A 62,727-nucleotide genomic window follows, 5' to 3' on the forward strand; every position below is an offset into this window, starting at 1 on the left:
TATTTACTCAGATTCAACTCCAGAATGGAGGGAAAGAAGAAATAGAAAAATCAGCCACACAGTATTACCTAATATTACAAATACACTATCCCAATTTACAGTTTCACTGTTAAAACAAACTTTTGATTTCCCACATCCCGCAAGGATAACAGTGCCTCATATTTCTACAGAGGCTTAATGAAATTTCAGATTGCCTGAATTTAGATATGAGACATGGAGCTTTATTAAGATTTTCAAACAAATAGTCTAAAAACATCCCTGAAAAGTACAGGCCTAAACAAATTCCAGAGCAATTCACTTTAAATACACACTTCCTGCTTTCATACTACATAACTGAGATTACAGAGTGTTCCATTTTCTCATTTAGAAGCTGAGTCTTTGCCATAAAGATGCTTTCCTGTTGGTAACCAGGAACTTCCAGAAGATGCAAGCAGTTGTCCAAGAACAACTTTAAAACCTATGTTTCTAGAACAATAAGTATTACTTTTGTTATTCTTATTCCCACTGAAACATTTACATACAACTGCAGGCTGCAGCATAACAAAACTGAAGGATTTTTCAACTGTAATAAGAAAAATCATTAAAGTAAATACTGTGTTTTATTCTTGCTCTGTTCTTACCAAAAGGAGTTTAATATGCTCAATACCTGACTCCAAAGAAACAACGATCACTTTGGTTTTTGTCCCCTCCCTATGAGCAAGAAGGGAATATTATGTCTTTATTTTGAAGGGATGCTAAAAGCTAAATCTGTGAAATACTTGTGGGAGGTTACAACAGAGAGCTAGAACAGCCAACAAACAGAAAATGTCTGCAGCTAAGAAGGACCACAGAAAAAAGCTTGACCTACAGCTTTAGCTGAAATTTAACACTTGAAGGTTGATCCTCTCCATGTGGTTATCATTTCCCCTATTTGAAAAATTAAACACTCCTATATACTTCACCTCTCATTGAGGGTGAAAAAGAAATCTTTCCTGTACACAGAGCCAGAGTCCCAATCAGACCCTTCCATCAGTGACTATTACAATTTTCTTGCTGCTGACAAAACAGGATAAGTAATTTCTTTGATTCCATCAAACCTGAGTGGAATATAGATGTTTTTAAAAACCTTTAGATTTCTTCATTATGTAATACATAAATTACACTGATTTATATAACATATTGCATCACAACTTCATGCGGTTCCACTAAGCAGTAATCCTGGAAAGTGAAAGTCTCAGCTGGACTGGATACTACACCACCCACTCGAAAAAGGCGCAGCAGTGTCTCCCCAGTTTTCCAGCCTTTCCTTCTGGCCACAAACAGAAGCTGCACACCTTTCCATGTGTTGGAACACCTTCCCACAGCAGAAGAGCTCCCTCCTCAGCAGCACTCCTGTGTCTCAAAGGTCATTTCTGCTCCAGAGGCAGGAGACAGCCCCTCTCACAGAGATGACCTTCCCCTTCAGGTCAGCAGCCCTACACTTCCCGCACACACCCAGGCACTCAGCGCTTTGCACCTCAAAGCCTGGCTGCTCTTACCAGCTCCACCAACCCAACTAGTGAGGCACAACCCCTGTCCACAAACCTTGTCTTTCCTCCTCGTGGCATTAAACACTTTTCGAAAAAAAACCTGTTTCATTCTTCCAAAACTTTTTTTTTTTGTTAAATTAATTAAATTGGTAATTTTTTCCAAAACATGGCATAGCCCTATAGTAGCCACTGTGGGGAAAATTAACTCTACCCCAGCCAAAACCAGCAATCAAATACACAACAAAAAAAAAATCCCAGAATGCCGTAATTTACTTCTTCTGGAAAGATAAAACACATGTAGAGTTTTGTGAAGTTATTTGTCCAATTTCAACATATTAACCATATTTACAGTTACCAGCCCAGTTCTCTGTTTAAGCAGATATAAAGCTCTCTCCTTTTTCCAGACACTGCAGAGTTTTCCTAGCAGGCTATTAAAAGTCTTATTTTGATGAAATGTTGGCTTCACAGGTTAGAAAATAATTTCTTTAGGCAAGTTCCAAAGTACAGCAGAACTGAAATACTTTGCAAGCCTGTCTGCCAGTCGACTTTGTCCCACTTTGGAAACAAAAGCAATTCTTTAGAAAGAACGTTCTTAAATATGTTAATCCCTTAAAAAGAAACAATTCCTAAATTATCTGTACTAGAAAAGCAAGCAGAGCCTAAAGGAGTCTATCTGAATGGTTTACAGAATGATTTAATAGGTTGTTTCTAAAATGTACACAACATCTAAATAACTGTCACAGAGATGTAACACATGAAAAAACATCTTTTATTCTGTTTTCTTGAACATTTAAGTGAGAAATGCTTACTTTGTATTCAGGAAACATAGACAAAAATGACATAATCAACTAAGGAATAAAGTATTTGGCAAACAAAGATCAAATTCTTTACGTAAAAAACTGCAAGCTTATTTGGTGTTAAAAAGCCCACCAAAACCACAAATTAATTCATTAGGAGTATTGAGGGAGGAACTGATGGCATCTCCTGACATACTAAGAGTCTATAACCCCTGAATGCTGAGTGTTCCACACAGAACTCGTGTTCGACATTCAGTTACACACCCAGAACTTTCACCATGGTATGGTAAGCAACCTCTAAATCACCTGGAACAGTCCCTGATTACTACATCAGCCACGTTAACTTCAATATATCCACACATTCTATCAATTTACAAAGTGCTGCTCAGCATCTCAAAGATAAACAAGATCATTTAAGCTGTTTATAATATACTAAGACCAGAGTCAGAAAACCCAGTATTCCTTTAAAATATGAAAATATGATCATTCAGTGCTAAAAAAACCAGAGATAAGAACATATTACAATTGAAGACAACTATTTTTATCTTTAAAGTTTTATCCCAAATTCAGGCTATGCTCATAGAGTTACTGAAGTGACACCAAAAATTGATGCACCATTAAAGCTACTCTTGTCATGGGGCAACTCTTCCTGATATAAAAGGTCTGAAAGACCAGAGCAACACAGAGTGGGAGACAGTCTCACAGATAAAAGTGCAGGAGCAGAAGCCACTCAAAGTAGCTGCCTTCTCCAGAACTGCTCAAAGGAAGACAGTGCATATAGCTGGAAGGACAAATCTGTCAATGTGAGACCTCACTTCTGTGGCTAGACGGGTTCCCCTTTTTGTTGCCTTTTGTTTGTTTGTTTTTTAAGAAACCTTGTGTCTCATTAAAATAAAAAAATTTTTTAAAAAATATGCAGCACGTTCAAGTGATCTGCGAAAGCTGTCTTAGAAAGAGTGACTTATCTCACAAACCTAATATGCAAAGAGACAAGGGAGATGGATGGATTTCATTCCAAGACCAAGAAATCTCCTGACATTTATTTGGCTTAGACCTTTGGAAGGGCCATGGAGAGTTTATCTTCCCTCCCTCTTCTGGAGGAGGGGGATGTTACTACACCAGACATACAATTCTGGCTGCTTTTTATGAAGAACACATTGCTCCCTTGCATGAGAACACAACAAACCTATGTCTTTAACTGTAGGGATCGGAAAGTAATCCATGACTCAAAGTATCCCAAATCTTCACACCACAGCTTCAAACTGTGACCAAGATGAAAGACTCCCAGTGATATCCTTTCACAGTATATGCACAGATGGCAGCGAGTCCCAGTCTCCCAATGTGCCCTTAAGGATAAAATATTACATTTAATAATAATTTTCAAAGGACTTCCTTCTGCAATATTAACTAACTCTTTTGTTTGTTTCTTTTGCTTTTTATTTTAAACAGGCTTATGCAAACTCTGTTTAACCAATAATGAAGACAGGAAACTAGTTCCTAGTCTTATTACTCTGCTCAAGTTGCAATGGGAGTCCAGCTAGACTGAAAAGTTCACTGCCACACATTCCTACTCCACAATACACTAGCTGTGTTCACTAACATGTCTAGGCCATTTGAGGGGAAAAGCAAGTGTGCATTAGACTGACTCTGACCACCAGATCATCTTCTGAGGATTTCACTGGAATGAGGACCCCTCTAACTCCAAAACACCAGTTCCCACGATGCTGATGTCCCTGAAATTCTCCCTTAACTGTGAGATTTGCATCTACTTAATTTCTTCCAGAATACTAAGCTAGTCGTAGCCAGACACCATCAAAACAGAGAAACCATTCATCTTGGAAAACAACTCTGGTACCCGCAGTATTTCTACTTTGACTAAAAAAAACTATAACAAGTCAAAATTCCCATTGTAGTTCACTTGTATGGCAAAAGGCACAACAGTACTGGAGTGTAACCCAAATGAACAAATCTGAGCTTTTGCTTACCTATAGTATTATTTTGTTCTACAGGGGAAAAAAGAAAGGAGAAATTCTGAAGGTTCCTTCATTTACTCTGGAGCCAAACTCTGAAGTAGGTGCATAAAGCTTCCTAAAGAGACCACTAACTTCATTCATATCAATATTCTTGTTTCCACTCAACAAACTGCAAGTTTGGATAGCAAGAGAAGAATGGTTTGTTATCACTTTCTGAAGGGCTGCAATAGCTGATCTAGTTTCTATTGATTATAGCTTCATGTTTGTGTGATGCCATTTACATAAGTACTAGCTGGTTGCAGTGCAGCAGTCAAACTGCATCTTGCAGTCAAACTGCATCCTGCCAAACCTAGGAATAGCATTATATTCTCCCTAAGAGAATACACACACACAAAAATAAAAATCTCTTACACATTTTAGGATTATGTATAGAGTAGTACATCACAGAGCGATAACTATCTGGAAGTAGAAGTGTGTTTTCTGAAAAGGCCTCTGTACACAGCCCTTTTTTTTCATAGCAGGAACAGCTTTCATTTCCTCCAAAGTCTCCCTGGAACTCCGATGAATCAACAGTGAAGGTGGGAGAGGTGGGAAGAACCTCTCTAGTCAACCAGACTGAACATGCAATCAAACATGTGCTTTGTATACAAAATAATGTTATTAACTGAATAATTACAAACAGAAATTAACTCTTGCATATGAAACTTTTAACACAATCAGAGTTGACAACTTCTAATGAGGATATGTTCACTTGTATGTCTGCCTAGGTATGGACTCTGGTATCAGGCTGCATGGTGTTTAAAAGGTATAGCACAAGAAGCATCAGTAAAGTCAACATTTTTTTCTAAATAAAGAATGGGAGCGTGATGTAGCTTTAAGAACTGTATGCAGGAAGTCACTTGCAAGCTCCCCACTCATGGTTCCACTTTGAACTCTTGACATCTTTAAGGGATTTGCCAGTATTTTTACAAAGAAGAACACTTTTATCAAACAGCCTTCCTCTGTCTCTAAGTAGTTATTTAGAGGGTTAACAGAAAAGATTTAGGTGTACTCACACTGTTTTTTAGTGCATTTTCTTATGCAGCACAAAAGTATTTTCCACACGAAACTCACGAGTCTGAAACAATACCCAATTATCATACTCTACTAAGACCTGTATTTCAAAACAGTTTAGAAGTGGTTTGGATTGCTACTTGGCCAGCAGTCTCCAACCAGCCGAAGCAGTTAGGAGCCGCAAAACCACTGACAAAAAAAATCAAGTTACAGAATGCAATGCTGCCATCTGCTGCAAGTTTGCTGTCTTAATGGTCTAATTGAGCTGCAGGCTTTTGAGCGCTGAGCAGTTACTCAGACATGTTTAATCCGAGAAATCTGAGGATGAGTAACCGATATTTTTGGATTTGTGCCTACAGATACAAGGTCAAGTGTATTCAAGTACAGAATCTGTATTTCCCTCGAACGGGATGGCCACCCAACTCTTGGTAATAATTGCTGTTTCCATTTGTTGCCCACAGAGCTGCACCACAGCCTTGCAGAAGGTTCTCCATCAACAGCAGAACCCAAAAGTAATGTTTCATGCCTAGCGACAAATCTGGAACAGGACATCCAAACCTGCAGCTTCCCCTGGCTGTGCACAAGGCAAATTTACACATCAGGCTGGACACCTTTCCCTCCGGCAGATTGGGCTGGTGTTCCAGGACTGCACTCAGAGGTGGCTGACATTTTAGGAAACTCCAAGTCCATATTTTTTCCTTGGTTTTTTTGTTTTGGTTTTTTTTTTTTTTATTTCTCCATATCTACTCATGGAATTAAAAATTTTTCCTCTCCAAGTGATGGATACAGCCTTGCTGAAACTTCACAAATTCATTTTATTTGCCAAGAGACAAGACTTTTCAGCTGTGGGCCACACCAAAGTTTTTCATATAGCAAAAGTCACTAAGAGAAAAAAAAAAAAAAACCTTAGAAGAATTGGAGTGAAAGTACCATCACATCATTTTCACTGTGACTATATTAACCATGGTAACTAAATTTAGGTAGGTGCACAGAGCTCTCCCATGGCCCAGGCTGTCCTGCACAACCACTACCCATGAAGCAGTCTGACATTCATGCCCTGTGCTCTGCTGTTTGATTAGCACTTCTCAGATAAATGAGATCAAGTGTTGCACCAGGATAAACTCTTTTAATTGCATGCCAGATATTTTTGTTTCCATTTCACCAGTATAAATCTGAAATGATTCTGCTTAGCGGAGTAGACATGGACCTCAGTTTCTCCCAGTGTAAACAAATCAAGTGTGTGAGCCACTGCACAGAGTTCAGTCACCCATGGCTTTACCAGATACAGATGCTTAACAGTACAAGCCTGATTTGCCCATGCCTTGCAATGAAGCAAGAGCAGAATTAAAACATATCACCACTCAATGACAACAGTAGCTGATAATCACTTTGAACAGATTGTATGCAATCTAATGGGGAACACTGTAGAGAAGAAACAGGTCTCTTTGGTGTACAGGAGGGCAAACAAACTCATCAAATGATGAATGCTACACAGCCTTCCTCTTTGTTACCATCTCTCATTTCTTCAAAACATCCACCGTAAAAATTCAAGCTTCAATCATACCATCTAATTTGGTGCAGCTCCACAGTAATTATAATGGATTCATACTGCATCACTTACATTGATAAAAGGAAATTACCAGGAGATTCCAGAAGCATTTTACTGGACTTAATTCCAAGCACAAACTTGTAAGTACTCCACTGATGTCTGTCAGCTTGATTATGGTACAAATCACACACCAAGGAATACTTTCAACCACATATTTCAAGACGGTTTTAGTTCTAGCAGTAGCACTAAGAAGATGTAAAAAAGCCTTTGCTCAGAGATGTAAACACTTATCCTTAGCTTCATTTTCTTATAAGATGAAGAAAGTGAAATTTTAAGAAAAAAAGGTCAGTAAAAAAGATGAGATGTAGTAAGCTGGCATTTTACACTTTAGTTGATAACTTATGAATGCTTACATTGTTTAACATAGACACAAGATCGGAAGAGCTTATCAGTAAAACAAGACACAAATAGCACACGTGGGAAACAGAAGCAGGGACACTGAGCTACAGCAAGGACTCATTTAGTCAGAGTAGCTCATAAATACCCACTCAGTAAAGAATGAGCAAGAAGCATTTGTGCCACATTGATGCTCATGTTTACAATTCCACGCCAAGGAACAGTAAAGTCAGTAGATTTGATTACGCAAGAGGCAGAAACAGCTTTTTTTTTTTTTTTTGTGCACAGAAAAATGGGCAACAGAAGCTCAAAGCTGCAGCTACCAATACTACAGGACAAAGGTTTACAGGTCTGAAGTCATCTCAAGGTTTCCTACAAACCACCAGCATAGTCAGACTGGTAATTTGAACTGGTAACTTGAACTGACCACCAGCTAGGACTTCAGAGACCATTGGCGTGGTCCATGAACATCAAGAAACTATCTGCAGAATCAAGTGATCACATGAGATCCAAGCACAGGATGAACAGCTCACAATGAATGGGAACATGAAAAGGCAAAGTTCTCCTATGATTTCAATGGATGCAGTTCCACTAACAGTGGTATTTTTTTTTTTTAAACCTCCCACAGAAGCCAAGCCAGATGGCCAAATGCCGCTACTACTAATGCTGCTAATACCCCTGCAGGATTATTTATTGAGTGAGACAGCTAAGACCAGCATTTTCATAGTTAGTAATCACTACCAGTTTTTTCCCCACTTTGTCTGTATCACTTATAATTTTCTTTCAGGATATGACTTGTTAGTCTCCAATGCCTATTGTTCACATCTTCTCTGAGATTATTACTTAGCCAATGCAAGTACAATTTAATTTAGCTGTGTTGATATTATTTCAACTGTATCCAAACCACAATTGTTACTGGAAACTTCTGGTCTAAGTTACTTTCTGAACTGACTCTTAAACCCCAATTTCTGATATTCTCCAGCAGTCATTTAAAGGAGTAAGGTACAAGAATTTTCACCCCATTATCCCATGGAGGAGCTTGCTGAGAGAACAAACAACTTAATTAGTAGAAATATTCCATATAAAAGTTAGATACAATCCAATGTGTGTTTTAAACCAGCATTCACTGGGGACATCAAGGAACTGTAGCTTTCCAATTATAACACTATACAAGGAAGTGATCTTGAAGCAACAACAGCTCACCATGGGTCACATCTCATGAGTGCTGCTGACTGTTTTCTTTAGCTCCTGGTCTCTAAAGGTCACACACCAGAAATACCCCACCCCAGTTCTGAAAAGCCTGGTATACAACAAGCCAAGGTAATCTATGCTCTAAGAGCAATTAAAAGATGTCCAAGCAAGGAATTTACTGAGCTAATGGCTCACTCTGCTATTGGCTTTCATTTTCATCTCACTTGTGACAGAGACCTGCTACTCCTCATTCCAAATGAAGCAAATAGAAGCCAATCACTCTGCCACAGTGCCAGCCAAACACATCTGTTAAGATCACTTTGGCTACTCTTGGGTTGTTTTTTGTTTTGTTTTTTACCAGAAGGTTAAAGTGTTATCAAATGACACATAGGAATTTTGCTTGGGTGGCTCTCTATGTTTAGAGTAAGAACCAAAGAACCAAGCACTGCTTTATATCAGCAGCCAAAGCTATTTAAATAATAACCAAAATGCAAAGGGACCGCTCAGAAAAATAATTTAACACAAAGTTCTCTTCTTCCAGGGCATGATGCCTCTACTAATGACAAAGAAAGAAAAAAGAAAAAAGGCCAGAAAAAAAGCTTTTAAAAGTCAAGTCACAGACATTTATTAGATGAAGGACCGAAGGAGCATTGTGCCCGTTACATCCTCCCACCCAGCAGCCACGGAACAGAAAGTCCTCTCAAAAACGAGGACTGCCAAATGCAACAGCCTCACACGATTTACTGGTCAGTGTACACAAATACATACAAAGGAGATCATTATGCCCCTCTCAATTCAGGTGCCATCCAGGAAGATCATTTCCACAGTTTCAACAGCAACCATTCCAAACTGCTGGTGTTCTTCCCAGCAATTGTATTTTGCGGTTGTATTTCCATTTCCTTTACCATGTATGCATAAGCAGGCCTCTTTTTGGTCTGAATTATTTACCCTATAATTTGTGCTTCTGTTTTCAACTAGTATTTACTGCTGAATCATGCCAAAAATCACACATACTGAATATTGCAGTGGGTCATACTTTAAAGCCCCATAAATTTCCTGGTTTCCTTGCAGCCAGACATAAGCTTCCCATTACTTTGGGCCAAACTTTATCCTCTTATGGAACATAAAGCAAATTCACAGAACTCGGTGAAAATGCACCCACTCGTACTAAACATTAATATTACATTTCAAAAATAGTCACGTCAGTCTTGATTCATTGACAGGTTGGCTTCTGCTTTTGGAAGTATTCACACGACAGAGGTTATTCCTGCAGGAGCACTTCAAATACATGACATTTGCTAGATATGCTTTACAACACCCACATGCTTAGAATCAGGCAAACACCAACATCAGGCAGGCATCCCTAAACAACTCGAAAAATTTGTCCAAGTGTTACAAGAATTCTGCCAAAGGGCTACAGTTATTAGGAACCTACAGAAAATGGCCCTATTTTTCTATTAAAGATATTTGCCCTCAAGCACAAAGATACACAATAGCACTCCTAGTACACACAATGAAGCAAAAGTCACCAATTCAAAAATTCAAAAAAAAAAAAAAAAGGATTTTCAAAGATACTATGTGTTAAGAAATTGAGAAATAGTAGCATAACCAAGCATTTCCTTTACGGTAATAAAAAACAGTATTTTTTTTTTTGATAGGTTGCACTGAAAGTACAGGACAGCTCAGTCAGGATGACAGACACAATCACATAAATCCATCTGTCACAGAAGTATTTTAAACATATGGAGGCTACTTTAGGCATCAAACTTTCAAAGCTATTAGAGCATTAAATAAACATGATACATATGAAAGCTCCTACAAATCTCAACAGGCCTGAATGTAAGCATTTTTACTGGCATTGATCTCAGCAGGACACAGCCACCAACCTTAACTGATCTGCAAGTCTCAAGGAGGAACAAGCACTACCGAGGTGTCAGGGCAACAAAGGGCCTTGGCCACTGAGCTGGCCCAAGCTGCAACCACCTGGAGACACCTGAGCTACCCCAGGAAGCACAGCACTTCCTGCCACTGACCAGGGATTTACAGGAGCACAGACACAGCTCTATTGAGACAAAGCAACAGGGGTGGACCTCCTGTCACAGTGGAAACCCCTAAGAGCTCCTGACCAAAGTGGGAGATGAGTTGAACCCCTCAGGAGGCAGTTGGGACTATGGGGAAATGCAGGTGGGGAGGGAAGCATCTGAAGGGATGTTCTCACCTTCCCTAAACCAGTGCCAGCTTCAAGGCAATCCTTTAGCTTCGAAGGTTGAGCCCCTCCTGAGAGGAGGAAGATGGGGCAGAAGTAAGATCAGTAGAGACAGAGGGGCAGAGTGGCCCAGAACATGAAAGAGGTTAACTTCCCCAACCTGGATCCAGGCACTTAATACAGACACCCTCAAAAGCACCCCCAAATCCAGCATAATTTTTCTACAAAATTCCCCTAAGCCCTCAGCATTTTCCTACAAAATTTTCCTAAAAATTTTCCTTCAAAATTTCCTTAATACCTGAGATATATTTTCACTTCCAAGTGACACAACAATGTTAAAAAAAAAAAAAAAAAAAAAAGTGAGGCAGCTCACTGACAAAGCTACATAAACTTGCACTGTTAACAGCTTTTCAATATTAAATGGCTTTCAAGTGTGCTGGCACAAGTGTGAGGTGTCTTTCCTTAAAGACAGATGTATACCCTTCTTTACACAGCATACAAATGGTGCCTAAAATTAAGGTGTATAATCGATTCTCATCCCCATTTCAGTAGGTAGGATAAATGGAAAATAAATGCAAGCAGTGAAGTCAACTGACACTGAGACCTTGCAGCTAGTTTTGAATGCTTGTGCTTATTGACTGACAGCTTCTCTTCACAAAACTGGTAAACCATCTAAGTTACACCATGCAGCCATATGACTTCCAGCCCAATTGCCTCTTAAGAATTTTCCACCATATTTTCAAAAGACAGGTTTAAAATTATTGCTTTATCGTCTTCCATACTCTTCCTCTGTATATTTTATTATATAGTTAAATTTACTGAAGTATTTCTTCACACTGCCAGAAATATGCTACCTCATGTATGAAGATCTCTGAACTAAAGCAGTCTGTACATGCTCAAATGCCTACTTCAAGGGAGCATCCCTTCCCCAAAATTCGTAATTACAGACTCTCTGACTACCCCCTTCCATTTCAGCCACTTCCCCAGCTTGTTCTTCCTCTGGGTTTGGTTTAGTTTGTTTTGCTGTATTTTGAGACTTCTCCAAGGTTTCAAATATTTAGGCTGCACCAAAACTATTTGAAGAAACCAAGAGTCTTTTTCCACCTTAAAAGCAGAGCCTAACACAGCAAACTCAGCACAAGCAAGAAAATTAAATGGGCACAAAATCCAAGACTGATTGTCCGTTTCCTTCCTTTTCCAAACCAGAAAGCTGAGCTCTCTAACCCTCCCAACACCAGCTTCAAACCCTAGAGAGACCAAGGGGTCTCTTATATTGCCACACTAAAGTAACCACTCAAAACACACAGAGAAGAAAAACCTGCCTCTTGAGCTCTCTGTTTGCTCAAGCAAAACGGACAGGCCTATTTGCTTTCTACAGCAACTCCATCTTAGCTTGGCTTGACTAGCTAACACTTACTCATTTGTTTTTCATTGCCCTAGGCAGCACACTCATTTAGCTATAGGTAGACAGGAGGATTTTTTAGAAATCCTTTTTAAGAACTTCCTTACCTATGTTCTTCTATCTGCCTCCTCCATTCTCTCCTTTCTCTTTTAGTTCTCTCCTTGTAGCATCCCCTTCACCAGTTTCAGAGAGCAATGCATAAAAGCCTTTCTCTTTGTGAGCTTGCTTTTCTACTCCTCTAACAAGTTCTTCTCAGTTCTCCACCTTATATCAGCCTGCATCTGTGGGGTTTCACCCCCGGATTGGGGTGACCCCAAAAGATGGAAAAATCCTTCTTCCAACTCGTGCCTTCGAAGAAAGACTCAGTAGTCTTCTGTTGTCTGTTCTCAAGGTTGTTTATTGTTGGTTATCTAAAAGATTCTTCTCCTGAACTGCTGTGGCCCGTTCAGCAGGTCAGACAAAGGCACACTGCCCTCCCAGGGGGCTGGTGCTATCTTTTATATCATATATTACGTACTACATGTTTATACTTTTTCCTCAATACCTACTATCTATATTGAACAGTGACTTTCTACTCTAAACCAATCTGTGAGTGACAACATCACCAAAGACATGGAGGCTAGGAAGGAGAAAGAAAGAGGACAGGGCACACCCAAATCCCTCCATCTTAGAACTCCTTACCCCCATGTACAAAACTTGGACCCCTGCGTACAAGGCTTAAAACTCCCCTGTACAGCACTCAAAAATCCTTCCTTTCACTTCGTGACTACTTCTACTACAATACCTAAACTTGTGTGTGTGGCTTGTAGTTCTTCATACAGAGTTGGGAATTTGCTCCATGGGCTAAGATCGAAACCCCACGCGTGTCTTTGGCTGCATGCCAGGGTCTCAGAGCCTCCTGCCAGCAGCTCTGGCCATCCAGGGCACCCAGAGGGATGTCCTGGGTTCCCACATGCATCAGCCCCCCTCTCCTCCTCATCTCTCAGCCCGTCTTTTCCTCAAGGAGGCTTCCACATGAATTTTCATTTTCTCACCACCCTTACCTTATCTTTCCTCCCCAAAAGCAGAGAATTTCTATTTGGTTTAAGAGTCCTTCCACACAGTTTGCAAGCACCTACACTTCATTCCTCTCCTCCCAGCTAAGCCAAATACATCTCCGCAGCCTCCCCTGCACAGTGGTAAGCAGCTACCTGGACTTCAGGCAGCCCTGCATGAAAACCTCTAACATCAGGTATTCCACAAAAAAATAATTGTTTAAGAGAGTCTAAGTTAGGCCTGCTACACTGGAACTTTGACACAGGACTGAGTTCATAGAGACTTAAAAAAACACGATACCATTCACCTCTGCTACTCCAAACACAGCAGATCTATACACTTTAATATCAGAAAGCTCCTCGAGATGTTACATACAAAGGACAAAAGTGGTAGTGGAACCCAAAACAAAACCAAAATGCATCTATACCTCCAGACGACCTTGTTTTCTAAGCAACCTTTGAAATTTTGGCCTATTGTTCTCTACAGCGCACAACAGAGCATTCAGCAAGTGGTTTCTATTTTTAGGAGGTCTGGGAATGTTTTGCTTTCGTCTTTCTCGCTCTGTGGGACCACAGTGCCATCTACTGGGAAAAGCCATAAAGAGCAGACATTGGCTGTTTTGATATTTGTAAAGACTCCGAGTATTTATTACTTTGATTTTACAACAATTAGGTAGGCCAAGTCCTTACCATAGGCTTTTACAGGTATTTTTTAGGATATGCGAACCTCAATAATATGGAGCATTCCAGACTTTTATATTTAAAATAACTTGAGCAAACACTTCAGAACCTCACAATCACAACTCTCCTAACATGCCACAGACAAGAGTTGCCACTGTTACAAATAATCATCAGGAAGGTCGAGCCTGCATAAGCCTTTCTTTCTTAATCCTACATCTGCCATTGCAGTGAGGCTCCCTGTTTGAGAGAGATCATACAGTGATAAACACAAACCCTGCTCCCTAACCTGCTCGTTATTAATCCTCCAAGATACATCTTTGAAAATTCTCCTTCAAAATAAGCAGCACACATCAAGCTTTGCTACATCTATAAGCAGTCAGTTGGAACTCAGAGCAGCCAGAATAAGCCTGTAGAGCACTCTTAGTCCATATTCAACATTAAACAAAGAGCAAGACAAATTTTAAGGAGAGGGACCTTTTTAAAAAGTATTCCAGAAGAATTCCAGAGGAGTTTGGGAGATCCAAGCCTGCAGGCATGACATCCACACCCGGTAATTAAACAGAGAAGCAGAGGCTAAAAAAGGCAGGCCCCCAGATAAGCCAGGCAGCATGGAACACTCACCATGGGGAAGTCTTTCTTCCTGAATACACTTCCAGAAGCATCCAGAGCCCATGACAGTCCCTTGCTAGGTAACAGTAGGCTGAGACCAGGACTCCCCTGGCTACTACCTCAAGAACACTGCTGAGCAGTAGCTCAAGAAAGAAGCACAAGCTCTGGCACCTGGCTTTCAAAAGGAAAATGAGGCACAGGTGAACTGCGTTACTGTTTGGGGAAAAGGTGGGATTTCCTCTCCCTAGGTCACAGTGCAGCTGGTACTTTGCATCCCTCACACACAGGTGTTTTCCAAATATATCAAGTGGCTACACTTAAGATTTAGGAAATAAGCTAGTGCCAACACATAGACTTTGGGAACTCTCCCATAATGTGAGAAAGTGCCTTCATCCCCATATGTACTCATATATGTAACTATATACATGTTTTTATACATAAGCTGCTGCCAAGTAGCATTAGAGCATTACCCAAAAAATCAGGACCAAAATGCCTAACAAAAAAACAACTTAGTGTAATAAAAAACTACTTTCTTCTCATAAGCCTGTAAGATACCTAATTTTGAGGAAAAAGTTGCAAATGCAAGCAACAGGCCAAGGCCCTCCTCCTTTCACCACGTGAGAGCTGCTGTGGCCATGCTGGAGCCCAGCTCAGCATCGCACAACAAGAAGCTCCTCACACACCCTGGAGAGAACCTGCCCAGGTCCGACTCTCATCCCCTCTCAGGGGCACACAGCTCACCTCCTCCCACAGCAGCCCCTGGGGAAGGGACTGAGACAGAACGACTGAGCTCACCCCAGCACTGCAGCACTGCCATGGGCTGGGCGGGAAGAGACCCGCCACAGGCAGCAGCACCAGGGCCCAGCACACCTCACAGCCCTGCCTCCACGGGAAGGCCTCGCGCTTTAGCAGCCGTTCGCTTTATGTCGTAAACAGCCATCAGATAAACAACATTCTCATTTTCCTGGGATTTCCAGTCAATCCATATAAACTTTCCCGATTTAGCATGATTTTCAGTGTGAAATGCCCATTTTGCAACATGCTGCCCTTCAGGTGTCAGGCACAGGTGTCTACCCATTAGGAGGAGCAGAAACGCAAAAGTCGCCTCACAAAGCCATTGTTTCTTTTACTTTTGTTCCGGAGTCGAGACAAAAATCACTAAAAGCTGAGGAAAAGGCTATGGGCATGAAGGAGATCTTGTGGAGAAGGTCACAGCACTTTACGGTCCCACTGCATGTCCTGGCTGCTCTCTGGCACCACCATGGAGGCATGTCGCAAAACAGCTGTGCAGGCAACGAACCTCATCTGCTTCACACACCCTGAATGTGGCAAAAATTGTATAATAACTTGCCCAGCAGGCCAGAACAACACCCCAAATGTCAAACTAGCAGTTCCTCCTTGGCAGGGGGGTGCAGGAGCTGCTGCCTGTTCCTGGAAACTCACCATGGAAGAGATAAAGGAAGTAGCGCTGTCCCCACTCAGTTTCTTAAGAGGTCTCTCTCCACAAAATGGAGTCCCTCTCCCTCTCCCTTTCTAATGATTTGTGGCTTGGGTTCTTTTTCCCCAGTTACACAAAAGCGGCACTTTCTTTTTTTAGTATTCCCAATACTTGTCCAAATACTCCTCTGTACAGTCCTCAGCACTGGGACACAGATATCCTGACACAAAGAAGAAAGCATGAAACTCACTGCAAGCAAAAGATTAATTTTATTCATCCTTTGATACATTACAGATGTCTCTTCTTCACTTACACTTCTTTATACCGGTATGGCACCTGCTTCAGGGATTACCACTCCCAACACTGAAAGCCGTGAAGTTAATGCAAAATTCAGAGGGTACAAAGTGGTAACCAAAAGACAGAAAGGATAATTAAGAGCCTTAAAGTGGCACTTCTAGGAGTTAATGCCTGCAGTACAGATAAAGGGCTGATATGGGCAATAGAGACATCTCTGGCTGCATAATCTTAAGGGCCTCTTTGAACTTTTTGGTATAAATTGCACTGTGAAAGCAGCAGACTAGATGTCAATGTAGAGGGAAGTTCACAAGATCTGGGCCTAAACATCCAGGAGGCGTCCTGCCTAAACATCCAGGAAGTGTCCTGCAGCCTTCTCCATTACAGAGCTGCCCTTTTCCCATGGCCCGGCTGCCTTTCTTGAGAGGTGAAATCAGAAATTATTTGAAATACTTTCCTTCCTGCTACAGCGTGTGCATTTGTTAACTACTACACAGGCAATGAGCAGTTACAAAGACGGTCACCACCAAAGGAGGCAAAACAGAGATATGTTATCACCATTGACTTGCAGCAACTACACCAGTCGAGCATTTTCTTGCACTCCGTATGAAACAACACAGCATAAAATAACCTTTATTTCCGGCAATATCTCACTCACAAGCAGCTCTGAGGAGGAACAAGTTTGTTTCTGTGCAGTGACACGGTGCCACAAATCCTGTCCCCTTCAGCGGGGACAAGTCCCTGTAGGCACACACACACACACACAAACACACAAACACACACACACACACACACACACGCCCACCCACCCAAAGTTGGCACCGAGGCCCCCGGCACTCCCCTTCCCCGGGCGTGGTGTGCTCAGTTCAGCGGGCCCACGCTGCCGCCAAGGCCGCATAATTTTTCTCCGCACTTTTGTCCTTCTCCGTCCGGAGCGCCGCCAAGTCCCAAAAAAAGCTCGTTTTCTCTCCCAAAAAGCTGTGTGCTCCAGGTGAGGCTCGAACTCACAACCTCGGCATCGCTCGACTTTGTACTGCTGTATAAGTACCGCGCGCTAACCGATTGCGCCACTGGAGCCCTGACTCTCACCCGTCCCGAATGGTTTATCAAGGGCTCGCCGGTCCCCGGCACGGGAAGTGTGGTGAATGTCGGCCCGTGCTCCGTGCTGAGCGGCGGCCCGAGGCCGCCCCGGCTCCCCTCCCGGGCCGCACTACCTCGTTAGCGGCGCGGGGAAGACATGACGGCGCTGGTGGACGCCGCACCGCTCGGGGAAGGCGGCGCCCGCGAGCAAGGGAGAGAGGCGAGCGGCGGCGGGGCCCGGACAAAGCCCTCTCGCCCTGGCCGCCACGCCGGGCGGACGGGCGGGCGGACAGGCGGCCATGGGGGTACGGGCAGAGCCCGCCATGGGGGTGCGGGCAGTGGCCGGTGACGGGCGGCAGCAGCGCGGCCTGACCGTCCTCCGGCCGCCGCGGGCTAGAGCAGTCCTTGCAGTTTCGTTTTCCGGGGACGAGACAGACGGAGCCCGGCCCCGAGTCGTGCGGGATCGAGCTTCCGACGGCGTTCGGTAAAGGCCGCCGGGTCAGCGAAGTTCAGCCTTACGCTCACGGGCAGCCGTGGGTGATGATGCACCCTCGGTCATGCTCAGGACCAGGCCGCAGGGACAAGTGGCCGGTTACTGGCAGGGAACTAAATGTTGATATCTGTAGCATCGCCACTGTGTGTGACACGAGGGGTGCCTGGCACTCTCAAAACAAGTGTTTGTTCAATACTGCATTGTTAAAAGTACACCTCCAACATGGATTTATTCAGCAGTCAGATCTGTCCTGCCTTATGTGGCAGAAAGACTGTAAACATTATCTCATAATCAGATACTTAAAACCCAAGTGTTACTCCACTACCTCTCTTCCCCCATCATCAATGAGCCAACACTTTTTAAACGGCGAGGAGGTGCTTCTCACTTGCAAATAAAGTTTTTCTCCTGTTGGTATTGTTATAAATAAGAAGCTTGACTAGGCCAATATTCAAGCAGCAATCAATTTATTAATTAATGTGGTAAAGTATGAGCAAAACAGCGCTGGGTACAGTGGGGGAAGTTTTCCCTCTGGCTGCACACCAGTTGTTGGGGTGTACAGATATTTATAGGGGTACACATAAGCTTTTTTCAGCAGTTTCTATTCCCAATTTTTACGTCACAATTCTATACACTATTGTTAGTTTTTCTCAGGATGTACCCCAGAAAGGAGTATTCCCAGATGGTGGGGTCCGACTTCCGAAAGAAGAAAGAGGTCTTCCAGCTGGTGCGGTCCAGACTCCAGATGTGGGCCCACCTTTTAATTGCAAAGACTATAAATCTCATAACAGTGATGTCCAGCTTCCCTTGGTCAAAACTATCAATCCTTGGGTTGATGTTCATCTTCCTTTCTCAAGCAGCTTTTTACTGTTTTGCTAAGGTGTTGAGATAAGCACATTTCCTTTACATATATTCTAAACTTATATTTTTGAAGTTCCTTACTACAAGCAATATTCTAAAATTATACTTCAAAAGGTTATTACTGCAAAGCTGTTTAATGCTTAGCTACGCGCAGAAAGTTCCTGTCCAGCAGCAACATCCTTAAAGCTTTAATTTAGATGCTATAAAAGTTAATTGCAAACAAAGGATAAGTTCAAAGGCCTTCTTCCATGCTGTACTCCCTCAGTTATTTTTTAGAATTCATCCTTTAATTGTCCCATGATCAGTTTCCACACATATCACAATCACAAGTACACAAGCTGCCTGTATGTACCTGACACGAAACACAGCTTTGTATCTCACAGTATTATTACTGTGGGCATTACCTGAAATATATTTCCATGATATGCACCACTGACTGGTGAAGCAGCATGCAAATGCTGTATGTGATCCTTGATGAAGGTGTCTGGCTTGGAGAAGAGAACTGGCAGTTCATCTCTTGAGAGAAATTTTCCATCATATAGGTATATCTATGGCATACCAGAAAATGGCAGCAGCCTTCATTACCCTTAACATTATTATGGTAACGAAATAGTCTGTACCACACAAAGATTGCTGTGGGGGAAAAAAGGTGGTATGGAGAATGTAGTTTAAAAAGTATATAGCCCAGTGTCAATATTTAACTTGTATTTTTTTTATTAACATATTTTTCTTGCTGTACACAAGCTTGTAAATTTAAGTCTTTAATGGGTTTGGTGATTGAGGAAGGTAGAAAAAGAGAGTGTTGTCCAAAATGCAACTTTTTCCAGTAACCCTTTTTTCCTGTACCCTCAATGCAATAAATGAATTATTTTCATGTAGCAGTTTTGTGCTTCAGTACTCTTGCACTCCTCTGGCAGCAAAAGGTTACACATCGAGTCCTTACTTTTGCAGGAAAGGAAGGATCAGGGCCAGAAGGGAGAACAGAAACCCCACATGCGGGAACAAGCCTTGATGGATGTGAAGAGCCATCATGAAGCAGACTAGCAAGTGAAATGCAGCCCCCAGTCAGTTCCTGAGGTGTGTGAGATGGTCTTATTTACTTGGGTGTCGCAGAGACTGCAACACTGGTTCTTTTCTTTGCCTCTCCAATACCCTCCACAGAAACAGAATTTTATAGCCTTTCACACCATACAGTTATCTGCATTTCTTAGCCCCATTATTATATGCATGAAGTGGCAATTAATTTCATTTTTCAAAACCTACTGATTTTCAGAAGATTGCAGAAAATGCTACCCTATGATAATAGCCTCAGCCTTATATTAATGGTGAATTTCTTAAGTGAACTTTGTTTCCTCCCTGAGTAGGTTTAACTGTCAGGTTTAACTTTCATTCATCATACCAGCCAGAAAATGGATTTATGAGCCTGCAACTGAGAAAGTTTTCTCTGCAGGTAATAGTACCTTGTATTCTGTCTGGCGGAAAAAAGCAGAGACTAGGGATTAGAGCAGTGGTTGTGGATGAGAGCCCTGCAGTTAAAACTTGAATACCATGATGAACAAGGATTGGCTCAATCAGTTCCAGGATCTGTGTTTTTTCCTGCTGTGACTCTGCAGATTCTCTTGGACTCTAATAAATAGAGTCCTGCTCTGCAGTACAAGTTACTAATCATGAGGCAGAGCTTTACAAAACCATGGTCATTAAATAGTGTCTGCATTTCTCCAGTGCTGCCAATCTGGGTCATAATCCCCTAAGTGAAAGTGTGTCGGGTTTCCAGCCCCGGATTGGGGTGACCCTGAAAGATGGAAAAGTCTCTCCTCCAACCCGTGCCTTCAAAGAAAGACTCAGTAGTCTTCTGTTGTCCGGTCTCAAGGTTGTTTATTGTTGTTTATCTAAAAGATTCTTCTCACTGAACTGCTGTGGCCCGTTCAGCAGGTCAGACAAAGGCACACTGCCCTCCCAGGGGGCTGGTGCTATCTTTTATATCATACATTACGTGTTACATGTTTATACTTTTTCCCCAATGCCTACTATCTATACTGAATGGTGACTTTCTACTCTAAACTAATCTGTGAGTGCCAACATCACCAAAGACATGGAGGTTAGGAAGGAGAAAGAAAGAGGACAGGGCACACCCAAATCCCTCCATCTTAGAACCCCTTACCCTCATGTACAAAACTTGGACCCCTGCGTACAAGGCTTAAAACCCCCCTGTACAGCACTCAAAAATCCTTCCTTTCACTTTGTGACTACTTCTACTACAATACCTAAACTTGTGTGTGTGGCTTGTAATTTTTCATACAGAGTTGGTAATTTGCTCCATGGGCTAAGATCGAAACCCTACGTGTGTCTTTGGCTGCATGCCAGGATTTTTTTGTTTACCCACTCATCTCATGTGTTTGGAGTCTCTTTATAGATTTATTTATTAAAAAAAAATTGGGGGTGGCAGGGAACAGAGTGAGTATTTCTGTAGCAACTGTGTACATCTTGAACAGCAACTTGTGATGGAATATATATTAATGAAGATCTGGAAAGTCTGGTTCTTCTCAGAGCCCCCTGCCAGCAGCTCTGGCTATCCAGGGCACCCAGAGGGATGTCCTGGGTTCCCACAAAAGTGCATTTTAAACAGAAGCTCTCTTTCCTTCACAGCTAAGAACAGAACTGCCAGCAGCGTACAGAACAAAGAGTACCAAAATGTACCTGTCTGTAAGTTAAAAACCAGGCCTTATTTGTTTGCTGTGTGGTGGTGTCTCACCACAGCCATTCTGTTGGTAGAAATTTCACATGCTAAGTAAGTGATGTGGTGGTGGTGTTTTGCAATTGAATGAAATAATAACTACTTTGAGCTTATTTCAGAGGAAATGATGGCTAGTCCCATTGTGATTGTATTAATACAGTGGAACTGTAATCCACACGTGGATCTTTTTATCCCAGAATGAACGGATTTTTTCCTGTTCTATAAATTACATGAGTTTAAACTAAACTGCAAAGAAGTGATAGAGACAAAGGTAAAACAGAGTCACTCTTACAAATACACACACTTACAAATACTTGATAAAAGCACAGTATTAGTTCAAAGGCACACTTCATTGCTTTCTTCTGGTGGAAAATTATAACAGTATGAGTTAAGGAACTCCCAGTTTTGTACTGCTCATCATGCTGAATTTTCGGGCCTGTAGCTGCACTGCTCGTATGTGAAAGCCGTGGAGAATGTACCACTCACTTTTAACCAGATAATTTTATCACCTTATACCCATACACATTCACCCACTAAGCACAGTGTAGATAAAAGGGGAAGACTGAGATATGTCAAGAGCAAAGTGCTAAGATATTGTAATGTCTTGGGATTTTTTTGTTTACCCACTCGTGTGTTTGGAGTCTCTTTATAGATTTATTTATTAAAAAAATTGGGGGTGGCAGGGAACAGAGCGAGCAGTTCTGTAGCAACTGTGTACATCTTGAACAGCAACTTGTGAGGGAATATAGATTAATGAAGATCTGGAAAGTCTGGTTCTTCTCAGTTTCTTTTTTGCCTGACAATTTGATGCACTTTCCCAAAGGGCATCACAGAATCAGGGTCAGCTCTCCACAAGCCCTGCTATACATCGGCAGAGCAGATCAAACTAAGATGAGCATTTATGGTCAGCTACTCTTCGTCTTACAAATTCAGGACACATCTGTATTTTGGCTACTTCGCAAAAGGAGATCCCAGTATTTTCAAACAAATACACATACCACAAACATTCAGCCTTAGAATGTTGAAGGAAGGTTTCTGTATTAGAAAGGAGTGAATGCCTCAGCCTCACCCATTCTTTTTCTGACTGTGTAACAAGACCATTTTTGTAGAGGTAACGTTCACACTCCAGTTGATGCAATAAAGAGAATTAAGAAACCCTCTGTAGGTAAAATCCAGTCTCCAGTAAAAATATATATTTTAAAAACACTAGTCAATTATTAGCCAAGCTGCTGGAGCATTAGTGCTCCCTATGAAGTAACCTTTGGCTGATGGACCTGTCCCTTTTGACACTGAAGCCTGAAGACACCTCTGCTACCAGCCAATCCCCTGAGCACTGGGGTTGGAATCACAAGCAGTCTGCTCACAGAAAAAGCACTCCGCAAATTCTGATATCTCGGGCAAAAGTTTCATAGGTGCTGGACCATGGAGCTTCTTGTGAATGTAAGAAAATGGATAGAAGAAAACAAAACTGCCTTTTTGCCACCTGTTTGCAATAAGCTTATGTAAGTAAATGAAGATTTTGGGGTTTTTTTACCAAGTTATTATATATACAGATATTCCTAGCTATAAGAGGAAGCTGCAACAATGCATACGTGGTAAAGATTAATAAGGAACCATAGTTCCTCTCAGGCTGCAGCCTGAGTGCTGTTCCAAAGAACTGAAAGTGAGTGAAATCTGATTTGCGGTAACTCAGCAGAATCTGCAAAGATCAACTTGAATACAAGATACCTGTCTCAACTCAAAGTCACTAGGAGGCAGGGAGACTGAGTTAAGAGAATTTATGTCAGGCTCTGTGACAACAAAGTCCTAGAAATTGGAGGAGATGGCATCACATCCAAAACCAAATTACAACCTGAAGTAGCTAAAGCTGCTGAGAATCATTCCAACGTCACAGAGGAGCCAAAGCTGCAGGAGCAATCAAAATCAGAAGGCTAAATCACTGAAAAACAAGGAAAAAGGAAGGGCAGCAGTATCAGAGGATCAGATTTCCAGGTCATTTCCAGATCTGTTAGGTGGGAAGGTAGGGACCCTGAAGGGGTAGTTTACAACAATTTACAGTATTCTGAATGAGACAGTATAAGGAAAAAAGGTGTGGGCATTATGGAGTTATATGTACACCATGCATATGCTCTGTGTCAAAGCTTGTAAACAAATTCCAATGTAAATTATTCAATGTGTCTCAAAATATTAATGAGGATTTCTTTGTCAGTGAAGCTGAGGAGAAAATATATTGTCTAAAACTCTGTATGCAGAAAGCTTTCATTATAATGTATTCTCTCTAAGGAGTGACACAGACCCAGGTTTTATAAAGAAATGAAAAAGCGTTTTCTTTGATTTAAAAAAACTTTCTTTACAATTTTAGTAATTTTAAAAAACAAAAAAAAAAATGCCTCTTGCCCTTCCCTTAAGTGCTATCTCTAATGAACAGCTGAATGGGCAGTAATGTATCGGTGATGTTAATTTCTATTCACAGGGGCAAGGGTTACTTTTCAAAGCAATGGTTACAAGACAAAGAAAAGGTAAAGAGTACATAATTACTGCCATGTCTGTGTTGAAACTACAGCTGTGTGTAGAACTGAAAAACTCTGAAACTTGAATCACTACAAGTGTCCCCATTTCTTTCTTTTTCAAAAGGGATTTAGGAAGCATTTTGTGAAGTATATTAATTTCTGAAGCTTACCAGTGATAATGGGAAAATTTTAGTATTTTAGTATATGGAATATGCACCTGTTTCTTTCCTTATCAGTACAAAGAATCTTCTTTGTGTTTACCACACTGTTCTGTGCTGCTTACTAATAATTCTGTAAACCTTGAGTAAATCTGGAACGTGGCATCTATCATAAGCCTTTGCCCATAAACATTTTAAGAAGTTACAGTGAAATGAGAAACATTTTTTATGATAAAAATTGCATAGTTTAAAACAAAATCCATTTTTCCAACATGGCTTTCGCCTATGTAGAAGGAGAGTAAAAGCATCTACTTCATGGGTTCTGAGTCTACCACCACCTGCATCTGGTGCTACCTAAATGCTTTCAGGATTTTCCAAAAGGTTTTAGGTGATTTTTCAAGAAGCAACTAAGAGATTTTCAACATTTTTTTCAAAGGCTTGATCCTTCATGTGTTATGTAGAGATGTATAAGGCAATCTTCTCAAAATTTGAGTAACTTACTTTGTTTCAAGGGAGACTTAACAGTTAAAACTAGGTCTGACAGCAAATCAGTGGAGCTTTTGGTATTACAGCTTTCAGGCTTTTATGACATTGTGTTCCATACATTTGAGGATCACAATTTTTAAACACCTATTTGGGATTTCAACACAAAACCTCAATTCCTGAATTGAGGCCTATTCAGAGTTTTACCAAAGTCAAGAAAACCATACATCTAATTAAATTGCAGCTCTGACAGTTGCATTTTAATGACACTATCTTGTAAGTTTAAATGCTTTTTAACCTCAGCAATGAGCAATTAGTGCAAAATCAAACCCCTTGACACAGCTGTTTTTTGCAGGGCCTTCTAAAGCTCTTCTGAGTGCAAAATATAATGTTTACCAAAAGGACTAAGTGTGGTCATGGACCATCTGATTCTTTGTAGTCTTATGTTTTTAAAGGGTTACCTGCTGATATAATTTTCTTTATGGGATTGAGAAGAGAAATGTATGAGTATGGAAAACTTAATACTCTTAATACTAAACTTAATTAGGTCCTCATTCTAACCATAGTACAGTCAAGTAATTTTCACATCCCTGAAACCTTTACAATACTCCTAACTGCATTTTGGCAGTCTTAACTGAAACTTTTCTTTGTTATGATATTTCATAACAATAAGTAATAGTTAAATATAACAATATCTAAAGCAACTATATTAACCAGATAACTTTATTTAGCAAGGTGGGCAGACTTACCTATTGGAGTTTCTCCTCATATTTCATAGCTGGACTCTTTTGATGGTGTCAGTATACGTTTATTAATGATTGAATGATTAACCCATAGCCTGTGCATTACATAAGGCCCAGGTAAATCTATGGGATAATTAATCGTAGATTTGCCAATTTAAGAAGTCAAGCAGCAATTGTTTTATAGCAGTATTCTCCCTTTCACTTAGTGAACTACTAACAAAACTGAATGTTTATAAAAAAAAATTAACCCATCTTAACAGCAGACTACAAGATACTCACAGATTGCCTTTCTCTTGTTTTATTCTTCAGGGTTAATTTTCATTTATTTCATTAATTATTATCTGTATTGCTGCTGTTTGGGTCATCCTACCCTTCTTTAGTAGAAGTGTTCATTAATGCAGAAGCATTGCAGTGTGCTGTTGAAAAGGAATATTTAATCTGCATGGTACAAACAATTTGGATTTCAGTTCCTTATTTTATGATACAGATATGAAGCCCAGTGCTGTAAAATATACAGCTTCCTATGGAGAGAACAGTCAATTCTAATTCTTTAGTTTAATTTGACCAACTAATTTGTCACTTGTTAACCGCTTTAGTAGTCTCCACTGTGTTGGACATTATCATTTAAATGCTCTTCACAGAAAAAGTGATAAGGGTAGCAGATTGAATATGTATGTGCCACCGCTCAGAACTGCCTCACTCAATTAAGGCTTATAAGGTGCTGACACAGGGACAGTCGTTGTTGTTCCCTGTGTTTCCGGGCATCATGGCCCTGCTTTTTCCATGTTACTGCCCAGAACTGCCTCATTGCAAAGCAGAGGTTAATACATCTCAGTTCACTTGTCAAAGAGCAGACAAACAAATTTTGATTCACAGCTAACAAGCCTGATTTTGAGGGGGTTGTTTAGTAAAGGAAAACTTACTACCCTACCTTTATATTAGTGTGAATGGACTGATAAATAATTGGGGTGATAGCCATTACTTGTGATAGCTGAGAGGAATGCTCACTGGAGCTCTTAAGAGGGGCAGAGTTAAGAAATGGCCTGGAATCTCCTTTTCTGAAATAGCCACAACCACTATGAAACCATTGTAATGTTATTCCAACTTAGCAAACCAGTATAAGCAGAACAGAAATTAGCTGGCAATTCTTACCATCAGTATTGCTGGTAATTCTACCAATGGGGGGGGGGGGGGGGGAAGTATGTTTTTACCTTTATTAACTTTTAAGAGTTTTACCTTTACATAATCAGCTCAGGTTGAAAAGCCTCTTTTCTAGTTCTTGTCTCTTAGGTAACATTCTTTATTTTTTCAATTCAAAGCTCTTTTCACTGCTGGCAGCTACTGTTGTCCCCTTTTCATAGCTAGAGGCATTGAAACACCAGGAGGGAGGTACTTGGCCTCAGGTCACCCAACAGGACAGTGCCAGAGAAGAGAGATGCATCCAAGGTCTATGAGTTCTTGTACTGGCTGTTGCTTTCCACTCAACATTGTTTCATGGTCTCACTGTCCTAAAAGAATTTAAAAAAATAAATGAAATAAAGAACATCATGAACAGAAGTAGCTTCAAAATGTCACTTTCTCTTCTAGGCATCGCTATCAATTAAATGTGATGTTTGTTGGAGGGCCAAATGAAAGGAAGGATTATCATATTGAAGAAGGAGAAGAGGTAACTTATAGATTGTTTATTTACTTTGATTTATCTATAATGATTAAATGTAGCTACTTTTGAAACTACAGATTAGCAATGCCAGGCTCAGTGCTGTTGTGTTTATTAGATATATTCATAGGCTTAAACATTCACCAGAACCATACGTCATCTGTGCATTTTGTTTGAAAAAAAGCACGTGAGATCAGACCTATCACTTCCAACAGGAAACTAGAGAAAGTGTTCTGACATGTCCAATTTTCAACATTTTGGAACAGAACTTTAATGATATTTGATAATGATATTCTATATCCTGATATTTTATTTTTATTCAGGATATTTTATATCCTGAATTACCTGATATTTTATATCAGGTAATAATATTTTAAAATGATATTTTATTGCAGAAGATTGGTCTGTATTTTAAAAGTAACTTTCAAAAATCAAAAATATTTTAATTCCCTAGACATTACATTTTTTGTGGACTTTGTGAGAATCATCAGCTTTTCAGCTTTCATTTGAATTTGGAAAGAATAGAGTCTTTAAATATTTTTCACATCATTCCCCTGTGCTCAAAGCCATTCCACTGGTGGCTCAAAGTCATTCCAACTTTGAGTTGTGAGTAGCCATTGCACCAAATGCAGCATGGAGGAAGAAAGAGTAGAAACCTAACAAAATTGTAACAATTTATGCCTTCTTTGTTTACTGCCTTTTTCTTGGAATTGCTTGCTCTGCCTGGGGACTTCACCACCACTGGCTCTGAAAGAATCCTAAAGGAAAGTGATTACTAGAGGCCTGAAAGTAAGGGTGCAGGATGGAGACAATTTTCCTTGCTTCCCAGCAGAATAATTTAACTTCATGTCGTTCCAATGACATTTGGCAACCTAATTTTTAATATCTTTGGAAACTCAAGCCTAAGTATCTATGTAGTTTAAGGCAGAAGTGGGTCAAGTTTCTATAAACCCTTTCAAAGAGAAAGAAAAATTCATTTATTTATCATCGAAACAATTCTCCTCAAACCCACCCCAGCATTTCACAAGAGCCTTCATTGGTTTCCTGTTCTAACTGTGCTGTGCAGGCGCGTGTAGTCCTTACAGACACACAGCTCTGGAAGAGCAGATGCCGATTTATCCGAGACTCCCACCTGTGTTGGAGTGTCACTATCATCTCTCAGCCCACCTGTGGCTGTGGGCACAGGCACATCCATCATGTGCCAGGTTACCAACACAGTCCACTCTGTCCCTTCTCATGGGCTGTGCAGGGAGAACTCTGGCCACTTGGGACCAGGCCATCACACTGCCTGGGATTCCTTAAAATAAAAGTTAGGCTGATTTAATGTAACTTTTTTTTTTTCATGTTGCAAGATGTTCCTGTATTTGTAAATAACATGGCCTACCCTTTTATAAACTCAGACTTCTCAACAATATAAAAAGTTAGCCATATCTATAAAGGCGTAATTTTTAATTTACTGTTGCATATTGATGTTGTTGCTAACTCAAGTGGAAACAAGGTTTTTTAGGTACCAGTACATGCTCATTTACATAATAAGCTTCCCACAGTTATTCAAAAACCAAAAATGGAAACATAACAACCCTATATCATCGGAAATTTGGCAATACACACATCAGAAGCAGTATACGTTATGTACCAGTTTAACATATGGGCCAATTTTCTTCAGTTTTATAAAAGTACCAGATAGTGAGTTATAGTTATTCATTGCATTTTACCATAGCTTTTTATCAGACACATTTATACCTTCCTGTGATCTAACTTAGAACCATGTTTCTCATTAGAGAAGAATTGTGAGGTAGAGAGTATCCTAGCAAAAGGGCATATTCCTAATTTAGATTTGGGATTAAAAAAGCACCATTCAAAGCCGCATTCAGCTCATTATTTTGTCAGAAAAAGGGTAATTTATAGTTCTGGGTGATAATTTGAAGGCAGACTATATAGACATACTGTCAGCAGGCCAAATCACAAATGTGAAAACCCACAAATGCTTCAGGCAAATTTAGCTGATACTGTTCTGCTGGTAGTATTCCCATAGCAAAGAAGGGTTGGTTTGGAGAGAAAGTTAAATTTAGGATTGTTTATATCAGTCCACTCACTATCTTGTGCCTGCTATCACACAGTTTATGAAGTGTCCTGTGGCAGAACTTGTGCTTGAAAGTCTGCACAGCAGCAAAGGGTGGGCATGCAGAGATAAAAGATGAGGAGCATCCTCCTGCTCCCGAGCTGCTCTGCTGGTGTCATTAACGTGCAGGTGTATCAGGAAGATTAGGTCTGACTGGCTAATTAGGAGGAAAAAAAACCAGAGGCTTGATTTGAAGTCTCTTCAAAACCTTTTAGAATTGTCTCCTGAACAGCCATTTAGGCTAAAATGACATCTGGTCTAGCACAATTTCTTTCCTCCTCTCAAGAAGCAGCCATTTCCTAAATAACTCTTATATTTTGTTCCTTCTTAGTTTTCTCTGTAGCTCTTGACTGCCTTCTTAGACTTCTGTGGACTACTTCTTTGCCACCATTCTGCACAAAAAGAGTCTCATACCTGAGACTGTGTTACATTGGACAGGTTTTTTAAAAAGAAATTTGAAGCTGCAACTTACAAGAGTTAAGCCATTCACAGTCTTCGGCTGGAATTTACCAGGAAGTCATATTCATTCTTATTTGTAAAGTTCCCTTTTGCTCCCTTCTCCATCAGAATAGATGTAGCCAGCAAACATCTACTCAGACATTCTCTGCCTCTAAATCTGACTCATTCAAAATGAAATGCTTTGGGAAATGCATCTTCTGTCAGAACATGGCAAAAAAGCGCTGTGAGGATGGACCTATGTATCTAATACTGACAGAACTTTCTAGGAAGTGTGTGTGCTACATAAGGAGTTCTGAGGGTTTCAAATGAATAATTATTCTGATGTGTGTCATTTGTCAAGAGAGTTTTGGGTTCTCTGGACTAGTGACTACAATTCTTGTGTAGTAAACTTGATGAGGCCACTGAAAGTTTCTGTGGCAGGCCTGACATGATCACAGAATCTCAGAATCACTAAGATTGGAAAACACTGCCAAGATCATTGAGTCCAACCTTTGACTGAAACCACCTTGTCATTTAGACCATGGCACTGAGTATCATGTCCAATTGTTTCTGAACACCTCCAGGAATGATCACTCCACCACTTCCCTGGGCAGCCATTTCAATGCCTGACCACCCTATCCATGAAGAAATTCTTTCTGCTGTTCAACCCAAGCCTCCCCTGGCATAGCTTGAGACTATGTCTTCTTGTGCTCAACCCCTCACAGTTATGGGGTAGCAGGTACTAGGGAACAGTCCTCAACATATCTTTGTCTTGGATTTTTCATCATACCATAGAATTTGTGACAAGAAGAATTTCAGTGTTAACATAGCCTACAGGCTTCATGGTGTATTTATTGCATTTTTACTTATTTGTAAAGCCTGAGGGTAGAAAAAAAACAAAAACAAACCTTCTTCCAAAGAAATAAGTGAAAACTCAAAGGGACCATATATTTTGGAGAAAGTTAATGACAGAGAAACCCCAGGATCATAACAAATCCTAGCTCTAGTACAATAATTCAGAATTTATTTACTGCATTGTGTGGGCTGCTTCGGAGAATAGCGAGATATGCTAACAGCTAAATCTAGAATTACAAAAGTAGTTAGGCTGCTGTCTCTTTACCCACGTTAGTCCACCACTTACACATACACACAGTGAATCTCCACTTACTTTGATTTCGCTGACTTTGATTTCTTAACAATTTACATTCTGATGTTGAGTCTATGTAAAACAGTGCAGTTCCATGCAGAGAAATTCAAATCAGCCTTTCATCCACCACCTGCAACACATTTGCATTAGCACAAACCCCACTTGGATTTACAAGTCTCACTGTGCTGTATTTTACCCTTAGTTTCTGCTCTCAGCATCTAGGTTATTTCCTATGGATAGAGCCACCTAATTACTGACACAGCGTCACAGACCAAAGCCCTCATACTGCAGTCCTAAAGAAAACTCTCAAAGAAGGAGTTCCCCCTCTTTTGATTATCTTGGTGAATTTCTTCAGCTTCTTCTAGCACATTCACATGGTCTGACAGAGATACGACTTCATGCTTTGAAACCTGATACAGTTTTGAGGTCATATCTGCCACAACTCATCTGAGTTTTGTTGACCTGAGTTTTGATTTCTCTTTTTTGATTTCTCTCTCCCTCTCCCACAGACACCACAAGTAAGACTTGGCTCCAGTTTCTGACAGATTATCTGCCTAAATGCAGCCTGACTCCTTCTAGTGTATGCTGCTCTCCAGTCAGCATGCTTTTGAAAAACTCTCCCTTATCAGATCAATTTGCCCTTTGCATTTTATAAGGAGAGTGGATGTCTGAAAACAAGGGGAAAGTGGGGATAGATGAGCTTTCCTGTAGGTTGTTTTGTGGTGCTTATATCCCAAATAAATCTGAGAACCTGCATCACAACAAAGCAAGAGAAACATTTTTGCTTCTTTACATTTAAAAAAACTCACATTTATCTGGTAAAGACTCTTGGAATATTTTAATAAGAAACGAAGCTCCTATTGAAATGTAATAAGAATTATGATCTTTTTGCATCAGAAGGAGGAGATTGTGTCTTCAGAAATAGTTTTGCTGCATAAGATTGTTGGTATGAGTTTTGGCTAGTATTCAGGTCTCAGAGATGACATGTAAATGAGCAGAGGGAAATAAAAAACCAAATCACACCAGAAGCCTTCAACATAGTTTTCTCTACCTTCCTTATCTATTTGTCCTGTAGACTTCTGATGGCTGAAAAACCTTTGTGATGATAAAGGGAGAAAATTGTTTTTCTTTACTCAAATAGATCAGTCACCACTGAAGTCTGGAGAACACCCAGGCTCTACTCCTACATCAGAATTTGATTTGCTCTGCAAATTAATTTAGTGCTTAGCCATATGACAAGCAATACATGCCAGGGTATACCAAGCCAGAGCCTAATCCCAGAAGTGGCTGAGCAATCCCAAATTCCATTTTTAGATGCAGTCAGAACTCAAAGTATCCTGCTAAATTACATTTCTCTTTAGAGCTCTGTAAGTAAGCTGTCAGATATCAAAGCCCTCATGGAGCTCTGGGTTCCTGTGTCTAGGCAGAGTTTGATATCAAAGGTGGATCCAAATTAAATTACATACACTGCTGTACATGAAATAAAATAGACTTGTGGGTTTTTTAGTTAGTCAATACAAACCAATTACAAATCCTGTATTCTTCCACTACTAGATGCTTCTTTGTTTACTCTGCTAGGATATACATACCTGGATGAAGGAGCAATTCTCACCATGCTAATATGGGGAGGATGTTAGTGCTTCTTTTAAGGTAGTATCCACTGGTTCTACCATTCTGTTGGAACTTCTGTCAAGACAAGCAGCTTCAATGGAAGCAATGCTTCCACTGATGGCAGCAGTGAATTCCTACCTCTGTGCATCTCCTCTTCTAGCCTCCAGAAATGCCAGCATAATTTACTCCATGAGTATTCATAATTGAATGGAATATCCCTGTACATACTTGAGAGTGATTCAGCGCTGGCCGCACTGCCTTCCCCTGCAGGCATAATACTGCCAGGTTTGAAGCATGATCAAAAAGAGTGAAGCAGACTAAGGAAGGAGAATGTATTTCTCCTACAGCAAAGAATATTTCAGGGAAATTGAATTAATTGTTAAAAAACCCTCTCAGTCTTAAGGTGTTTTCATTTGAGTTTTGTAGGTATATCTGCAGTTTTAATGATCATAATAATGTTAGGAAATAATGTTATGCCTGGAGCAAAGAAGCACTCCTAGTTGCTTCATAACTTCTAGAGGTAAGATGAGCATTATTAAATGAGCTGTTTTTAGTATAGTCATAATGAGAAGATACCATATAGTAAGCAGAAAACTAAACAAAATGCTGAAGTCTGGAAAAGAAAAAGAAGAAAGGAAGAAAATGCAGTAATACATAAATAAGCCCATTTAGTAAGAAAGGATAAAAAGAATGGTGAGCAACCTTTGTTTCTTCCTTGAGACACGTTTTTCACCCAGAAAGACACAATTCATGCCCAATTCTTAGCCATTATACAGTAGCAATATACAACTCTAGGCTTTTCTACAGGAAGAGATATTTATATTTCATGTAACAAGAGGCCTTGTCATTAATAATGTGTTAATAGAACAGAAATATTGCACCTTTCCTCAGTTTTTAGTACTGCTGGGGAGAATGGGTACTATATTATTCCAGTAAGAACAGTACATCTGGGAAAGCTTATATTTTCAAGTGGTATGAACTCTATTGGCTTAGTATCCTATGGGAGAATAGGTGTATATATTTGTGTATATGCATACATATACACCTGAATCTTCTAGCTTTTTGATTTTTTTTTCCAAGAGAGACTTACGAAAACATTAGATTTGCCCAAAAGGCAAAAGTCAGTCAGTTTGTAGAAAAAAGAAGTTTCCAAGAAAAAGACAGTACTGTGTTGTCAATCTGGCCTCTGAAATGGGCGTGGACAGTAACTCGCTGAGATATTAAATAGCTGACAGTTTCCTTGATAAAAAGTTCAGGTTATATTATAAGCAAAGCAGTATATTCACTAATTGCTGCCACTTGTCTTAATCACAGTTACATCAGATGATTTATGGATGACTGAAGCACTCAGGCAATTTAAAAGAAAAAAAGTTTTGAAGAATAGACCATAATTTACAGTGAAAGGTACTATTTAAATTCAGTCAGAAAAACACTTTCATTGACAATGTGTAGCCCACGCCATTCCTCCTCTCCCACTGCAAAACAGTTCTTTTTATTCATACCTTACTGTTTATAATCTTTCCTTATGACTGTGATGCTTCACCTCTGAACTGGATAGCTGACATCCACTATAAAGTTTTTCATTTCCAGTAAGGTTTCTCAGCAGCATGATTCATGTTAGTACCAGGATGATCTCTACTTCTGTCATCCTTTCCCTCAGTGACATGTCCTGTGCACGTGTTCAGTACTAGCTGCCCCAGTAGCTGCAGGGGAAATAACACTCCAAAGCTCAAGATTTCCAAAATGATACTTTAGGGTTCAGCATTATCCTTGCCATAGGACCCACAGCAGGTGGGACAATCCATCTAGATCATACAGTCTTAGATGAATCTTCTATGAATTGAAGGAGAGGCCATTTCCCCACTCAGATCTGACACTCTGTGTCATGCAGGGAGCAGCCAGCCCTGCCCAATGGAAGGAGCGCTGCTGTAGCTTTGGGTGCTGCCCTTCGGAAATGCCAAAGAAAGCCAGAGCAAAAGAACACAGGGGAATGGACTGCAGTGAGGATCAGTAGCCTGGCACTGTGGCCTTCTAGACAAGAGTTATAATTTATCTGTAGTGATGTCTCTGGCATAAGGTGAACTTTTCACTCATGTAAAAGCTCTCAGCATGAGCGTTTTTCTGGTGTTGCTTCAGTTCTCCCTTTTGTCTTGTTCCCTTGGCAGCTTATTTATTCTTTCTTATGTTCGCAGAGGTGTTTCTTCAATTCCAGGGGGCATGTATTAATATTTCAAAACTCTTTTAGAAATAATACTGATTAAAAAAATTGATTAGGCTTTTCTAATTTTGGAAAGAGTTCAGTTCAGGGAGTTTTCATGCTTCAGTGGTTTCTTTTTTCCCCTATTTATTTTGCATTTTAATGAAATTGTAGTGACTTGCTATAAATAAAGGATTTTTTCAGTTATAGTTCTAACTTTGAATCATGTTTCAGACTACTTCAGCTGCACTAGCACTCTGGTTTCTAGATGTGGTAAAAAGAACACGGAAAGCCTGGCAGAAGTGACTTCTGGAAGTATTGTTGTTCTGCACTACATAAAAATGAGGGGGAACATGCCCATTATTTCAGGTCAAATATACAGATCTGCTTACAGATTGTAACCCAGTTCTATCATGAAACATGAGGAGCTGAGCACCTCAGAGCCCCCACAAAGCAGAGCTGGTTTTGGTCTGAAAACAGCCATGGAAATGTCACCAAAGACAGAATTTTGCGTTCAATGGTTCTGTCATTACACGCACTTAGAATGTAACCCTTTTACATATACGCAGTGGGAACAGCAGAAGCTGTTGCTGGATTTGAAGGTATCCACAAAAGTAAAGCAGAACAGCTTCCAAATGGGCAATTCTTCCCAAATGAGAAAGTGCCATTAAAAAAATTGAAAAAGTACACAAAAAAAACCTCTGTGTGCATATTTGGAGCTTATTTGGAGAATTGATATATTATGTGACTGATTAAAGACCCTGCTACATCTGAAATTAAGCTTTCTATTTTGTGTTATTAATGGATGCTTGAACTTTCATGTTGAGCCCTCCAAAAAGTAATTCCAAGGGTAAAACCAGGGCAGTGGAATTCCACCAGGTCAGAGGATAGCTCTATATACAGTTACAGACCTCTTGGATTAATTGTTAATTCTTAGCATGATAACAGAAATAATACATATTCTGTACCTTTTTAAAAATCAACAGATTTTAGAAGCTGGTTTTTGTTAGAAAAAAATCTGCAAATACCAGCAACTACAAATTGAATGTATTTATACATGTATTCTTTGTATAGAGAATAAAAAGTACAGTTTTGGAGTAGCTGCCTTAATGCTATATTCTTATTTCTTCAGCTTTTTTACCAGGTTCAAGGAGATATGTGTTTGAAGATAATTGAAAATGGGAAACACAAAGACATTGTTATCCGAGAAGGGGAGGTAAAACAGGATTGTTTTTCTGTGATAGTTGTACATAAGTATGTTAAATGAATGTTTTATGCATTATTTAGAAACCAGTTTATCCCTGCTGTGCAAGAGATGGCATCAGGATTTATTTAACAAAAAAAAAAGAAAAGAAAAAGAAAAGCTTGAACATAGTATAGAAAATTTCAAGTAAATAATAGGAAACTACAATAAACTGTGTTCAACATTTGACTGTTTCAGTAACAGATAAAAATCCCTCTGAACATCTGTGGTATCTATTCAGATAGTCAAGAACATACTGAGACAAGTTCTTATTCCCCTGCATTGCATGGGATCTGCCATGTGAATTCAGTTGGATCAGTCTTTTCTTTGTCTTTTATTTACACCTTGCCAGGTACACACCGCTCGCCCACCCACACACACCATTAAGCAAGCTGCCTAAACTGAGGAATTTAAATGATTCATATATTTTCAGCCTTCTTTAGTCCTCACAGCTCGCCTTTCCAGTCATCACAGTAGGACAGCTTTAAAAGAGCAGTTTACAAATAAAATGTATCCAATTTCTCCTTATAGTAGTACACTTGCTAAAGCATAGATTGCAGTGCTTTTACCGAGAGCATGAATAGACACTGGCTGTTACTACCATTTAGATATACTACAACTGCCACTCATGGTTATTGGCACAAGCTTGGACTGCACTCGAGTCTTTGAAAGGATTATTAGGTCTAGTGGAGACAGCCTTTAAAATGGGAGCCGTATTAAACCCAGAAGCTTAATGCCATTAAAAACATTACAGCTTTTTCAGTGACGAAACAGATCCACGTTTTCCAACTATGAGGTTCTGGTATTACACTTCACACTGCAAGAGCACATCCAGCTGAGATCTCAGTATGTCAGAGAAGTGCTAATGAAAAGGAGCACACAATACTTGGTGGAAAGACTGACACTAGTACTGCTGAGGCACTGTCATTAGCTCTGTTTAGTAGACAGAGAAACTCTAATGACTGCCCAGCCTCAGCAAAAACATCTGTACTGGTGAAGAATATATGCTTATCAGCTAGCTGCTAGGAAAGGGTTTATTCTCAAGCTTCAGAAATAGACTTCTCTTAACCACATGTTGCCTATTCACTTTGCCACTTGTATGACTAAATAGCCCCTCATGTTTGTTATTTATTTTTGGAGAGAGTAGCACTCCTCATCATGCAATCAAAGGTGCTCACTGTGTTGGGAGGATACATGTGGCTGATTAGTTTAGACATTTTATTGAGCAGACAAAAAATCTGCTGTTTTATTTCCATTTCAATCACTCAGAAATTGCAGAAAGTTTATAAATTTAAGATGAGAAATCGATTAGATTTTCATTTCAATTGTGTCTAGCAATGATGATCAAGCCAGGAGGACAGAACTTGCCTGCCATTAAGGCAGTGCTGATTGCAGTCACTGCATCATCATTCACAGAGAAAGCAAGAAACAGTGTTTGCAGGGCTTTGGGTACCACAGGTTGCAGCTGCAAAGGAGCAACATGGGATCAACAAAAAGTAGGGGAGAAGTGGGGAAAGGAGCAGAAGACTTTGCAGGTTGAGGGGCAGGAAAAGGACAATGCAAAAAACAAAGACTTCGAGACACTGATGCTTTCTGATTTCTTTTAACAGATGTTCCTGCTACCTGCCAGGATACCTCATTCTCCTCAGAGATACAAAAACACTGTGGGTCTTGTGATTGAGAGAGAAAGATTAAAATCAGAAGTGGATGGGCTAAGGTGAAGTATAAACTATTGACTAATCTGTTAGAATTCATAATACAAACTAATTTCTCATATCAATATAATGCTGTGTTTTAATTTCCTGATAATTTATCAGATTCATCCTGGCAATTTTTTATTAATTCTATCCACATATCTATTTATCTATACATGCATAAACAGAGATCTCATTTAGCATTTGCTTTAGTTAAACAAGGACCATATTGAAATTTCTGAAATACATGTTGTTGTTATAGCAATCTACTTATGTACTACATACTGCTATTGCCTTAAGTTTTAAAAAAGATCTCAGAGCTCTCTAACAACTCAAAGAAAAAAGATTTTTTATCAGTTCTGGCAAGCAGAATATTAGTTCCTTTATAAGCACTGAAAGCAAAAAGATGAAGAACAGCTTTCTTGTCAAGGGTGTGGGAAGCTAGAAACAAAAGTCAATTTTCTCACCACTAGTCCCTCTCTAGTCCCTCTACATTGTACACACCTCTGCCTAGGTTTTATTGCCTTTTGAGAAAAACATCTTCATGTAAGTGAGTGGTTCGCTTTGTATTCTAGAGGGAGCAGGACTAAGCTTTGTCTTGTGTCCATACAGAATTCACAAGTCTAAAAGGGAAAGTCACAACAGTGTAACGTTAGAAAAAACTAGAAAAGCTGTCTTGGTATTAACCAGAGATAACAGACCAAGCAGAATTTATAGCTGTCCATATAATCAGTGCAGATTTAAAACTACAGTGATATCTGTAAAGTGCTGTTCCTGTCCTTTCACCTACAATTTTGATTGTTGCATGGGTAGTGTCACAGCAGGAAGATTGCAAGTATGCAGAGCTAGAAAGATATTCTTTTTCATTCAAAGAGAAAAAGCTACGGAAGTAAACTAAGAAAGGGACCATTCAAGAAAAGAAACCCACAATTAAATTCCAAGCTAAAAACATGTCCAGTTCATTTAAAGTATTGTTAACCTATGCCCTTGTCTCTTTTTTCCTTTCATTGCAGATCTGTAGATTATCTGGACTTAGAGTATTTAAAGGATACTTTGAGCCAGAAAAAATGACCAGTGATTTAGATTAGTAAGTTTATTATTAAAATATAAAGGACTAAATAGTAAAAAAGAACTTGCATAGTAAAGTTAAGTAAACTTTACTTAAAGTAAAACAACTCACCATGTGAAGTCTGTGAATGGTATGAGAGAGAAAAATGCTGAATGCCTTTTTAGACATCCAGGCTGATCTAAAGATTGGCACTCCAATAAAGCCATGCTCATGTGGAGAAGCTAAACTAAAAGCTACCTTATGGCTTGCAGGTGGAAATTAACACATGCTCAATTCAAAGTATCTAATCAGATGCCTGAAAATAAATCAGAGGTTTTTAGTGCCCTTGTGTTCACACTGACGTGCTGAATAAAGGCACTTGAAGTTTTGGAAGCGAGCAATCTTGTCATGCTTTTGAACCTACATTCCCTCTGTGTGCTCCTGGGAGAGAGGGGAATTTACAACAAGAACCCCTAATGTCTTCTTACTTCTCTCAATACCAGCCACCTGCGGCAAAGACTGCACAAGAGGAAATCATAATGCACTTTGAAGTATGCTGACTCAAAGTCTAATACTGTGTTACTGTTCCATTATTTATCATGTCTACAAACCATAGTCATAAATCAGAGTCCCCAGCATGCTGATTACTGCATAAGTGAAGAGTAAGTAGCCTGCCCCAGTGTTCCAGCCTAAGTAATGATTACGTGTCTTGTGCTATGAGAAAAATGATCTAGCTAATCTTAATTCTATGGCAAATAAGTACAAAACCAAATAAGTTTCATGTTATTCATATTGTCAGATACTTTATTTGTACCAAACAAGACATATTTAGCATCTCCCTTCTCTGTAGATTGTCTGTGTTCAGAATTTGTGCTGGCAGCACACCTTTTTCTAAATTGGAGGTATAGATACTGTTATTCTCTTCAGTGTATCCTCTTTTTGCGAAACATCAGGAGCCAGAGAGCTCTTAGAAAATTTCTGGACAATATATGTATAGATACATAAGACAGACATGAACATACAGATATGCACAAGATAATTACATAAGTTTTGTTTTCCTCTTCAGACACACATTCCAATAACTTTAACCTAAGAGACACACGGGACCTTTTTAGAAACATTGACAATATGAGTGACAGGATTGGAGCATCATTCCTTTCCAGTCTTTGCAGTCTTTTAAAAATCTGAGTGTAAATTCTGTATTTGCCAGTCCAGAGATTGATTCCATACAGCAACCTTGACTTGCTGACCTCACCATAATTCATTTATTTGTTAAGACAAGAAATTAAGTGAAAAAACAAGCGAAGCACTAAATTCCTCTTCAGAGGGGTGACTCAAAACACTTCCCAAATCTGTGTAGCTGAAAACCATCTGTTTTTCACTAACAAGTCCATAAGCCACCTTGTTTTCTCATCAGCCCATGCATGGGCATTAGGTAAGCTGACTCTGTCAAATATGGGTATTTCTGTCATACCTGCATGGAAGCAGTTACTGCAAGTGGTATTTGGGTCCAGGGTTTTTTGCAGTAACTACATCCAAAGTGAAAGGTATTGGTCCCAAGAGATTATGGCTGCAATCATTTCCAGGATGAAATTGGGAAAGGCTGCTGAAGGAATTTGGTGAGCCGTGATTGATCAACAGAACTACAAGGTACTCCACAGAAGTTTGAGCACCCCACCACCAAGTCACCTAACCAGGGAAATAGAAAGCTTTCCCCAATAACCATTCCTCAGAATGAAGCACACCAGCCTTGAAAATAAGTTGCTCTTACACAACATCGAGTAGCTATTTTCTTCAAAAGGCTGAAACTGCCTGATCAGTTCGTTAATAAAAGGATTGACTAATGTGTTTACTTTATCAGATACTATGTTGGAGAATCAACTGATGTCCTCTTTGAAAAGTGGTTTCACTGTGAAGATCTCGGCACTCAACTTATACCAATAATACAAGAGTAAGCTTTTTCCTTTGTAATTTTTTTTTAAATTGAAATTATATTGTAGATCTTTGTCAGTTTATGGCTTATGTCATTAATTTGCAATTTATGCTGCATTTTACATAGACTTGTTAAAAGTTAATTGCTGCTCTATAAATTTTTAATCATGTCTTGGATGCCCCAAATTCATCAAATCAGATTTTTTTTAAAAAAAGAAATAAAGTATTTTGCACATCCATCCGGAACACACTTTTTTGAACCTAAACTTAGTAGCACACTGCTTCTAAGTGCAAAAAGAATTGAGTGAAAAATTAACACTGATTAATGCTAGGTTATCAAGGTAAATCACTGAACTGCTTTAAGGCTTCTTTCACTCTTGCTTTAATCTAAATATTTTTAATTGATATTATTTATGCATGATCAGGACTAAGGCAAATTTGGTAGAGAGCTACTTTCTAAGAAATGTGAATGTCATTAACTAATCAGTTAGTTAAATGGTTACTAAAGGTGAACAAGGGAACTGTTTAGTGACAATAATCTTGTAGGACTTTCAGACAAATCCTCTGTCAGTAAAATAGAGACAGTCTTGCATAGATGTGATAGTAGCTGAGGATTTGGCACATCCATTATCAGCACAAAACTTACTGGCCAGTATTACTGCCTAGTCTATGTTAACCTACAGAACATAACTTTTTTACTTCTGTTTAAATGTTCATTATTCCAGGTTTTTCAATTCAAGACAATATAAAACTGGAAAACCAAACCCAGGTAATATAAATTAATTTCAGAATTAGAACAGTTCTGATTGAAGAGCAGTGATTCTCACCACATAAAATAAGTATCTGTTTTTCTTTCTGGTTGTGTAAATATTTTTGGGAAATAATTCCTTTCATTACCCCGAGCACAAGGAAATTCCATACAAATGATTACCAACAGCATCTTGCTTGGTCATGTGATGCCATCATAATCACCTATCAGGTAACTATACTAATATGAAATGCTAGTATCTCTATCCCTACATGCCTTTCAAGTCTTATACTAACAAAATTTCACTTCTGACAGCCCATAAAGAGATTTTCACAAGTAGAATTAATACGCTTTATACCTACTTGCCCAGCTTTACCTGTAACTGTGATCTACTCTTGGGAAACCTAGAGAAAACCAGATGATTTTAGTTCCTGTAGGGTCTGATCTGTTTAACATTTTATTTCCATGCTGTCTTGCCACATTTTTAATTTTGTCTCTGTTGTGGATAGTGATTGCAAATTCCACACTGGAACAGATACTCCAGTTGTAACTCCACTTAAATCTGTTGGAAAGAGACATAGACCAGAGAAAGTGACCCAGAAAGCAAAGTTATTAGTTTTGGCTTTAGGAGTCAGATCTCTCAAACATGATGGTGCCTTTCTTTGTGGCAACAAAAGCCTCAATTGCAAGGACACTGCAACAGCACCTTCAGTGAGAAATTTGTTTTGCTGAAATCTTACAATCTTGCTGGCCCACAGCGTTAAATGAGCACCCAGCATGTGCATGATCCATTGCTATTGATTAACATAAACTATGCCCAAAATACCACCCTTACGCCTTAATTATGTACAAAAGACCCCACTATACAACCATTTCCTGCAGGAACAGGCTCTGTAGACTCTTTGGAAGTGCTTTAGTTAGGTGCAACCTGGTCAGTTCTGCTGCAAGAAGTACCTGGGAAGTCTCCATGACATTACCAGGTTCTTAATTGACACATGGAAAATCATTGTAAGAACAGCGGAAGCTGCCAGTCTAATCTCCAGGAGAGCCTGAGATTCCTTCCTGGAGAGTTCCTGCACCAGTTAGCCAAATGCTAACCAGCTCAATCAATCCCACTGCTCAGCTAGGTTTGTTCTTTCAAATCTCTCTGCTGTCTCATCTTTGCTGGCAACTGAGGGACATCCTGCACCAACCGAGAAATGTATGAATGGCTCAATTGCACTGCACCCAGCTGTGCTACTCTTGACCTCATGGCCAACTTGAATCTCATCTTCCAGTCACACTCAAAACTTGAATACCGTAGCTCTTGTCGCAAGAGAAATTTTAGTTTCCCCTCTCTAAAAGATTTTTGGAACCAGCTGTCCTTAATCTCCATATGAATTCTTGAACATCTTAAGATGATTGTTATGAATTACTCTAAGAGAGATAAGTTTCAGTGAAATGTTATTTCCACATCTGTCCCATTTCTCATCTGTCCCATTTCTCAGCTTGGTAGTCACAATAAAAAAGTCATTGTCTGCCATCTCAATCAACAGAACAAAGCTCTTACTGAAATCCTAAAATTTGGTTAAGCTATTTTCTGCCTGAATACCAAAGTTTAAAAATAGTTAACTAAAACATTGTTGCCAACATGAAGTTAAGAGAAGAGTCTTCTGTATGGAATAGCAACCTTAAAGCCCTTGCAGTCAGAAAGTGGTAAAGTAGGAAAAGCAGCAGGAACCCTGCCTGAAAACTTTGCTGAACCAGCTTTAGGCATTGGTTTTGTGACTGACTGGGGAATGTGATTCTCAGGTAAAGGCTCCATGTTTCTTATAAATGAAATGGGGTTGTCTCCAAGATCTTACTTTTATTTCTATGCACTCTCAAAATCTGTTTTAGTCTGAACATGTCAGCAATGTTTGGGTGCTGGTGGTTTGATTTGTTCAGGGCTTTCTTTGCATGGAATGTGTGAGGGCTAGGCAGAGCAGGTACTGCCTCATACAGTGTTTAGCAGAGGAAATATAATTTCAGATGAAGCCTCTAGATGCTGCTGCAATAAAAAAAATACCATATCACGCATAGTGTCCTTGTTCAATACAGTGATTTGCAATAAGCATCCCTCACCAGGCTAGGAGTTTAAATATCAGTAACAAATTAATAATATTAGAAACAAAATAACATTAAAGATATATATTTTTTATATTTTTGCAGAAAATTAGGGCTAAGGAACAAACCTGACAATCAGTCAGAAACTACAATATATCCTGACACCTTTTTTTGAACAAGTAATTCTGAGAAACTGTTATTGATAAATTTAGTACAGAAGTTCTTCCTTTGTAATTTACCTGGCAGGTTTTCAGCCTGGGGAACAGCTTCCTTTTTCCAATTTTCAGGTTTTGTGGACAATAAGTAACCCAACATCTTAGTGATATCTTATGCATGAGGAAAACACCCCACATTTTTAAAACTTTAAAACAAAAGTTTTAGTTTATAGCTCCTGTAACTCTCAGTGAGACTGACAGTGTTAAAAAAACAAACAAACAAACAAACAATTTGACTGAGATAGAAGTAAGCTGGTAACATGTTAGCTCTGAAGGCATACCCAGCTGATATAAAAATAATGCTTTGGATTTATTCCTTCAGCAGCTCTCCCTTTTTTCTTTTTTTTTTTTTTAATTTTTTTTTAGGAAGTATAGTTCAGCAACCAGCACAACATTTGTAACATATAACAAGCTACCACAAGTTGCCATATTTCACTCACTACATAGCTCAACATCATTTGAGCTGGCTTGTGCAAAGGATGGAGTTTCAGCCTTTTTTTTTTCAGTTTCTCTTCTGAAAATCCAGAATCACCTCAATTTAAAAGTGCCAGCTGAAGCACTCTCAGGTTCCTCTCTACATCAGCCTGAACTAGTGCCTCCCCTTCTTAGACAGAAATGGAATAAAATTGAGGAAAAACATCTTTAAAGAAATCCTGTATTGCAGGTCACTCATAGAGGAAAGCTGTAAATGGAATCAATCAAGCTCCAATGGCTTTTAAAAAAACAAAGGGAAAAAAAACCCCTAAGTCCAGACCTTTTCTTGATCTTTTTACGGTTTTTGGGTTTCTGGCTTAGCCAATAGCAGGGCAATCAGAGTATATGAAGACACAGAATGAGAGGGACTCAAATGCCATCAGGAAAAATACAATCAGAAATATATATTGTATGCAATCGTTACCTGAGGCATCCTCCCTGGAACTGTTTTGTATTTTATTACTAGACTTTTTTGTTTCCATGTGCAAAAATAAAGTCTGAGAATATTCTCCCTTTTTTTTATCAAAAAGAGTGAATATTTTTAGGATACAGGCTATACACGGAACTCTCAAGATGCATTGGTTTGGGTTACTTTTCATATTTTTTGACATGAGGCATCATAGTTATCAAAACAAGTCTTGCTACTTTCAGTTGAATCAGTCTGAGAGCAAGATTATCCCAATGTAATTATTTCATCCCACTTTTCTAGTCAAGAGGACAAGAGACGGTTCAGACGGAGAAACCTCGGTTCTAATAAAGAGCAATGGCTAAATATTCTTTGCAGCAGTAACCAGGAGCTTAAAAGCTTTACCTGCCATGCCTGAAATAATCCAGACTTCTTTTTGGAGTAATTTGATGGGGAAAAAACTAAAATAAATTTTTTTCTACAGTTAGGTGTGTTTGAAAATGAACCTCATGAACATTAATGGTATGGGTAGGATGTCAGAAATTTGTTTATCCTAACTACTCAACTTCTAATTATCAGATGAATTTTTTTCTCCCCAAACAAGCTTTATTGTGTGTGAACATTTAAATATGTAATATAAAAACCAGTCCTGGAGTGACTTCACTAGAAAAAGTTTCATTGATTTTTGGTGTATCCAGGGTGATTTTGAGTCTAGATTAATAATCTAGTTAGTACAGTTAGAATACAGTGCAGTTTTATATTTGTGATTCAGAGCGAACAAGACCTGAGCAATTGAATGAGCATGAAAAAATAGGTATTTTCTTCAGTCAGTGGAGCAGAGGTTACCATAGAGCCTAGGGCATGCTCTGTATATGTTCTGTGGTCTCAGCAGTGCTACTAAAGGGTATAAGGGTAAACTCAGAACTAAAAAAAATCAGCTTCTGTATGGTCTTCCTCTGTAGCTAGTCCAGTGAACCTCCATAGACAGTATTTGCTGCTCAGTCTTGTTCACTGATATATAAAAACAAGCAGATCTTTCTTCTTCTCTTTTTCTTCTTTTCAGTTAACTGGCTAGTGGGCAATGTTAATTCAATTAAAACTAAACTTTCTAATCAGAAAACTAAAAACATGCAGGAAGAAATTCTGTCTACATTTGCACTAGAGCAAATACAGGGCCATGCTTTTGAACTTCAAATGACTGTATAAATATTTGTGCCTTTCTGTTTCTGTATTGAAGTAATTCTAATGATACTGTCTCTGTGGGTTTTTTCAAATAAGAATGCTGATTTTGAACATAAATTTTATTTGCTATGTATCTGGTTACAAAATTGATTGTTTGATTCTCTTTACTCTCATCTTGAAGGACTTCCAACACACCTAAATGGATCACTCCTTCTCTTCTATAACATGGTACTTCTTTCTGCTCTGAGTACTTGCATCAAAAAAAAAACTCAAAAAAAACCCGAAAAAAAAAAACCCAATAGTATATGAACATTTAGATATTAAGGCACTATCCTATTAAGGACTACCCAATACAGAGACTTCATAATTTTAAACTGTCTAGACCCATCAAAATTGAACAGTTCCCCACAACACCATCTCTGTAACTTTTATCAACAACATGAACCTTCTCCTTTTCTCTGTCATCCTCATTGCTCTCTTCTGGCAAAGATGACCATATAAACACACTATTCATCTTTAGCCTGTCATATGCAATCCTTTAAGCAATTTCCAAGTCATGTTTATATCTCTCCCGAAGCTGCACCTAAACTGCAAAGGATATGTAGGTGGAAGAAGGGGATAGAGCCAGATAATAAAACCCTTCAATTCTTGTAAGCATGTTACCTCTCACTGGTTTCATCTATTTCCTCTCCTCTCATATTTAAATGAGGACACCAGTCCCTAACGATTACAGAGCTCATAATGAAAATTAACTACTCAGACAGACCAACTAAAGTCAGCAATATTTAATGCAGAAATAACATAGGATTACAACATCTGCAGTAGGGCTGCTATAATTTTCCATATGAAAACTTCTGAGTTTTTTTTTTAGTTCCAAACTACAGTGTATCATCCAAGACTCAGGACTGCAGGCTGCACATTCTCTGGAGCCAAAAGGTTCATTAGGCTCTCAGAGCCCAGAGCTGCTAAAGACAACACCAAAAAAACCCCCAAGGAAGTCTTCAAGAAAAAAATCTGCTTCTCCCACAATATTCTCAAGTGAACCTCCTCACAGAGGGGCAGAACATAAACTGCAGGCTCTGGGAGCTCTCCTAACATTTCACCACGTGAACCAAGCCACTGCTGATATATACATACCTATAGTGCATAATGTACATAATAAACCTATCAGGGCAATAGGAAGAAATGCCCTATAGGGTTGTTTTCCTTTCTCTTCAGACTTTTGTGAAACAAATAAGAAATATTTAAGAGCTATAAAGCTCAGCAGTTTCCCAGCAGGTATGTCCTCTGTAATAAAGTAGCTTCTTTCTTCCTTACATTCTTAAATGCTCCCCAGACAGCAACTTCTGAAACAGGAGACTCACTAATGGAGTTTGTCTGACATTTTCACTAGTGTTTCTAAGGCTATTTAGTGGTAATAGCTCACACATGCTGTAAAAATCCTTGTCTCACCAAGAGAGTGAGGTCTCAGCTGTTGTTGTAATGAAGTATCTTATTCCCATTCTACGCAAACAGAAGTTACATACAAAGAGGATTAATGAAATGCCCCCAGTTATAAAAGGCAGATTCAGGAACAGAATCAAGATTCTTTATGTTAGGATTGAATAAATGGACAGCATTTCTCAATACAATTTGTCATTCTTAATTACAATAACCTAGCTAGATCATGAAAAACCTTTAAAAAAAATGTGGCCTAAATAGTGACTTTTTTTTTTTAGTTTAATTTATTCCTTTCCTTCTGGCTGATGACATCTCCTTTTGAAAAAGCAATATTTCTTTATTACAAAAATATTTTTGAAAGCTTTTCTCAAACTTTTTCATTTCAATTAGGAAAAAAAAAGGTTGTTCAGTTTCCACCATAGATTTAATGACACAAAGAAAAATTTGCCTAGAAATAATTACATGGACAAGTCATAAATTAGCAGTCATGACAATTCTCAGGACATGCTACAAAAAAAAGAATACAGTTACACAGGGAAATATATGGTTGCACCAAGTGAGTGCTGTATTTTCAACTAGATGCTTCTGTATCTATATTCCACAACAGGGAAATGAACAAACAACCCTCAAAGTAATCAGTCACTCTCAGTGCTTTCACTCTGGATTTTTATATGGACTGGGCTAAAACCCAGGTGTCTGAAGTTATATCCCTCATTTCACTGATTTTATTTGCAGAGATACTAAAATCCTACTAGTCTCATTGACATTTCTGTTAACTTGGAGAATAAAAGAGACTTTTTCATAGAAATTAGGTAGGCATATATGGGAAAAACATCGTAGTGAATGTATTATTACTGGCAGTGGAAATTAAATGTGAAATGCTGCAAAACTCTATACTGGAATTATTCATTATGATATAGGATTGAAGACATGGAAATGATGATTAGAAAGGGTACAGAAATAAATTATTACATAATTTTAAAGTAATTCATGAGCTCTTTATCTGTAGTCTGGACAATTTTACACTCAGTTAAAGGATGAAAAAACAAAGAGGATTCAATTACTCCACTTTGAATGATGTCTTCTGCTGCTATAGAGGGAGCCACCATTTGTAATGGACTTTGCCACATCCTTACCTGGAAATGGGGCACAGCATGTAGGGACAGACTGAGGCAGCACAGCACGTCGGGATGGTGGGATAATTAGTAAGAATATATGGGGATTTAAAGATTTGAACCTTGTTCCATCTAGAAGGCTCTGTCTATAAGTGAAAGGTGACACATCACTGAAAGACAGTTTTTCATAAAGCCAGCATGTAATCTGTTTACCTTATTTAGACATATTTCATGTGCTTTATTGCTCTTTTCCTTTGAACAAATCTTGAAGAAATGAGAGTTATGGGAAGAGCTTGGGGATAGTAGGGCTCTGGACAATGAGATAGTTTGATTTCTTGACAGGAAAGCTTAGGAGCATCACCAGGGAAGGAAAGTAGGGCCTTCCATGTTACATGTGAGTTAAGCAAATCAGCCACATACACCTGGTAGGTCAGTGTCAGTCTTCTTTACCTGTTCTCTTTACTGCATCAGAAACACAGTAGTCCCAGCAAGCTCAAACTCTTCTTTAAATAGTCTCTGTTGAGGCTGTAATTACTTGTACATTCAGCTTGCTCTTTACTTGCAAGCTGTTCTCTCCTTCTTTGCCCAGTTTAATATTCTCCATCTCAGTACAGTTCAGTATTGTTTAACTGAAGTCAAGTTCTCCTAAAACCTGTAATTTCCTTTTTTAAATATTTACAAACTCATTCTGTAAACATGACATTTTTTCAGCTTAACATGATACCATCACATTGTAATTAAAACCTGAAAAAAGCTATAATCCCATAAAGAACTGAGATATAAATTTTTAATAGTAATGATCTGCAGAAATAGACTTTAGTATTGAACCTTTAAATGGATGTCTGAAAATGTATGAAAATATTAGATTTGATGTTCCACATAGTGTTATATTACTTGGAAAAACCTACACAAGACTATTAGCTGTCTAGCTTAGAAGTGCCATTTTCTTGCATTTTGCTGGCATATTTCTACCTTCCCCATTAAACATGTCTCCTTGTCTCACAGTATTGCTAGAACAGAACTCCAGAAACACAGGCTTGCACTTCCTCAGATACTGTTGAATGCTGATGTACAGGCTAAACAGAAATATACGCAACAATATCTAAATGTAAGTCATTAGCCTGATTAGAAATACTCAGTTCCTTTTGTAACACCAGGCTTCTACTCTAATACGTGTGGAACTGCAAGAGATTGGATCCTCTTCATTGTAGCTTGTTAGCTCAAGTTTACAAGCATTAGTGAACTTAGCATCACCTACAGCTTTTGGCATCATGCAAGAGATCAGCATCAGGGTTAAATAAGGACTCAGTCAAGTAGTCTATTGATAATGTCACACATCTGCCACGTACCTCATCACCACAGTGCTGTCTCATTTGTTCTGCAGTAACAGATAATCAAGTCATCCTACCGGGTCACACTAAAAGCTTAATTCCATGCAGGCACAGTTTTCAAAGGCCATTATGCTGTCACTGAGCAAGTGCCATTAACAACAAAGATAGTATTAAGCTAAAACCCCATCACAGGCTAGGGCCTGCTGATAAGACAAGTGTCAAAAAAACCTCTGAACTGAGGAACTTAAAGTCTAAATAAAGAAAAGCCCACCTTCACTTGAAAGCAAAATAAACTGCTAGGTGGTGTCTGTTTATCACAAGCAAGAAAGGACAGTGCACCATAGCAAGTGCAGGTCGTATTGCACTTTACACTGGCCCTGAGTAGGCACAGGCCACTTTGTGCTGTTGTCCCCTGTGTGTTGTCCCAACTGATCAGGGCAACTGGAGTCAGAGAACAGCAGAAAGAGGGAAATAGCGAAATTATTTTTATGGAGAATAACAGAATAACTATGGAGAATAACAGAATAACAGTTTAACAGAAGTTAAACTATAAACTTAGACTTCTTATTGTTAGATTTGTATTGCTTCTCAGAAAAAATATAAACAAGTATTTTGGCTTTCTTTTTTATCCCAAGTTCCTTGCAACTCATGGGGAACAGTCACAATTCTCCTTGCATAAAACACCACAAAGCCCATCCATGAGACTCAGATTTTTGCTATTCATTCTCCAGCATATAAAATCTGAACTTACTTGTCAGCTTGATGCTGGAATTCTTAAACTGTGGAGAAGAAATACTCCCCAGTTTGAGCAGGATACTCACAGCATCTCAGTATTTTTTGGTATCTCAGTATTTGTCTCTTATCCTACCAGCTTCCATATGCTTTCTGTTTTTTTAAAAGCAAACAACCAACCAACCCACCACCAAAACCCCATATACCTCTCACAACTAGGACATGCATTTTAGTAGAAAGTTCTACCAACGGATAACTTTCTGGTATTCCAAAACTACAGTGAGCTTTCCTGAATTCAAATGATGAGTTTTAATATGAAAACAAAATAAAACAAAAACAACTGGTAAAGATTTCAGTTATTAATAGAACAAAGTATTTTAATGTATTTTGGAACACCACTTGTGCCGAGTACCTTCTCATAAAATTTCTGATAAATTTTCTTTTCTTTTCCTCCTCTGCTGTGTGTGAACACATATCATAATATTTTAGACCTTTGTTTTACATCAGTCCCTAGTCAAAAAAGCAATTTTCCACTGCAGCCTCATTTGCACATATCCATAATTTAAGGACAAAGTGTGTATGTGTTCCTAATTACCTCCAAAGGATGTTTGATGAACCTGTGAAAATTAAGGAAAAAAAACCCCCAAGCAGTCATATTGCTGTGAGAAAAATGAAGCACCAAAACTAAATCACCAAATACCTTTACACTGCATTTTAGTGTTATCAGACAATATATATATAGAACATTCAAGAATAGATCATGTTAATGCTTACAAGTTCAGAAAAAAATAAATCTAATGTAAAGACTTTCTTTTTTCCTTTGGTGCTTCTTAGTTTCTCTGGACAAGTTTGTTTTTCAGTAAAACTTGTTTTAAGTATTTGAGTTAAATGATGTAAAAGTAAGAAGCTGGTTTTTAAAAAAAACCAAAAAACAACCTGAATAAGAAAGTTTTCAAACAAAAAATATCTTTTGCTATAGATTTCTTCATATTACTATCAGAATTTCTTGAAAGAGGCATTGTCAGGAGAAATTATTTTTAGAAATATAATTATTTTAATATCCCAAAATCACAGCATAGGTGAAGTTAAGGGACCACAGTGGGTTAGCAAGTCGAACCTCCCAAAATAATGGAGAAGAAATTTGAATAGCAAAATTTTGTTTCTACAACAAAAGGAGTAGGATCCCACCCAGATTATCTGGAGATGGTTGTACCCAGTGCTTACTGGGATCCCATGAGCAGCAACAGCATCTTCAGTACACTGCTATCCCCTGCATACACTGACTCTCCCACATATTGTTCAAAGACTGTGTACAAAATGGTCTTTAATGAAAAACTGGAATGGTATGTTCAAAACACTGCAGAGCAGTGAAATTCAGCATTAGAAGAGAACCAAAAGAATATTGCATAATGAATACACTAATACTTACAGAAGAGCTGTTCTATTACTAGCACTGAGACTAAGACTTGGCTGCAGGTTTATTACCACAATACATTTGGGAGCAAACCATCCAGGGAGTTTTTGCAGCATTTGGTTGGCATTACTGCTTGAAATTACTCGATGGGTGTTCCCCCATGGCATCTCAGAACAAACTACACAGAATCACCAAGGCAATTGCTCTCTCTCTGCACTTCCCTGTGAGCTGGTAAATAACTAAAACTCATTTCATATACCAGCAACATGCAGCATGAAGCTTGAATTTTGCCAGCTATACTGCAATTAGTCCTCCAGCTATTTTAAATCAAATTATTTAGGAAGGAGAATTACTGGAAATTAAATCCAGCTACCAAAACCAAAGCCACGACACGCTCCAAAAACACCACCAAAAAATACATTGTATTAAATTTTAGGTTGTACTAATCTGTTTGATTCACTGTGGCCAATGTATTTAAAAACAGGGGACACACAGAGGAGAAGAAACATAAAAGCCAGTACTGACTATGTGAGAGATGTAAAATAAGCTTATTCTATAGGCCCAAGTCCTCTTTTAGAGGGATACGATATAAGCAAAGGCTCAGAGACGACACATCATATTTTACCAGTGCAAAAGGTGGTCTGAAAGAGAATGAGGTGTATGCCAGGAAGAACTGGGTATTGTATGGCACACTGTTTGAATACACAGTTCTGACAACATCTTTGAAGTCACTCCATAAAGACACACAAATAACATATGCATCTTGCAGTCTCCAAAAGCTCAAAGTTAATGACCATAACACTGTTTACTACTAAAACTTTTGGCTAGATAGTGTCTGTAAATTGATCCCTCAGTTAAAATGTTTGCATAGACCAAGGGAAGCAAGGGCTATTACTGATAGCCCTCTGCCTTGCTTACAGATGAGCTCCTGAAAGAAACACCTTTCCCACTGAATTCCACTTCTGTTATGGAGCCATTTTCCTTCTCAAGCTGGTTAAATGATCATCGTGGTGAAATAAAACAGAAAAAATCCTTGAGTATGTTTGGAGATAACTTTGAAACAGAGGTAAGGGGGTGTCATTTCTCTATTAAAAAAGAGGTATTTTTAAAGGTATGGATAATTGGTGCTTACTGTTCAGAATGAGTGAATCCAGGCTTGGGATCAATATGTAGTCAAAAGACAAATTTATGCACGCCAACAGAAGTACCTGTCTTTGGTCTATTGATTTGACTAGCTTAGAGCAGGGGCTTTCTAGCTCATTACTTCCATGTCCAGAATCAACCTGAACTTTATTTCTGTTCATTTCCTTTGGGATTAAAACAGCTCATTCATTCCCCTGTCCCTCTCCCCATATTTCCCGAATCAGAAGCACCAGTGTGATGCAAATCAAGCTTCTTTAGGTGTTTGAGGAGCATGCGTGGTCCAAGTCTAATCTGCGTGTGTAAACACACCTTTTTTTTTCTTCCCCTCCATCTACATAAAGTGGAAACAAGGAAAACTGGACAGCAACCAGAGAGCTTGGGCTGCCCTAAAACATTCCATTTCACAGTTTAGTCAAACACAGTCTAGTTTGGGTGTAAATGAAGCTGTCAGCAATTTGATATCTGTGCTGTATGCATGATGTTTACAAAACCTATTCGTCCCCAGAATTACTTGGAGTCACACTCCAAAGAATCCAATACAGCTGACAGCAAAGTGACAGAGTGTGGGAATGTCAGGAAGAGCAGAGGGGGCAGAAAATGAGAAAGATGAGAAGTCCTGTCTGCAGCTTTTTTAATGTTAATGGAAGAAACTTTTCTACCTCAACAGGCTCTTTACAGGGCCCAGAGTTCATGAGGAGGAAGTGCCTGTTCCAGGAACAGAAGCAGGAAGCATATAGATGCAAATCTGAGAGTGGGAGGAGGCAGAAGGAGTAGATAAGCAAGGATGCAGAGGAGCATAAGGAGTGGCAGGTGTGACCAGCTCCCTTTTTATCAGTAGGAATCAATATGAGAAAACCAAACATAGTGTGAATTTTAATGTCTGTAAAAATAATGTCATCTTCTATGAATATTCTCCTGTAAAAATAGAATGTTTTAAGTGCTGTTGGGAGATGAATATGGACACTTTGGTCACTTGGATGATACCATTACTTTTTTTTTTTTTTTAGGCTATAGCTTATGGACCAGGAACAACTGAGAAAAGTAAAAAGAATTCAGATATCTGGATATGGCAGCTGGTATGTGGCAATTCACACTTGTTAAGTGATGAGTTCATGTTTAAGTTCAGACTGAACAGTAGTAAAGCCTTCTAGCAACAGAAACTGGAATGATTCCCTTCCTTCTCACAGAAAAGATCACCAATAGGCACCACCTTTCAGATTTAAAGTGTAATGAAAAATAACTGTAAAGTGCTGCCACAATAAAAATAGCCGCTTTTCATCATGTATGTTCATCATGTATGTTGATGACAGAGATACTGGCATCCATCCTTGCTGGGAATTTTAATGCACACTACCTAGGCTATATCCGGTAAATATATCAGATCAAGCAATAAAGCAACATCACCTCTTAGTTCTGCCTTGAAACATTTGCCATCATCCTGAAGTCAAACTGGAATCAAATAGAATAGGCTAATAAAAAAGTCTGAAAACTTGTTTGTACTAAATCAGAACCATATGTGATCCAGATGTCCTTCATTCAACTTGCTTCTAGAATTCATTTACTACCCAAAGAAAAAGAAAAGCTAATTTTTGCTTACACAAGTCAGGCTAGCTTGGGAGGCAGATATTTCTATTAGTTCCTCTTCTGTTGAAATTCACAGGGCCTATCAAATAGTAATTAAAGAAATCATAATCTTGAAGGACATTTGTTTACATTGCAGCTTACATCAGCCAGTGGAATCAAGACCTTGTGGCTAGCAAGAACCTGTCTCCCCTGCTTGACAAGATAATAACTAGTGCATTCCAATATGGAGGAATTCAGCAATTTCAGTCAGCCCCCTGCTGACTTGTGAATTGCTCCTCAAGACTTAAAGAGCCATGAGGAATCAGAAAAGTAGGCAAAGAGCTTAAACTACTCCAGAAGATTGTCTCTGTAATTTCTGGAGCTGTACCAGCTTGTGGGCTGCTACGTTAGATTGGTGACAGTGTACCCCAAGCATCAGGCAATGGGTTGCTACTTTATGATAGGAAACAATGAAACATATTTTTATTGATGCTAATAGTATTAGACAGACATGATAACTGAATGTTTAGATAGACCTCATGAAACAGAACAGGTTTGAGGTGTTCTTTCAGTAGGAAAGGCTTCTGTACATACAGCCTTTGCTTTCTGCTGGGGACAGGACTTGGAAAATTAAAAGCCTTCTTTCCTTTCAGGAGGGCACATCGACTGTTGCCATGGATGGCAAAACCCTGACTCTCTCTGCTGGTGACAGCCTGCTTGTCCGTGCCCAGTCTGTGTGAGTAGAGATAAACAGGGGTTCAGTGCGTGATCCCCCAGCTTCCAGCAACTTAAATTCTGTGTATTCACTGCACACCATGTTGGGCATCACCGGTGCAGAAACACAACATCTGTGAATGCAGGATTTGCAATAGCCTGTTATTTCTCGGGGCAAAAGTGTTTTCAGGAGGAAAAGCCAGACATTCATTCTAGTTCACCTCTTATGATAAAAGTTGGAAAAAAATGAAAAAGTTAATAAAAAGGGGAAAAAAGGGGGAAGAGGGGGGAAGAAGAGTAAAAAAGAGAAGCACCATTAGAGAATGCAGCATGCAAAAGACCATGCATAAAGATACATGGCTTGAAACTACCCCTTGGCACTCACAGCAGATCTGACCAAAGCATCAGATCTGATGCTCAGAGCATCAGACCAGGCTTAATCAACATCAATGCAGGAAGATTTGGGGTTCAGGCTAACACAGCTCTCTTCCTGGAGTAGGATGCATACAGCTGTGTCATAACCTTGACCCATGTGATGCACATAAAGAGAAAGAGTTTCCAGAATGGAAAGGAAGATACAGAGCACGGCTAAAGCTGATGAAGTGCCTACTCCTCCTTTTCAATATCATCCATGTTTCATTTGTTGGTTTGAGTATGTGATTTCCCTCTATATGCAGTGCCTCATCTCTCTTTCAATTCTTCCAGGTACTGCTGGAAAAGAGCAGAAGACTGTGTTGCTCTCTGCATTGCTCAGGATCCAAACCGCAAGCAGCCTTATAAATAACTCCTGTGTCAGTTGGCTTTGGTGATAACCAAGTTGTAACCTACCTATATTAATTATCTTTTACTCAGATGCCTGGAAATTTGAATACTCTAACACAATGATTAAGGGGAGTCAAGTGCTATACCCAGTTAAAACTTTTTCCCCAAGTAGTTTAAAGTTTCAGCAAAACATATAATCTTTTTTTTTTTTAACATCCAGCGTTTTGTTTGATTTGATCTGAAAGGAAAGGACAACATATCCAAGTAGCAGGATTACTTATCTAATAATACATGATACTATCTAGATTAAACTCGAGTCTTTCGAAATGCAAGTCTCTGCCACAAGATGTATAAAAGGAGATGGGACAGATACTGTTACACTACTTAGGTAACAGGCAGGATGCTGTGTGCAGGCTACTCTGAACATAGCACTGCAGTGGGACTAAACAGGAGCACCTGGGTCATGGGTATGCTCCTGTACAGCAGAGTTCTCAAGTCAAATTCACCTTTAGAGGTATGTTAGGGGATAAGAGAGCAGAAAAATTATTATAATCAGTTTCTATTAACTGCTGCTTCTTTTTGAACAATGAAGTTTATTGCAGAAATAATAAATGTCAAATTAGATTTTGCTGCTTTTATACCAAGAAAGCTGCAGAAGAGTTTTTGTTTGGGTTTTGGTTTTATTTAATTGTTCTTCACACTGTCATCAGAAAACAGGTTGCTCAGATACCTGCAGGTATCATCAATTAAATATTTGAGAAAACAAAAATTACCGATTCCTGATCTTTTTTTTATTCTAATTAAGTTCAGAAAAATATTTGTTTCATCTATCACCTATAAAGCTCATTAAACTGAGATGTCATACATGTTTTACTGAAGTGTTCATTCTTCTCATGAGAAAGATACAGATGCCTTGCCTTTAATCTATAACTTGTATTTAACATCTGCAGCTTTTCTAGCAAAGCACACAGCAAAACTCTGCTACATCTTCCTAATAACAGGGGCCTAATTTGCAAAACTGAACCCAGTCCTTAAGGGTGTTATAAGTGTGAGCTGTCACAAAAAGGTGCTGTATCATTCCCTTTGAACGAGGGAGTTATTTTTTCTGATTACCGTTGGTACTGGTGCGTTTATTGACTGCAGAATTGACTACTTGAGTGAACATCTATGATTGAAGGATCTATGGTACCAAAGTGTTATAATTTTAGTCCAGCAGTTACAGGGTAATCACAGAAATATTTCCATATTTCACGCTGAATGATAAGTGAGTAAAACACAGCAACATGTAGAACAGCATCCAGAATAACTAGCAACTCTTCATCCACCCAGAGCCATGGAACTTTCAGAATAAAAATTAAGGCACCTCCAGATTAGATACCTCCTGTGATCTCCACTCAAATTATACTTGTGATGCCTTTTACAACAACTTCTGCTTGAACACCTAAATTCTATCCAAGTCACACATTAGGTGCCAGACCAGGAGCGCTAAACCAGAGCTCCATCATCCTCAGTTTTGCCACAGCCCACAGTCAGAAGCCAGGACTTAGTAGGTCATCAATTAATTTCTATTGAGGAGCTTCTGTCTTCTAAGAACTAGGTAAGAGGTGTAAAGGCCCATAAGCATGGAAAAGAATCAGGATCAAAACAGCAGGACAGGATTTATGAAAACAGTGAAATACCAAGTACCAAGAGAAAAGAATTTTGTTTTCTAGATATATTCTCTTTTGATAATTATTTCTGTTGTTTTGGTGTCCAATTTCCTTCCCCTCCCACTCCCTCTCTTTCAATTCAATGGCCAATTCAATTTATGGCCAGAGCATAAATGAGAGCACAGAGGGTACTTGTCATTTACTCCTTCCAAGGTGCTTAACCACTGTGATTTGGAAACCTGCAGCTTCCCTTTTCCCAGATTTTCAAATGGTTCCAAAGGGCTTCTGGGCAGGCAGTGAATCTTTTTCAAGTGGTTTATTCTTCCTCCATATTATATGTGTTCTAAACTGCCCCAACAATGGTACAATTTGCATTTAGATGAACCCATGCTACTCTGCTCACGACGAAGTTGCCACATGCAAATCTAGTTCCTGGACCCCTCTTAGCTGTTCTTTCTGTGTATGTGCAGTCAACTCAGCAGATACTTCAGCACCAAAGATTTTGGGATCCAGGTCTGGAGACTCCTGTGGTAGCCTGAAATCCTCAGAGAAGGATTTCAGGCTAAGGTCAGTGGCAAAGGCTTAGTTAGGCATGTTGTTTGCAGAGTTCCCTAATGCACCGCCCTTGACATTGTGCTTTTTCATGCTTGTCCATGAAACACACCTGGCAAAACCATGTCCTACACAATCACTGAGGTTCAAGAAGGCCTCCAAGATCATCAGATCTAACCTTTGATGGAACACCAGCTTGTCAACTGGCACTAAGCGCCACATCCAGTCATTTCTTGAACATGCCTCAGGATGCTGACTCCACCACCTTGCTCGACAGTCCATTCCACTGCTTAACAAGGCTTTCTGGGGAGAAAATGTTCAACCTGATTCTCCCCTAGAAAACCTTGAGGCCCTTTCCTCAAGGTGAGGAATTGCCTGGGAGATGAGGCCGACCCCCACCTCACTAGACCTTCCTTTCAGGCAATGGTGGAGCACAATAAGGTCTCCCTGAGACCTTCTTTTCTCCAGGCTAAACACCCCCAGGCACTCCTCATGTGCCTTAGACACAACACAATTCATATGATTTACATGCTTATGACTGCCTTTCTTTACAGTTCTTTTTACATCTGCTACACCTGCACCGTGACTTGGATGCTCATTTTCTATCTGAATCAGACAAATATTGGGACATCTCATACTTAGAAAACTTGGTACATTTTGACAGGATTGTGCTAACCTTATTAGCACACTATTGCACATACAGACCATCTGCTCTTTGATGCTTCTGCAAGACTCAGAAGTAAAACCTTTATACAAATAAATACTCTAAGCAGTATTAAAATAAAATCTACACAGATACAAAGCTATACCTGCGCCATTCTTGGTAAATTATTACCTTTAAACACGTGCAGCATTGTCCAGAATCACAAACTTGAGGCGATTTGAAAGCTTAGAAATACACACAAGGAAGTTTGAGTCCACTCACAAGCATCCACAGTTATTCCAAGACAGAATCTCACCTATCCTAGAGGTTAACAGGAATTTTCCCTTTTACTTCATATGGGAAAAGGTGATGCAGCTTTATCCTGCCAGGTATTGATTAGAGCAGCAAGGCTTTCCCTGGGCTTTTTCAGTGCCTTTAGAATGTTTAATCCCAATGAGACCACAAGTAAGCTTTGTAAAGAGAAAGCTAAACCACTTGTTTTTAGCTATAGATGTGTTTTGATTTTTATTTATAGCATTTAAACAATATAAAGAGTGATTTAAACATTATTATAGTACTTCATATTGAACAAGGAACTTACAGTCACTCTTACATGTAAATTAGCAATATAGATCAAAATATTTGAAGTAATTAATGTTTCCTATTGGTCCTAGGCTAGGTAGGCTTGCCCTCATGAGGTACTTACATTCTTATTTTGAGCAATGCTAACTTATATGAATGATGGAAATAAATTGGTATGCCTCACTGCATTCCTCCTAACTATGATCTCATATTCCAACACTTAAAAATAGTTGATTAGCAAGGTTACATGATTAATTATACATGATTACCATCATCACCCATTCAAAATAAAGTGTATTACTTGAAGTAACTTAAAAGTTAAATAGTCCTAGTACAGCAAATAAAGCTTCAGCCTTCACCAACCCTTTCTATAATCTTGAAAAAAAACCTACAAAAAGCAAGTTTATTAAAAACATGTTTATGCTTATGAGAGAACTACAGGAGAACAGAGTGACCCACACGGATCATGTAGTAAACATTTTCAAGATCAACAGAAGAGCACAAGATTGTCCAATTAAAAAACACAAAACCAAAAAAAAAGCCCACAGAACAGTTAAAATAATGATCTAATGCTACCTACATTTGAGCTTGCAATACATAAACTGACAGCTTGTAAAAGTCAATAGAGGAACTCTTTCTTCCTCTGTGCTCTACTTTTAGATGTTGCTTGTTTATTTGAAGTAGCAAAACCTACCAGAGGCATAAACTGACTAGGAGGATCAGGAAACTGGTAAAATCAGGAGTGTTGTAGTAAAGTTCTTCCTCAGACCCACACAGTATTTACTTACAGCTGTAAATCAATCTTATCTTACTACATGAAGATAACAAATGCTTTCATTCTGTTGTTAAAAACATTAATTGTACTGATTTCAGCTCTCCAGTCACATCTAATAGAACAGAGGCATAGAAAGCAACCCTCCCACCACCATTGCATATAAGTAAAGGAAAAAAATTACTTAAACTATTTAACAAATTCTTACATAACCAGCTTGTGTTCATATTGGAGACATTTCAAGGCTTTGGAGTGTTTTAATTTAGTTTATTTTCAGTAATAACCCAGATGCACCTGAATGAACACTTCAGACTCATGAAGGTCATCACATCCTGGTGTCTTTATTTTTCAATACACAAGTGTTGTAGAGCTATTCTTCAGTATCAAACAACTGATTGGACCCATAGTACAATTGTTGATTTTAAAGTTATAATGAAGGAAAAAAAATTTAATATCCACCCCTCAGCTCAAAGTACCTGATCTACAGGTACAGATCTCTACTGTCTGGTAGAGAATGATCTTATGCTGGATCCAGTCAATGATATTTTCAGGCATTGTCCAAAAATTGTGGAAGTGAATAAAAACTCTTCCTTTTAATGTCACTGGAATTTTGATGGAAGCTTGACATCTAGAGTGATGTTTGCACACACAAACACACACACAGTCAGACAGTTTGTATTCCAAAAATAAGCCCTTAAATTGTGATATCATTAGGGAAACCATCTCCCCTTTTTGAGGACGGCAAATGATAAAACAATTCTTTCTAAAACGTTGTTGCTCTAGGTTAAATATATCGCCAAGATCTTTGCCCTGGTAATTCAGTAGAAATCGCATGAGAACCACATACTCAAGGGTTTGTACACTGCTTTGTATTTTCAGACTTTCTAAATAGGTACATGTACATGGCCTATATTACAGTGCTGAATAAAAAACTCTGTCCATGGTTTTGGAGATAAATTACACTGAAATTGAAGCAAAACTATTTGGGTTCAAAAACATTTCCTTATACAATCTCATAATCTCAAGCTCCAGAGACAGATGTCATGACTATGACAAAGTAAACTAAGCATAAGCACTTTTGAAGATTCAGTGAGGAATTTGAATACATCTTTAGTACATCAGAGAAAAATAGGACTTCTGAAGTGCTATAAAACTACAGCAAAAATATCATTTTAGCATGTTTTAATGTTTTCCCTCTTGAAGAAAAAAAACCCTAGCGTGCTTAGAATCCAAAGCCGAAGCACAGAGATGATGGAGGTTGCAAAGGTTCTATTTCACAAACTGTCAGCGCAAACTTTTCTAGACAATGAGTTGCCTGAAGCAGTTTGTTTCAGGGGGCCTCCGGGGAGTCCCCAGGGGCCTCCTAAGCTGTATGTTCGCTGGTAGCAGCAGGCAGAGAAGGAGACTCCACACGGCTTCTGAGGGTGCTAATTAGACGAGGGTTTATTGGGGGTCCCACCCCCGGGAGCAGCATGGTTTCTGAGGGGGAAGAGGGAGGGATGGAGAGGGAGAGCCTAGGGAGAAAAGGGACCGAGAGGATTCTGGTCTCCTCCACACAGTTTAAGAGGGAGATTCAAAGTGGGCGCAGAGTAAGACTTGGGCCGATGGGATTACAGATACATGACACTGCAGGGGAGGATCACAGCTTGGAATAAACTGTACATTTTCGAGGGGTGAGACAGAGCATACCATTTAACTAAAATGCAACACCACAGTTGCCCATACGTTCAAACCACACGCTTTATAGTTTGAAGATAAATTTGACAATCCAATTGTGTAAAGCAACTAAACACCTGCCAGTTTGTAGAACTGAAGCTTGAAAGTTTCAGTATGAAATTCCCAAATACCACAGGAGTTGGACATGGAAATGCAGCCATTGCACCTTACCTAGCTTTTTGTTAACTGTCTCTTTCTCCAAGGAGACCCCAGGGCAGAATTCTGGATTCCATGCAGGAAGGAAACTTGGGCACCTTCAAATGGCTCCACATTAACTGCTGGGCTGAGCAGAGAACTGCACTGACAATGCAGCTGTCCACAGCTGAACCACAAGGAAATTCCTGGGAGCTTATTTTTATGCCAGTCTGACACACGCTCTGCTCTCAAGGTGCTCAAAAAGCAATCTTCACTGAGGAGCCAGAGGTCTCTTTTTCCAAGAGCCAAGCAAAGCTCATCATCTTCATGCAAATCACTGCTGGAGATCTATAACTTGTTAACCCAAAAGCACATTTCCACAAGCAGCAAAAGCTCCAGGAACAGCTCCCACCTCTGCACAGGAGCAGGAAGTCAAACCCAAATCTTTGCTGTCCTGCAGGACCACCCCAGTCACAGGGTCTGCTGTTAGTGGCATTTCCATCCCCACTTGATACAGCTCAACTGGGCCATGCAGGAAGCACCACAGTGTTTCTAGCGAGCCAGAAGATAATTCCTACTCCCCAAATGCAGTTAACAGATGATATTACTCTATAAAACAGAAATACTGACAGAAAGAACATATGATTACAAAGCCATTGTTCCGGCAGCAGTTATTTGCCGGAACACATTGGTGACCTGAGCTGTCTGCAGCATCTTGGCATACAATACAAAAAGAATGTGCACACCAGTTTTGACTAGAGAAAAAATCATCACCAAATTGTTGAAACACAAACAGATCAGCTTTATTTATGACAACCTGAGAAAAATGTTAACAGTTCCTAATTGTTTCCTGATACTAGTGACTAACAAGCCACATGATTCAGACATCGCGTGCTTTATTATTGAGTGGCAAATCAACATTCAATGGGCACATCCACTCATCAGACAAGGGCTCATTATTCTCTCCAAAAGGAAAATGGCAAATGCCAAATGAAACCAAGTAAAACCTTCACAAAAAAAGGATGAGACTTTGTTTAATTATTCATCTACCAAAACATACTAGTTTAGCTTACTT

General features: G+C 39.2%; 1 protein-coding gene and 1 non-coding gene across 3 annotated transcripts; one reads left to right on the forward strand and one right to left on the reverse strand.

The window, feature by feature from the left end:
- Positions 1–17,114: 17,114 nt before the first annotated feature.
- On the reverse strand, positions 17,115–17,208 carry TRNAI-UAU. The gene is made up of 2 exons: positions 17,171–17,208; positions 17,115–17,150 (listed from the first exon to the last, which is right to left on the reverse strand). It is a non-coding gene; the product is annotated as a tRNA-Ile (tRNA).
- Positions 17,209–22,577: 5,369 nt separating this feature from the next.
- On the forward strand, positions 22,578–56,469 carry HAAO (3-hydroxyanthranilate 3,4-dioxygenase). Of its 2 annotated transcripts, XM_038133319.1 has the most exons (10): positions 22,581–22,798; positions 26,778–26,856; positions 35,495–35,578; positions 37,216–37,322; positions 40,209–40,298; positions 41,005–41,048; positions 52,342–52,487; positions 53,572–53,640; positions 54,781–54,863; positions 55,547–56,469. In XM_038133319.1, the coding sequence occupies exons 1-10, from the start codon at positions 22,719–22,721 to the stop codon at positions 55,623–55,625; spliced, it is 861 nt and encodes a 286-aa protein (XP_037989247.1). In that variant the 5' UTR covers positions 22,581–22,718; the 3' UTR covers positions 55,626–56,469. The 2 variants fall into 2 exon arrangements, with proteins under 2 accessions (XP_037989248.1, XP_037989247.1); XM_038133320.1 differs by lacking the exon at positions 35,495–35,578 and having other exon boundaries at positions 22,578–22,798.
- The last annotated feature ends 6,258 nt before the right edge of the window (positions 56,470–62,727 follow it).

This window comes from Motacilla alba, chromosome 3 (assembly GCF_015832195.1).
Source record: "Motacilla alba alba isolate MOTALB_02 chromosome 3, Motacilla_alba_V1.0_pri, whole genome shotgun sequence".
Taxonomy (NCBI): domain Eukaryota; kingdom Metazoa; phylum Chordata; class Aves; order Passeriformes; family Motacillidae; genus Motacilla; species Motacilla alba.

Coding starts and splice junctions, on each gene's coding strand:
- HAAO (XM_038133319.1), top strand. CDS start 22,719: ATGGAGCTTCTTGTGAATGTAAGAAAATGGATAGAAGAAAACAAAACT. Junction 40,299..41,004: donor CTTATACCAATAATACAAGA/GTAAGCTTTTTC, acceptor TCATTATTCCAG/GTTTTTCAATTCAAGACAAT. Junction 54,864..55,546: donor CTTGTCCGTGCCCAGTCTGT/GTGAGTAGAGAT, acceptor CAATTCTTCCAG/GTACTGCTGGAAAAGAGCAG.